The sequence below is a fragment of the Acipenser ruthenus genome, chromosome 47 (genome assembly GCF_902713425.1).
Source record: "Acipenser ruthenus chromosome 47, fAciRut3.2 maternal haplotype, whole genome shotgun sequence".
NCBI classification, from domain to species: domain Eukaryota; kingdom Metazoa; phylum Chordata; class Actinopteri; order Acipenseriformes; family Acipenseridae; genus Acipenser; species Acipenser ruthenus.
In genome coordinates, this window is record NC_081235.1 from 8,998,072 (window position 1) to 9,061,412 (window position 63,341).

At 45.0% G+C, this 63,341-nt stretch overlaps 3 protein-coding genes across 30 annotated transcripts; all 3 read right to left on the reverse strand.

Annotated features, from left to right (window-relative positions):
- Positions 1-332: 332 nt before the first annotated feature.
- On the reverse strand, positions 333-10,151 carry LOC117401253 (methyl-CpG-binding domain protein 3). 4 transcript variants are annotated; one of them, XM_034912124.2, is made up of 7 exons: positions 10,042-10,151; positions 5,061-5,220; positions 4,490-4,627; positions 4,044-4,134; positions 2,860-3,037; positions 2,495-2,647; positions 333-1,651 (listed from the first exon to the last, which is right to left on the reverse strand). In XM_034912124.2, the coding sequence occupies exons 1-6, from the start codon at positions 10,053-10,055 to the stop codon at positions 2,500-2,502; spliced, it is 729 nt and encodes a 242-aa protein (XP_034768015.1). In that variant the 5' UTR covers positions 10,056-10,151; the 3' UTR covers positions 333-1,651; positions 2,495-2,499. The 4 variants fall into 4 exon arrangements, with proteins under 4 accessions (XP_034768015.1, XP_034768013.1, XP_034768014.1 ...); XM_034912122.2 differs by lacking the exon at positions 10,042-10,151 and adding an exon at positions 9,464-9,559; XM_034912123.2 differs by lacking the exon at positions 10,042-10,151 and adding an exon at positions 6,888-7,049.
- An 840-nt stretch (positions 10,152-10,991) lies between these two features.
- Positions 10,992-13,522, reverse strand: LOC117401518 (cytochrome b-c1 complex subunit 10). Its single transcript, XM_059014303.1, has 3 exons — positions 13,375-13,522; positions 12,102-12,241; positions 10,992-11,108 (listed from the first exon to the last, which is right to left on the reverse strand). Exons 1-2 carry the CDS (start codon positions 13,422-13,424, stop codon positions 12,121-12,123), a joined length of 171 nt encoding a protein of 56 aa, XP_058870286.1. The 5' UTR covers positions 13,425-13,522; the 3' UTR covers positions 10,992-11,108; positions 12,102-12,120.
- A 992-nt stretch (positions 13,523-14,514) lies between these two features.
- LOC117966159 (transcription factor E2-alpha) lies at positions 14,515-45,432 on the reverse strand. 25 transcript variants are annotated; one of them, XM_059014259.1, is made up of 24 exons: positions 44,873-45,428; positions 41,132-41,206; positions 40,865-40,972; positions 40,580-40,654; positions 39,262-39,334; positions 32,507-32,580; positions 31,817-31,892; positions 30,390-30,442; positions 29,386-29,518; positions 29,134-29,183; positions 27,405-27,504; positions 26,862-26,977; positions 26,131-26,284; positions 25,856-25,914; positions 25,658-25,739; positions 25,170-25,246; positions 24,274-24,396; positions 23,386-23,592; positions 22,867-22,990; positions 22,487-22,631; positions 22,096-22,152; positions 19,334-19,557; positions 18,594-18,739; positions 14,515-18,107 (listed from the first exon to the last, which is right to left on the reverse strand). In XM_059014259.1, the coding sequence occupies exons 3-23, from the start codon at positions 40,940-40,942 to the stop codon at positions 18,600-18,602; spliced, it is 2,220 nt and encodes a 739-aa protein (XP_058870242.1). In that variant the 5' UTR covers positions 40,943-40,972; positions 41,132-41,206; positions 44,873-45,428; the 3' UTR covers positions 14,515-18,107; positions 18,594-18,599. The 25 variants fall into 25 exon arrangements, with proteins under 25 accessions (XP_058870242.1, XP_058870241.1, XP_058870240.1 ...); XM_059014258.1 differs by having other exon boundaries at positions 19,334-19,560; XM_059014257.1 differs by lacking the exon at positions 19,334-19,557 and adding an exon at positions 21,187-21,419 and having other exon boundaries at positions 25,170-25,243; positions 44,873-45,425.
- Positions 45,433-63,341: the final 17,909 nt, after the last annotated feature.

Below are 63,341 nucleotides of genomic sequence, written 5' to 3' on the forward strand. Positions count from 1 at the left end.
GGGTTAAAGCTAGTGATGGGTGGCTGCACAGATTTTAAAAAGACAAGATTTACTTAGCAGGGAAAAAAACTCAGCACGGATACAGCAGAGTTAGAACCGTTTCGTCACAAAATGCTTCAGTGTAACACTAAGGAAACACCGTGTTTGGGGCTATGAGAAGAATGCTATGTTTAAATAAACCTTTAGAGTACTATATATGCACATGTATTGATGTTTCTTAGTAAACTTGCGTTCATCCGAATGTTCATTCATACAAACTATTTCTACATCCCCCAAGCTGTTCAGATGACTGGGCTTCTGCTGTATTTAAACAAAGGAGTCAGACAAAGACAAGTTGTTATCAAAGTTTATATCCATATTTTAACTACAAAATTCAGCAATAGCAGGTTGCTGAGGTGGAATGGTTCCTAGCTTAGTTGTTTGGGCATGAATGAGGAAGGGAAGGGAGGGGGAACAGGGCACAGAGTTCGTAAGCAGGATGGGGCAGTGACTGGCACAGCTACAGCACCTGTGCCATCCCCGCTGCCAGTGCCAACAGGAGCAGAGCCCTCTGGAGCCGGGCGGTGTCACACTGTCCAGACACACAGCAGGCTGAGCCATGCCAGGTGTCGCTGCAAACCAAAAGCAGCCTTCCCCAGTCAACACTGTGCTTCTCATTAAGCCCACAATTTAGATATTTTTCTCGTACAAAAACAGTGCACATCTGCTTTGAAATATAAAGTAACTTTTACAGAAGAGACAATGGGGCCAGACTGACCGAGCCTTTACACCAGTGCAGTTAAAAGAAAGCACCAAAGAAAAAAAAAATATATATATATATATATTAAAATGACCAGCATGGAGTTATTTAAGTTTTCCAACACTGGAGCAAAGTTAATCTGACCCAGTGTGTCTCACAGAGCTCACAGTAGAAGCCAGAATGGTCTCAACCAAGCAAGTCAATGGGTCAGAAAGAGTCTTTATTTTTAAGCCTACTTTCCCCACCCTGGCTCAGTCAGCTCTCTGCCGATCAGCAGAGCGGACAGGGGTGTGGAGCAGCTCATATAATAACGCTGGTAGAACACAGCAACTTGTAAGTTATTTTTCTGTGTATTTAAAAAATTAAATTATAAAATAATAAAACCCACATTCTGGGTTCAAGTAAGGCGCTTGCTTGGGGAGTGACACGGCAGGGCAATCTTCCAGGCACCTCATTCAAATTCATTTCAAGGATGCCAATACGCAATTAAAACAAGGAGCTGGGGGTGTGTCTTAACATCACAGGTAAAACAAATCATCTTAATGATCATTGTGCGTCATTCCTCACACTTTCTAGTGAAAGCAATAAAAAGCAAGCATGTAAAAAACACAACAGGAAACACTACAGTAAAATCAATACCAGCGGCAAGTCCAGAAACCTGCTGATCTGTGTGGGTGTTGCATTTTAACTTTCTTTAAAAAACATAAAAAGATATTATTCATAACAATAATAATTCAAATTCGAAGAGAGTCTTGTGTTTTGTCGTCACGGCGAGCTTTGCCTGGAGCTCAGGATTCCCAAAGGTCCCTCCAAAAGGGCGACTATGTGCAGTGGACCAGGTGGGGCAGGATAGAGGGGTGATGTCCGGGTCGTTTTTCTGTTATTGTGCGACTTCTGAGGTGGGATCCAGCCCTTGGAGGAAAGGAAAGGGACAAGATTTTAGGGTGTGCTAAGTCACACTGCTTCTCAACTTCAAGCACCATCACTGCCTCCCCATCTTTAACCCTTTGCGGTCCATTGTCGGACCTGGTCCGACATTACAATTATTCCTATCAGGTCCATTGTCGGACCCTGTCCGACATCATTATAGAAACGCAAAAAACGGGTTTTAGTCGTTTTTTCTCCGGAAAAAGTCGAGAAAACCATTCAATGGCCGAGTGGGAACGACAGGAGCCGAGAGAAGTCGAAAAAAAAAAAAAAAAAAAAAAGGCGTCTCTCATGATTAGTCATACATGGCCCTGGTATCAGATAACGGGGCGTTCGTAAGTAAACAAGCTGGCTGCCTGTGAATCAGCGCACAGAGAACACGGACATTTGCAGAGCTTTTTTGAGATGTTATAGTAATAAAATAATGACTTGGATCGCATTATTGAGGAGTTTGGTGATAAAATGAGTGATCAGGAGATGATTGATCGGTATGTAAGACTATTATTATTATTATTATTATTATTATTTATTTCTTACGTAGGTGAAAGCTATAGCGAACGAATGGGTGGGGCGGGGCTGGAGATGCCTAGTGAGTGCTTTGTTGATATGCAGGGCCATTTAAACCCGTTTGACTGTGAAAAAAAACACTTTTAAACAGCGCGTCTAAAATCAACTGCGCATGTGAAAATAAATTAGACCTGGCGTGCCTGACGCGCATTTAATAAATGGACCGCAAAGGGTTAATCTATATTCTCTGAGCCACACTGCCTGCCCTCAACTTTTACCACAAGACCTCCAGTGCCTCTGTCCCCGTGTTCAGCTCCTCACCTTTGCTATACATCCTCCATATCCTCTGTCTCGTCCCCTTCTTCCTTCACAGCGTCCCCATCACATGATGCCTCTTCCACATGAGCCAGCATGTCCGCCATTAGTGCTTCCTCCAGCTTCTTCCGCACGTTGTACACCAGCTCTTCCTGTTTCCTGCGCAAGATGAACACGCACCATTGCGAAAATTACTGTGTGTGCAGAACAGTTCTCAAACTAAAAATACTTACAATACCTATTCATTACTCAGGCAGAGGGGGAAAAAAAACATTGAATGCATTAATACTAAAGCCATTTGAGAATGCACTGGCTGCTGCAAACAGGCATACACTATGCAAGCTGCACCAGGGCAGCGTGTGTTTCCCTACCGGATGTCCTCGTCGGTCACCATGAAGGCCTTGCAGAGCGGCTGGGTCGTGTTGAGCCACACGCCGGGGTTCTTCTCCACAGCGGCAGAGAGCTGTCCCGTGATGGGCGCGGTGCTGGTGTGGAGCGCACTGGCGATGGCAGAGAGGAGGGTCTCATCGGTGCAGCCTGGGCCCACACCTGCAGGGGGGGGGGGGGGGCAGACACAACAGCACCACGTCACTGACACCAGCTCGGAGCTGCAGCCACTCCCCTTTCTTATACTACAACTTGGAATGTTTGTACCAATCAATTAATCAGTTAACCCTTTGCGGTCCATTGTCGGACTGGGTCCGACATTGCAATTATTCCTCACAGGTCCTTTGTCGGACTGGGTCCGACATCATTATAGCAACGCAATAAACGGGTGTTTAGTCGTTTTTTCTCCGGAAAAAGCCGAGAAAACCATTCAATTGCCGAGTGGTAGCGACAGGAGCCGAGACAAGTCGGAAAAAAAAAAAAGGCGTATTTCATGAATAGTCATACATGGTATCAGGTATCAGATAATGGGCGTCCATAATAAACAAGCTGGCTAAGTGCGTCAGCGCACTGAGACTATCATGGACATTTGCAGAGCTTTTTTCAGATGTTATAGTAATAAAATAATGACTTGGATCGCATTATTGAAGAGTTTGGTGATAAAACGAGTGATCTGGAGATGATCGATCGGTATGTACGACTATTATTATTATTATTATTTATTTCTTACACAGCTGAACGCTATAGCAAACAAAAGGCTGGGGAGGGGCTGGAGATGCCTAGTGTGTGCTTTGTTGATATGCAGGGCCATTTAAACCCGTTTGACTGTGAAAAAAAATACTTTTAAACAGCGCGTATAAAATTAACTGCGCGTGTGAAAATTAATTAGACCTGGCGTGCCTGACGCGCGATTAATAAATGGACCGCAAAGGGTTAATCAATAACCATGCAGCAGGACTTTGGTTAACGATGACAACAGCTACGGATCACTCAAGCTCCAGTGGACCAAAGGGTATCTGCACAACCCCTTTCCCTCAGTTTTTCTGTATAATCAAGCACAGAGGAAACACCTCCCCAGATTTTGATCAACTGGAGCTGGATTGGCCCGTGTGTGTGCGTGCGTGCGTGCGCGTGTAGCAGACGACATGGGGTTCGTGGTTCTTTTCACCTTGCAGCCCCTTGGGCAGCTCCATGGTCTTCACCAGCTCCTCTGCAATGTCGAACGCGTTGAGGCCATTCAGCTTCTTCTCCCAGAACAGCTGCACAGGAAGAGGAGGGGGGTTATTAACATGATAAATACAATGCAGCAACTTTTAAAACCCTTTTTTTGTTTTTCTATAATTCTACTTTATAAAAAGGTCGAATGGCAATGCCCCACTTTGATATTGCTATAAAACACAGTGGAACCTCACAGTTAAACACATGAGGAATGCAGGGTATTCTGCCCCTTCGCGTCTCTTACAGCAGACGGGAGCTTCGTTTGAACACTTGTAAGAGTGGGTTCTACTATATTAGAAGCAGCCATCACTGGAGCTGAACCAGCTAGCAGGACTCGTATCCAAGAGCCATCAGTACCAAGACTGTTTCGAGTCAGAACCACAGCGGACCCTTTACCTGCCGGGGCTGGTCGATGGCTTTCTGTGGGTCCGTCTTCACCTTGTTGCTGGGATGGTTCGTCACCTTGGTAACCGGCTGTTTGAAGATGGAGGCCGTCTGTCTGACTGGGAGGGACGTGTTCAGATCGGGTTTACCCTGCAGCGAAAAAACAAGATATTTCAAACCACAGCAAACCACAGGGCTACAGAGACGGGCTTTTACAAATCAACATTTAGATTAGACAAACATTTGGTCAAGACATTCTTCTACAACACTAGAACACAAAGGTATTTTACTCCTGAAGTACTACTGTATATCTCCTGACTGGGTGTGTAAAGTTATGGATGAACTTTCCTAGGGAAGTCAGGTTATAACTTTTGGTGCTTGTAATAATTACAATTAGGTGTCTGTATGCAAGTAAATACACACACCTGGATGGTCTCGAGGCACCTAAAGGTTAATCTCAATCATCCTGGGGCTGAAAAAACTTCATTTGGCTCCACAGATTACTAACAGATCCTATACTGCTACAGCGCTACAGTGCTCAGAACAGAAGGCTAGTCCTGGACCCCTGCCCCCTTGCTCTTGCCTTAGCCTGGTTGTTGGCGTCGTAGCGCAGGCGCTGCCGGTTCTTGTTCAGTTTGCTCATCAGCATCTTGCCGGTGCGGAAGTCGAAGGAGCTCAGGTCCATGGAGTTGCCAAGGTAGCGGGCCAGCTGCGGCTTGCTCCGGAACTTCTTTCCACTGGGGCTGCGGGCGAGAAACACAGGGAACCGTTACAGGACTGGGGAGGAACCCTTACAGAAACAAGAGAGGACGAGAGACCAGGTCAGAAAACACAAGAGAGAACAAGAGACCAGGTCAGAAAACACAAGAGGGGACGAGAGACCAGGTCAGAAAACACAAGAGAGAACGAGAGACCAGGTCAGAAAACACAAGAGAGGACGAGAGACCAGGTCAGAAAACACAAGAGAGGACGAGAGACCAGGTCAGAAAACACAAGAGAGAACGAGAGACCAGGTCAGAAAACACAAGAGACGACGAGAGACCAGGTCAGAAAACACAAGAGGGGACGAGAGACCAGGTCAGAAAACACAAGAGAGAACGAGAGACCAGGTCAGAAAACACAAGAGACGACGAGAGAGCAGGTCAGAAAACACAAGAGAAGACGAGAGAGCAGGTCAGAAAACACAAGAGAGAACAAGAGACCAGGTCAGAAAACACAAGAGAGGACGAGAGACCAGGTCAGAAAACACAAGAGAGGACGAGAGACCAGGTCAGAAAACACAAGAGAGCGGGACAGACTGGGTTGGGAAAACGGCAGCATATGGGGGTTGGGTCTGACTGAAATATTAAATAAATAAATAATAAAACAGAGGGCTATCACTACAAAACTTCAACAGCAAAGGACTATGGTCATTAAGCATTAGTGTCCCTTCAAAACGCATAGGGCTCCAGAGTACTGACACAGACAGGCACCCTGAACACTGTTAGAGAGACAAGAGCTTAGTAGAGTGGAAGCCAACACTAGAAAGGCATCATGAACTTCAATATCCCTGAACTACATTAGCAACACATCGTCACTGAGCTGGATCCATAAGAGTAGCGAGTTCAACACCTTGGCAAATGCGTTGCAACTTCAATAAGTAAAGAGGCAAAAGAGCAATATTGAACAGATTGCAAGTAGACATTATTATTAGCTGTGCCTGGTTCCACTCTCCATGCCCCAGTCCACTGTGCACAGAAGCAGCAAGCTACACAACACCCGGACCTCGGGTGCACTAAACTGCTTCTTAAAAAGGTACACATAACACATGCATGCATATCACGAGCACCACCCACTTACTATTCACGAATATTTATATTTAATAAATAAGGCCAAGTGTTTTATTAATGGGTATATTACACTATACAATGCGCATGCAAACTTTAATAACTACTACAGTACCTCTGAACGACTGGCAACTAGTTCGGTCGAGCACTCCGCATCTCCGCCACTTTCCTTCAATAATACTAACTACAGACTGCAGACTGTAGCAATGGTATAGAAGCATTCACCCCGCCTCCTCCCACGCTTTTGCCTGTGACGGTTTGCTGACAATAGAGAACCCTGTCGTGTCGCTCACTCAGCTACCCCTGTCTGTCTGCCTGCCTGCCTGCCTGCCTGCCTGTGCAGCGGTGGATCGCCCACCCCCCTTACCGACCCAAACTTTGCAAGCTAACCCCGGCTTCGAGTGGCCCCGATGTCGCGCTGCTACCGCCACCCCCCTCGCCCGCCTCCATGATGGTATCTACACAATGCCCCCTTCCTCGCTCAGTACCTATAGTAATAGACATCGCTCTTGCCCGCTGACAAACCCGACTTTCTGGTCACTTCTTCCCTTTTCCAGCCCTGGGGGAGAGCCGAGCACTCCCACCTTTTCCTCTCCATGTTCTCCCGTTTATATCCTTGCGTGGAGAGGATTCTTTTGGTAACGAAAGGCGGCTTTATGCTATCTTTTTGTTCATTGATTCGCTGTGTGTCTCTCTCCTCCTCTCCCTCTCCGGCTCGCCGCTTTGTCGCTTTCGAAATCCATCCGCCGCCGCGACGCGGTTTTACTCGCAACAACTGGGGGAGCCGCAGCACTCCTCTCCGACGCGAGAGGCGCGCAAGGGTTATGAACAACTAGTCCCTCTATAATAATAATACCTAGTTTACATTTTAAAAGCGCTTCTTTGTTTTTTTTTGCGTTTCCAAACATTTTAAGGTAAACCAGATATCTTCTTACATACACAATATGTAACCCGAACATTAACGCAAACAATAATCGTTTGTTTGAACTTCGTCTTCTTGTGTAATTATAATCTTTATTTTTATATAGCGCCTTTCATAGTGGACCACCATCACAAAGCGCTTTACAAAATACTAGACTAGGAATATACAGGACTGTGTGTCACTTTAATATGAGGAGTATACAGCACTGTGTGTCACTTTAATATGAGGAGTATACAGGACTGTGTGTCACTTTAATATGAGGAGTATACAGCACTGTGTGTCACTTTAATATGAGGAGTATACAGCACTGTGTGTCACTTTAATATGAGGAGTATACAGGACTGTGTGTCACTTTAATATGAGGAGTATACAGCACTGTGTGTCACTTTAATATGAGGAGTATACAGGACTGTGTGTCACTTTAATATGAGGAGTATACAGCACTGTGTGTCACTTTAATATGAGGAGTATACAGCACTGTGTGTCACTTTAATATGAGGAGTATACAGCACTGTGTGTCACTTTAATATGAGGAGTATACAGGACTGTGTGTCACTTTAATATGAGGAGTATACAGCACTGTGTGTCACTTTAATATGAGGAGTATACAGGACTGTGTGTCACTTTAATATGATGAGTATACAGGACTGTGTGTCACTTTAATATGAGGAGTATACAGGACTGTGTGTCACTTTAATATGAGGAGTATACAGGACTGTGTGTCACTTTAATATGAGGAGTATACAGCACTGTGTGTCACTTTAATATGATGAGTATACAGGACTGTGTGTCACTTTAATATGATGAGTATACAGCACTGTGTGTCACTTTAATATGATGAGTATACAGACAACAGCACCTCCAGGAAAATACACATTTAAGAAATACTAATAGTAATATAAAAGAACGTTATTTGGGACCCTTCGCGTCCTGTGATTTGAAAGGCGCGGGCTGCTCCTGTCAAACACCCCGCACTCCCCCACTCTGAACACACAGGCCAGCACACATGCATTCCCTTCACAGTTACTCTTTTATTTATTTATTTTTGCTCACTGCGGACACTTAAACGGCTCTTATGTTCAGCACGGGATTATGGGTCACAGCCTTCTTAAATACAGATTTTAAAAAGTGATAAATAAACCCGCTGAGGTTCCTTTAGACCCTACTTCAAAAATATAATTCATGAGCTACAGCAGTTGAAAGACTCGTTTTTAATCTCAGTCCACTAGCTGCTGAGATGTGTATTCCGCAGGTACAGTGATATTCACTCGACGCTATTTCACGAAGTCAGCAGATGGCTCTCTCAGCAGGCATTGGGACCGTGTGCAACTGAAGCGTCGCCGGTTTAACATGCACAGAATACATTTCATGCATTTTATAAATACATACATAAATAAAAAGTATATATTTGAATAAGTAACACAGAGAGAAGTGTTGCTCTTAACGTAAACGGGTTTTAATGACACAAACTAAAGCGGTGCTGCAGTATAGGTGACACTGCTGCAGATCTGCAGAGGTTCGCTTCGCTTTGTGACAGTCCCATCACTCCGGGTTATATCAGAATGCATTATGTGCAACATTAGCAAGAACAGGATACAGTGATAACTGCACGAAACGAAACCACCCGCACGTGCGAACGCCAGGAACTCGACTGTAACGCGCACTGTAATGTAAAGGGTTTAACTCGAGGCATCAACAGTCACATGAGGTTCGTGAGCGTAGTGCACAGACAGGAAACGTCATTCTTGTTTTGAAGAGCCATGTATGTTTTAAATAAAAACGGTCCATTGTAATCAATGCGATCTACTTTAATATATATGAATTATTTTAAAAAAAAAACATTTAACAAGAAGAATCAATCAATCATCCGCGGATGAAAAAACAAACACTACACATTTATGTATATATATATATATAAAATAAAATAAAGAACATAAGAAAATATTGCCTAAAACGCACACACTGCATACTGCATGCGGTGTCTTTGTCGTTTGTTTTTTTTTAAACAAGATTTCAATAAAAAAAATAAAATTAAAATGAAGTCCAGCATGCAAGCACAAAAACAAAGCGCAGCGGTTGTTGACACAAAGCGCTCCAAAGTGCGTGGCTTTGAGAAGGACCGGCTATGCGCTGAAACTCCCACCCGGGGCTCACACCGCTCAGCACCTCCACGAGCCTTTTCATTTCAACAGCACACGTCATTTAGTTTCGAACACAATGCGAACGAGACCAACTTACTTCTCCCGCTGCTGCATCTTCGGCTCCCAGTGCAGAAACTGCACAGACCGGCGGAAAGAAAGAACGAGCGAGCGAGCGAGCGCAGGAAAGAAAGTGTAACGATTTCCCAAAACAAAAAAAGAAAGTAACGAAATCTAGTCGGAGATTTACACTCCGGTAATGAGAAGCAAAAAAAAACAAAGGGAAGCGCAATTCACAGCGCACCAACGCTGTTCCTATTCCGAGTCTCCTGTCAAACGGTGCGTGTTGTGTATGTGTATACACACGGTGAATAGACTGATCGCTCTGCTCTCTCTATGCAATCCGCTTGCTAACAGCCGGCAGTCTAGCAGGAGAGCGCTGTAAATACTGTAACACACCGCCAGTCTGCTTTTAAAATCTCCATCAATGAAACTGCAGCTTCGTTTTTGAACCCCCCCTGCTTTTCCTCCCTCTCTCCTCTCCCAGCGCCACTATAACCACGCTCACGCACGCTGGTGAGAAACCTGCGCTGTTGATACAGGCTGTGACTGCAGGGAAGAGCGCCTCGACAGTGTATTATAAAGTGTCTCCTTTCACCGAGTCCCCGCTAGACTTACTGTTTCGTGTCCATCTCGCATCCTTTCTCCCTTTCCCCGATCTGAGTGTGTTTCAAGCCTCCTCACCCCTCTCCCTTTCACTCGCTCCCTCCCCCACCCGCTCCGGTCAATGCATGAATGGAGCATCATCACGCAGAACTTGATTAGCCGGAATCCCTGCGCCACAATGACAAATAGTCCCAGATTAAGACAGACGCCTGAATGAGGGAGGCTTGGAGGCCAGCGGGCGGGCACACAAAACCGAACAGTAATGCGGGGATTTACTTAAACATGACAGAGACAGACAACTGGAAAAACTGGGACTTTCCAACAAAACGGCCCTCTCAAGAGTTCAGTATAGACGCTTCATTCATACGGATTATTAGCAGGGCGTTTGATAACGTTGCAGCTGCGCCAGTTCGGGTAATGCAATCCAGCGTCCCTCAGTCCCCTCCGCATGCAGGGCTACAGCACACACTGCTAGGTAATGTTACGGCTGATTGCACTGTAAGATCGCGGTTTCAGACCCCCTTCCCAAGCGGGGTGCACACACATTTACAACACGTGGAGACAAAGACAGTCAGGTCGTGATATTTTGATAAAGACTCCAAGTGCCATAAACCCATTACCACACAAAAAGCAACCCACTGCGCCAGCAACTAAAATCAGGACCAATTTACCCATCGATTTTACACAACTGTCTTTGAGGGGTACACGCTCCAACCCGGTATTTGCTTTAGATTGCCGTTTCCATTTCACAGACTCCACATTACAACCTTCATATACAAGAAGCATAACTACATATTAATATTACATATAAAACACAGAGAAGTCACACTGCTCTGGAATACAGAAACAAACGGAAGCCTTCCTGCCCACACACACACGCACGCACGCACGCACGCACACGCACGCACGCACGCACACACACATCACCTGAATAACCAAGGAAAAGCAAAGCAAAAAACATCTGCAGATGAAAGTTTTATTTTATTGATCACATAAATAACAAAAACAAAAATAATCCTCATCGCTCTGCAGTCCTGCACGTCAGTGAACTCCAGCGCGGGGTCCCCTCCGGCACTGACCTGTAGGAGAGAGCAGAGCGGGTCAGGGGCAGCAGGGAACCTCACAGGAGAGAGACAGAGAACTTTCTATTATTTTTTTTATTTTTTTTTTTTATTTAGTAGTCACCAATTATTTTGGTATTTTCTCCCACTGACTCGGGAGCGGCAAAGACGAACACGTGTGCCGTCAGCAGACCGCTTCTTTTCACACTGCAGACTCACCATGCAGCCACCTCAGAGCTACAGCTTCGGAGGACAACGCAGCTCTGGGCAGCTTACAGGCAAGCCCACAAGCGCCCGGCCAGACCACAGGGGGCGCTGGTGCGCAGTGAGCGGAGAACACCCTGGCCGACCTAAGCCCCCCCCCCAGCCTTTTCGCTGGTTCCTGAGCAGCAACGATTCAGACGGTAGATCTGTGCAGAGGCAGGTCTTGTAACTTCCACCAGCCCTGCTCCATGCAGTCCTCGGTTTCAGAACTTGTTTGGTTACATTATTGAAGAGAGCAGGTGGGTGGCAGGAGTTTGAACAAACAGGCCCCTGGTAAATCTGCTCTGAATGACCTGATCTCACGTCTCATCACAGCACTGACAGGCCACACCTGATAGGAGTGATTCATGCAGCTAACTCCTAATCATACCAATAATATACTTCATTGAGGGGAGTTCTGAACCCCAGGACTGGGTGCAGCAGCAGGGCTAGTGCGAGTTTCTAACCCTGCTCAAACGCCTGATCATTTCAATAATATACTTCATTGAGGGGAGTTGTGAACCCAGGACTGGGTGCAGCAGCAGGGCTAGTGCGAGTTTCTAACCCTGCTCAAACGCCTGATCATTTCAATAATATACTTCATTGAGGGGAGTTGTGAACCCCAGGACTGGGTGCAGCTGGGTCTGTGCTGGTTTCAAGCCATGCAGATGTTCTCTGCATAGCGCCCGAGCAGAGTGTGGTGCTGGAAGCGTCAACAGCAGCTTTATACAGGAGACAGCGTGAGGTCTGAGGCTTCATCACACCCACCGCTGTAGCATCGCCATGGCTACTCGTCCTTCTTGAACTTGCCGTTGATGTAGGGCACGTAGTCGAGAATCACCCGCCAGTCAGTGGCATAGACCAGCGTGACCCCGCCCACCGCACCCCAGGCAGACAGCGTGGGGAGCCTGAGAGAGAGAGAGAGAGAGAGTCAGTCTCCTCATGGAGGGGGAGCCATCACACTTCATACACCCACACTGCCACTAGTTAAATACAATCATAAATCACAGTAGAATTTCTTGACTAGCATTTCAATTCTTTATCAAACAAAACAATGTTTTATAGCGTTTCTATAACTTTGATGTTACTTGGAGTAAAACTGCAGGGGTCGGTTTCCATGCCCCCCACCCTCCTCTGAAAATGCAGCTAAACCCTAGACTGGCAAATGAAAGACAGACTCATTGTTTGCAGCATTATCACCCCCCCAAAAATAATTGGTGATTACTAAATACAAAAAATAAAACTTCAAAAGATTTCACTTTAAATGTGGTTTGAACACATTTGCGGAATCCTCGCTCAAATCCACTGTTCCCCGGTGCCTGCGGACTGCACCCCCCGAGATTATTATTATTATTATTATTATTATTTATTTCTTAGCAGACGCCCTTATCCAGGGCGACTTACAATTGCAAGCAAATACAAATACATTCAAGTGTTACAATATAAGTCATACAATAAGAACAAGAAATACAATAATTCTCAAAGATTACAGAGCTCAAGGCTCAGCGCGGTTAATCGAGCTTTAAACTCGCGAGGATCTCCCAGGAACATGGCAGCCCCGGAGCCAGCGATTCGGGATTCGGTACCTCCCAGTGCGTGTAAACACAAGTCCCTTTGCACAATCCGAGTTATAATACACGGGAAACACAAATCAAACGCAACATCGACGCTGCTTTTGTGACACAGGTTTAAAATCAAAGGCTGTAAATGATGCGGGTTGAAAGAAAGGTCGAGACAAGGACTGCTGGCGTTGCCCTGTGAAGCGAGTACGGTTACTGTACCAGAGGTGGAGTTTCAGCACCGGCTATTCCCCCAAAGACAGTCACACACAGAGACTTCAAGCGGCGGCTTCATGTTCTGATTTATTCATTATGGGTCTCTTACAGCACACCGCTCTGGATACCAAACGACATTGACACGACACGCCGTGTCTATAAATCACCATAATCTCAAACGCTGAACTCCCGCTTTCCGGGACTACAGACTAAACCCCCCTCGTCGAACTGGACTCGCCAGTTGGAGCTCGGCTCGGTTCTCTTACCAGGTCTTAGCAAGCTGCACGTATCTCGGTCCGATCAGTTTCGCTAACATCGTCTTTCCCGTCTTTCTCTGACCTCCCGTCGACACATGCGCAGGGCTTAAATTGTTGCGTCAGGACCCCACACAGTCATTCGGTCGCCCGACGCAGAGCCTGTATAAAAACTTTATTTACATGTTTATTATTTGTCTGGTCGTGCGAGTTAGTATTTTATTGGGTTGGTTGTTATTTATTCCCCTTTCTATCTAACTGCTGTCGCTAAATGCCCGAGTTTTAGACATGCGGTTGTTCGGACAAAATATACGGGTTGGCGGGGGGGGGGGGGGGGGTCCTCATTTAGTTTTTCAACAACTTTATTGAACATCAGAACAACCAAACGTTCGTGTACGAGACAAGCTTCTTGTTTTGCTTGTGAAAGAAAGGGGGCGCTGTCTGTGTATTCGCAACTAACCTCCAAAAACACACTGAGCGCCCTCTGGTGGAGTAAGAAAACAAAGCTCTTATTCAGGGCGAATGGGTTCTGTTTTTATTTGTATTTATTTAAACATAATACGTGTATTAGTACGTGCAGTCCTTGGTCTAAGGGGATATATACACACACACACACACACGTATGTACTGTAAATGCAATGGCAAATTAATGCACACCTACACTTTTCATAAACCCAAAGGAGTGAGGTGTGATCCGGACTGCAAAGGGATTCAGGATCTCGGCAGATGCAACAGACGTGTGATTACTGCCTCCTGCTGGTTACAGCATTCCACGACACTCAAAAGCCTGTTCATACAGGAGAGGTGGCTTTAACTACCACTTTAACTGCTGCCAAATCTGTGTTTATGGAGTAGGACATTTTTGTAATCATGCAGAGGGAGGGTGATGGGCTACAAACCACTTACAAGAGAGCCTCCTTCAGGCTCCAGTCCTGTGCTATACAGCCAGAACGATTGAGCAGCCTAGACATGCAAATTCTGTATTATTAGCATTTCCTTTTTTGTAACCAGTCATTATGGGCACGAGATGTATTAACATCCACAGGGTTCTAACTTTCAAGCAGCAGCAGCAGGCATTTCGTTAGGGAAACACTAGGGCACGTTACACACACACAAATAAAAATGACTGCACAATAAGTCAGGCAACACTCATTATCAGTTTAAGGTAAAAACCTTTAATGTTTTTTTTTCCTTTCCTGTTTTTTCTTGTTCTGGGGTTTTTTTTGTTTTTTTTTTTGTTTTCTTTTTGAAGTATACAAGATTCAAAAGACAGACATTGAAAAAAAAAAAAAGTATATTTGTTATTAAAAATGGCACATTTATTGCTACATTACTGTTATATACATGACAGTTCTCAATAGCTACTTTATAAAAAGGAGAAGTTCTGACTGGAGGCACTCTGAAACGCAACCTTTCACTTGTTGTGTTCCCCCCTTTGAAGGACAGAGACACCTGCTTTCACTGCCCCAGGAGGCCTGGGCAGGTCATCTGCTCAAACCCACTACATCACTCGAGAGCCGGGGACAGCCCAGTGGGGAAGCGCAGTGGGCAAACATGGAACAAAGAAAACAAAACAACTTGGATAGTGCCATTAAGATTCACCTTCTCTGCTCCCCTACGTCAGATGTAGATTGTAAACAAATGTACTGGTTACAACAAATACTGTTTGGGAGCCTCAGATCCTTGTTCAGACGACAGAGACCTCAGCCCTTCTACATAGAAAAGCAGATGCCTCTCCCTTTAAGCGAAGTACAAGTGTGTGAGCCAGCTGAACAGCTTAGCTGGCAACACTAATCAGAACTGCTAAACAGACAATTAAAAACAAGAACTCAAAGGTTTTCCACATCACTATCTATCATGTAGCAAGATCAAAGTTTGAGTCCAGACACAAAATCTACAAAACAAATAACATTTTTATTTCCTCTTTATCAAAAAATTGTTATATAAAAAATGGATCAGTTTGAAAAATAAGCCTAATTTTTCTTCTTTACCCACATATTTAAAACCATTTATAGGGTATACTGCACATCTCTGCAATAAATGTACTACACTATTTTTTTTTATTTTACTTTTTAAAGTTTAAAAACAAATGTCAGGCACTGATTAGGTATCATTCTCTCAAATGGCATCAGAAGTGCGAGAATGAAAAGGCCACACTATTGCTTTTCTTTAATGATCACGTCTAAATAAAACTCACTGCTCCACTTCTGCAGTCAACAGTAAACTAATAATGGTGTGAACAGCGCCCCCCTGTGGTTTACTGAAAGTACACAATGCTGCCACCCACCAAGGGGCTCTGCTGGTAGCTGTGTCAGGTAACTAAAGATAAGCACGCACTTTTGTTCTATTCAGTCAGCAGTCTGATAAATTATATACCCCCCCCCCCCCCCACCCCAATAAAATAAATTCCCCACAGCCAACAGAAACCAGGGGTGTCAGGATGAAACCATAACATGAATAGCAAGAACACTGCATTGGAACCACAGTAGTTTGGAATCAAACAAAGGGCGACGAGTATTAGTTATAAATTTCACTAGGTTAATAGATAAATACAAATCAGCTGATGACCAACAATAACCAAATATTAAAGAAAAGTAGCACCAACAGGCCTAGTGGTTCAAGCCAATGAGAATCCCAGGTTTTGAATCTCAGCTCAGCCATGGTTCAGTGTGATGGTTCAGTTTCTGGGTACAGAGGTAGCCAGCAAGGTCACCTCACTGCAATGCTGTGGTTATAAGTGGGATTAAAAACAAAAAATATAACAAGGGGATAATACTGGGGTCTGGTGAGGACCTGCGTTTAAAACGGGCATCACGGAGAATCCCTGCACACTAGTTTCAGGGTAATGCTTCAACTAAAAAAAGGTCAAATCCAGTTTTAAATGAGTGTGGCGGAGTAACCCACCCACCCCTCGGTAAATCGAAAACTCAAACAAAACAGGCAGTTCCTCTTCTTGAAAGGATGCCCACAAGCGCTCCGAACCTTTAACCCCAGGCGGACGAGCGTCACCCCGCTCTCTCCTGACACCCCGTGGCTCGCGCTGGCTCTGCTCTGTGTCTCTCCTGCACATTCCTATGCCAGCTCTGCACCTGGAAGACTCGGCCCCTTGCTTGTTTCGACAGTGAGCCCCGACCCCCCCCACCACAGTCTCTGCTGTAACAGACAGCGGCAAAAACAGACAGGACAACACTCCTCTGGTCACAGAAATTATTCTACCACCAGCTTCTTCCATTTAGTTTCCTTTAAGCAGGCGGTGCACCCACAAGAGATTAGGACTCTTCCCTGTGTTTTCAAACAGAGCCAATACAGGTGTCCACAATACCAGGTTTTTAATTATTTTATGTTTAAAAAAAAAAAAAAATTACTGCCGACATATGGCAGTCATGAGAAGCAAACTCATTAAAGACATTTTTTTTTTTCAAACTCTACACTCTACTCCCAACTACATTTTTTTTTTCTTAAAAAAATCTACAATGTATAGTCTAATAAAAATATAGTTTTGCTCATCTTACATAAAATAACATCCCTACTTACGTATGACTTGGATTTTTTTTTTTTAATGTACATGCTTGCCCTAGAACAACAGACAATAACAATGAAAAACAAGAACAAATAAACCCCAACAGATTAATGAAAGGAGAGGGTTTGCGAAGCTCTAGAGACTTGCTCTCTATACAGTACACAGAGAGAAACAGATACAGGGATTAATTTGCTCCAGGCTTACTGGGGGGGGGGGGGGGGGGGGATCTTTTTAAATGCAAAATGTCCACCAGAACAGCTGCTTGACATGTCCAATGTGTAAATGTGAGCTGGCTGGAAACAGTGAGAAAGAAGCTGGCAGCGAGCAGAGAAGCCAATACACTTAGGGAGTGCTTCAGACTTATCCATCGTTCATGCTCTGCCCGGGGAATACAACAGTGCTGTCCTCTATAGAGTTTGGTAAGGGTGAGTGAGTGAGGCAGTGGGTATGCATGTGTGTGTATGGGAGGGGGGAGGGGGGGTCTGGCACTTTGTTGCCCATTACCCTTCTCAACACTGAATTAAAACAGCAGCTACAAACAGCTGCTACGGGGGAGGGGACTGCAGCTACTTCCTCCTTTCATGGCTCCCATTTGTCATATTGAGGCCTACTTCCTGTGTGGCTAAACAGATTGCATGTTTTTAAGTAACCCCCCCTCCCCCTGTACACTCACTCGCCCCTGACCACTTCACAACTGAAGCCCTGAATGGTTCCAATAACCATTACATGACAAACCAGTCTGTTTTTTCCAATGAGAAATAAGACAGCTCCTTTTTTCTGCTGGGAATGCTAATCACAAAATGACTAAAGACCTTTTTTTTTTTATACAAAAAATAATTAACAGTAATTGCTTACAAATAAGCAATTAAAAAAAAAGTTTGTTCCAAACATTACGAAAATGTTTTTTTTATAAAAACAAAAGATATAAAGAAGATTAGGCACAAATTCCTGTGTTTTTTTTCTCATTTCCTCTTGGCTGTGTTGGGGAGAAGCAGCAGCTGAGATTCTCCACTTAGTGACCAGGATCTGTTGAAATGTTCCATCATTTATGGAAGCAAATGTAAAACCATGAACAAAATGAATTCTTCACATTTGCGACGGTTGTGTCAGGTACAGCTTTCGACCCCACCGGCTGTGGCAGCTTTGGCAGTATATGAGGGTGATGCTGGAAGAAGAATATAAGGCCACATCTTCCAAGAGCACTGCTAAATTCCAGAGCACGGATCTGGAGAAAAGAAGGGAGAGAAACAATTAGTTGGAAGTTTTTTTGCACCCCCCCCAACCCCCCCCAAATAAAAAACCCCACACATTGCATGCCATTATTAACCTATTACTGTGTTTGTGAAATTGTGTGCAAGTCAACAGAAAAAAGAAAATACTTTCAAAATGTCTTTCGTGTAAAAACATCTGAAAAGTGACAGTGAGGGGCGTTGTGAGGTTACGAAACATTACGAAACGTAGACACCCTAACAGCCTACACCCCAAATACAAATCTAGCTAGTGCAGTAGAAACACAAAACAGTGGACACATGCAGACTCCTACAAGTGTGCAACTGTCCAGAAAGGTTCTCTTTATAACTAAACTGGAGTAAAGCTTAAAACTTCAGCCCAGACATTTTAAAAGACGCTTGGTCTTGTCTTTCGTATAGCAGTCTTGCAATACTGTGTGTGCGTGCGTGTGGCACTCGTGCTCAGTGTTTAGGAGAGCTACCTGGCGCTACATATGGCTGACAGGGTTGTGCCCGTCCCCTAGGCCTGGGTGCCCCCCTGACAGCTGCATCTGGGGATCCCCCACCCCTGACACCTTCTCCTCCTCGCGTCGCTTCAGGCAGGCTGCCTTGGGGTTCAGGTTACGCTCTGGAAAGGAAAGGCAATCACATATTTCAACAGCAGCACGACATCATTCAGTTTGTTTTATTTATTTTTTTAAGTGGCAGTCTGCCGTTTGAAACCTGTGTGTTCCAGTTAACCCTTAAGCCAGCACCCTCCCCCGAGCCCTTACCCACAAGGAAAGGGCTGAGGTCAGGAAGGTGTCCTAAGGGTCAATTTGAGGAATTCCTGACACCCAGTCTTAAGCTCTAACCAGGGTAAAGTAGTAAGAAAAAGAAATGAGTGTAAGAGAAAGAATTAGAAAAGAGTTAGAATAAACACCTACATACCTGTACTTCTGACAGAGCAGAGCATGGGTGTGTCAGAGTGCCCCGTTTAAGGGAGACTGGGAGATCCCCATGCGCTTTACACAATGCAAAACCACCAACCCCGACTTTAAAATATCATCTGACAGACAAGGGGTGCCAAGGAGGGGCTTGCAGTAACACATTATCAAGCACCACGACACTGACAGAATCTGAGGTGTCGAGGCAGAAAGCCCCCAACCCACCCGGGAGAGGGTGAGGAGCCCCTCTCGGACCGGGCTGCCCCCCATGTGGCAGTAGAAAGAGGTGCCCCTACCTCGCACTTGATGCTCCAGGCCCAGAATGATCTGCACTGCCTGCTGAAGGATGATTAGTTTGGTCTGGGCTTTGTCTGATTTTAAGTGCACCTGGCACATGCGGCCCAGCTCTTTGAAGGCCTCGTTAATGTCTCGCACCCGCACACGCTCCCTGGCGTTATTGGCCATTCGCCTGTCCCGGTCTTTCAGCTCCTTTTCCTCCACAGTGAGGCCCTCGTCCGTGCTGCTGCAGTGGAGTTCACAGCGAGCGTTAGAGAACAGTGCAGCTCAGCACAGCGCAGAACAGCAGGGGCATGTGCATGTCTGTCTTCAGGCAGAGGATACATATGATATGTGCTTATTTTAGAGGGGACGCCTGTGTGCCTTTATCTAAACCATCAGGCTACAGGAGGTGATCAGGGTGTGGTGGGGGGTACAAGCCAGCTTTCCTTTGGGGTACAGACATGCAACACAACCTCCTGCTGTTCTGACAATGGGGTGGGAGGACCTTCTTTAAAACCCAGAGCCAAAAGCTAGAGACGTCAAGAGCTGTGAGGGGAGGGGGGTTGACCAGGGGAGTGTGTTCACAGATCTCTCATTATGAGAAGTGCTCTATGAAACAGAGGATTTGGAGCGAGAGCTTTCAGGGTTTCCTATCGTCTCCTTCAAGAGTGGAGATGTCCAGACTTTGTGCCAACAGGACTCCATTGAGGTAGTTTTAGGAACAAACCCTCATTTAGATATAGGAGAGGTTTACGATTGCATGTTTTTTGCACTGGTCAAGTCAGACTTCATTAACCTACATGACCTGTGAAAGCTGCCAGAGGGCTGTCCCTTAGCAATAGCACCCCAGAAGGACATTGAGAGACAGAACCCTAGGGAGGTTTCAGATCAATCCTACAGCAAGCAGCCAGGTCGAGAGTGGGAGCCACTGGAAGGGCCGGCAACTGGGGACTGTCGAGAGAGAGAGAGAGAGAGAAAGGAAGAAAAAGAGAGAGAGAGAGAGCGAGAGAGAGAGAAACCAGGAGGAGGAAGCAGCAGCTGCTCTGGGCAGATATGGAAGACAGATCCAAGATGCAGCTAAAACCAAAGAAGTGAAGTCAGAGCTGAATGCAGACTCAACTCCCTTTGAACAAACACAAAAAAGGAAAAGAAATGCCAAAGCCTGTTTGAGAGAAAGATAAGATGGAGCAAGACCAAAAAGCAAAATAAAAATAAGTAAGCCATGAAGTTAATATCAATGCATACAGAAGAGATCTCCCCTCCAGCGCCCATCCCCCACCCCACAGCAAGGGAAAAGCAGCTGAACAATGAGGCCAGCAATTCCTGTGGCTCGACTCACTCGGGGCAAACTAAAACTAAGGAAGGGGGGTGCGGATTTACAAGCAGTTTTAAAGTGAACAGGTTGGACAGACACGAGGGCTGGGACTGTTCTGTCAACGTACTTACCTTAAGTTTTAAATTACTGACCCCCGCCTGCTTCCACCCCCCCAAAAAAAATAAATAATCTGGTCCCCACAAATTAGCATCTAACCTCTCTGTATCCAACAGCCAAGTTTCACGTTGATCTTTTTTGTTTGAAGTAGCACGATAACCCGCAGCTCCTGCAATGTAGGTGCTGAAGGTTATGGCTAAAGGTTAGGCGAAGCATGCAAACAGCAGCGGCGCTCGATTGGAAGGGCAGGGAAGGGTATCTGGGTGGAGTGCAAGGGAGATCAATATATAGATAGAAAACAACAAGACAGACATGCTGCAGGAATGTTACACAGTGTAGACAGCCCCATGCCGGCACGGCATCTTGCATGTATTACACACAGCGAGCTGTAGAAACAGGAGGAGATGGATAGCACCACTCTGTGACCCCCACACTGACCTCGCACTTGTTGCTCCAGGTTGAGTATTACATTAACAGCCTGGTGCAGGATTAGTAGTTTGGTCTGAGGTTTGTCGGCGCTAAGATGAAGCTGGCACATGCGCCCAAGCTCTTTAAAGGCCTCGTTGATGTCTCGCACCCGCAGCCTTTCACGGGCGTTATTAGCCACCCGCCGCTCTTTCTCTCGCTCGGCTTTAACCTCTACGGGAAGGTCCTCCTCATCCTCATCTAGACTAATAATTGAAATAAACACAAGAATGTACTTCAGAAAACAGCAACAGTCAAGATCAGACCAGCATGCACAACTCAACACAGACAAGAGACAGCCTGTCCCTGCTGAGCAATACATTTCTAGTAATATTTATATTTCATTTTTTTATTTGAAGGATCTATTCCTAGAGTATCTTTCAACCTGTATCATTCATGATATTAAAAGCTGCACTATATCTTGCCTAACAGACACTAAATGAAACAGAAAAAGGTGCCTCCATAAAACAGGTTTGTTTGCAATATTTTATATATAAAAAGGGTATGAAGTTTGCAGCGGATCATGTGTGTGGTCAAGATTTGGAGCTCAGCTGACTTACCTTCACTTTTGGGAATGCTTGTTCAGTGTAGATTTATGTATTATATTTATCCCACATATATTGGAATCAATTATACAAACATTTTTTCAATTGTCCGATCCCTTATTTACGCTATCCAACAATTATTGCACAAAAGACATCAGTTCTTACAAAAAAAGAACAAACACTCAGCCACATCAGCAAAATATAAAATCCTAAAAGGCTAAAAATAGAACAGCTCCCCCCCCCCCCCCCCCCAGGGATCTCTGCTATAAGCTGCAGTACAGAAGGCGCCCGTCCCGTTACCCGGTGCTCTGTACTGGATCACGGGTAACAAACTTACTCCTCATTTCCCTGGTCTGAGAGGGCAGAGAAGGTCTGGAAGGAAAACGGCTCTTTTCTGTAAACAATGCGAGAATGGGGATAATAGGACCATGTAACAAATTACAGTGAAATACAACATACAACCACTTGAGCTACCAGTGGAGATCGAAGGGCTTTCACATGTTAAATACATGCAGGTCTGGGCAGAATTAAACAGCCTGCATTATGAACTGATGTAGTTGTGCGGCTACACAGTGTGGAAAACAGGTTTATTCAATACATTCTCCACCTATGTGGGATAAATATTTTCTATATACACAAACATGTCATATTCCGCTTAGCATGTTCTACACCCTGCCCCCAGGGTTCCTCCCCCACCCCCCCTCTCAATACAGCAGCCAGGCAAGCACCTTGTTCGGCTGCGAGAGCTTTTCTGGTCCTTCTTCTCGTCCTCAGACTTGTCTGCGTTGGAGTTCTCATCATCCTCCTTCCCCTCACTCTTCACGTCTGTGCTGGAGGAGGAGTGTGTGGAGCGTGTGATTCCAGCAGTCATGCCTGCGGAGAGGAGGAGAGAAGAGACATCCAGTTACAGGCAGCCAGAGGCACACCAAGCCTGGCCCTTTCTCACATTGTATAAGGGGGCCTAACTGCACAACAAAATGAAGCTGGTACTAAAAGATAAATTCTGTATATTTTACATGTGTGCCCATGCAATTATGTGAAAAGTGACAGTGCCCATGCTCTTTTTTCTTGCACTGGTCTCTTTGACCTTGCTGAAGGCAGTACTAACTGGAGAAGTCCTGCTGTCTGTTGAGATCGGAGAGCGCCCCTGACTGGGGCAGGGAGACATGGTGGCCATGGAGCAGCGCAGGGTTGCTGGGTAATCCGCCCGAGTCTTCGTGGTGACTTCCACCCTGTGAGTAGGAGCGAGGAGAGCATCAGACACAGGGGTCACCCAACTCAAACACACACAACACAGAGAAGACAATCCAGTCCTCTCTCAAGGAAAACATCCCAAAATTAGCCAGTTGTGTTTCCATGTCCCTGTACCCAAAATATATTAAACATAACCCTCTATTGTACCAATTGGATCAGCATTGTTTTGATTTTCATTTATTGCTAACTGAATGGGCGAGTTTAACTCAAGCTATTTTTCAAAGCTAGTTTCAACACACTGCCCCGAATCATACTTGGAAACAATTAATTGTACAAGATTAAAACAGGTCTTGTTTACTGCAGACAACTAGCACACGTTTCCAAAATGTGTGCGAGCGTTGGCTCCCGTCCCCAGCTCCAGCCGGCCTCTCACCATGGAAGCGTGCCGGTTACTCAGAGGCAGCCCCGCTCCCGAGAAGGCCTGGGCAAGGCCCCCGACTCCCCCGTTGTGTGCGGAGACAGCTGCTGTCAGCAGGCTGTTCATGTCCCCATGGCCGCTGGCGAGGGCCGTGGCCTGACCCACTGCGTGACTCCGCATCACGTGGATGGCTTCCTCCAGGCGGTCCTCCATCTTGTTTTGCTTAATTTATAAAACAAAAAAAAATAAAGTAAAACTTATCGTGGATCTCAAAGCTGGGAGAGGTCCCTATACACAACACTGGCACCACTGCATCACCTGCACCTTTATAAAAAGACTTTTGTAAGATGAATTAAGCCGGTTCCAATACAGATTTGGGGCCAGACCAGTAGTGCAAGTGTTAATGTATGTAAGCAACTGCGTTTGTGTATTAAGTTGCATCAACAGTTTATGTTGAAATGTTATAAATCTAAAGTCACAATATTGCATTGCACAAATGCCAGTTTTGTTTAAATAGATTGAATTCAGTGTATTTAATGGCAAGATGTGAGGAATCATAACCCGCAGTATACTTTCACCGCAAAATAGTCACACACAACATTCAGATTCTTGTGCATTATCCCACCTTCACTAATTTAGGAGGAGAATAACTACACAATACAGATTGACACATACAGGCCATGCACTGTGGTACAATACACAAAGCACTATGCAGCTAGCAAGTGGTCCTCCATTTACTTAAGGGATTTACTGTTGCTTTGAATACAGACAGGTCATAAAATCACAGCACTTTATAACAAGGAATCCACCCCACCCCCCCACACACAGCCAGTGTGAGCAAGATTACACAGGTGCAGAAAACACAGACACACACTGCCCCCAAATGTTAAGATTAACCCTCACTCTTTGAAAGCCACCATCATTTTCATCATCATCATCACCATCGTCATCATCATCATCATCATTCATTTTATTTAAACTGGTTAAAATCCCACTGAGATGCAACATCCCTTTCACAGAGGATACCTGTAGGTGGAGAGCAGCAACATAAAAAAAAACACAAACCACACACAAGAAAACAAATGATGAGACTCGTACAAGCAAGGCTGGGGGGGGGGGGGGGGGGGGGGGGTTGCGTTACGGCTGCTTAGATTTATAAACATGTATTATACAGTCTTGAACACACTAGTTTAAATCTCTGCGTATTAATAGACAGACTTATACAGTGTTAATTTACAAGCAAAAGCTCCCAATTAATAAATGAGACCAGAGCTTGGTTGCATGAAACTCCTGAAGTGAGATTCCTTCACTGATTTAAGGAGGCTGCAGACTGGGGGGGGGGGGTTTAAAGTGATTCTTTACTTTTACACTAAAGTCATAAAACCGCAAATTGGTGATGCACATTACATTTAAACAAGCATTAAATTATCATAAAATTAACAGGATACAGAAAGGAAAGGCAACTGACAGATATACAGAAACCTTTCTGAATGGTTGTTTTTTTTGGGAGATGACAAGTTAAAATGTAAACATCCTTAAATTAAATAAATAAAAATAAAAAAAGAAGTTATGTCCAAACAGGATTCCCCTTCAAACAGGGTTACTATATGAATTACTGTCTAGCAAAATTACTAGAAGATCTTTATCACCTTCCAACCAATAGTATTCAAAAGGTCTTATTACTTTGAAATGCAAGGAGAATTAAAGATCCCTCTTTGGTGTTAAGCTCAAGTTAAAAACTTAAGGTGTTTAATGCAACCGCCCCGTTCCTGTTTGGACCCGGACAGCCCCACACTTACCAAGGCGTGCAATCCACCTTCATAGTTAGGAGATAAGGCAGCCGGGCCGGTTGGTCTGGACCACTGAGATGTAGCTGCTGAGAGAAGAAACCGTGAACTCTCTCTCTCCTGATCAGCTCCATAAAGAAAGGTCACTTAAACAATGCTATCGTGGGCAATGTGGTTTTTTGGTAGTATAAATCACACACTTTGTTCTGTCTCTCTGGTGATCACAGTAAAGGGATTTAGCTCTAAATGATTATATTAATTAGTTTTTTGTAATGAAATAAAATAACTCAACTGAAGGGGTAGATTACTAAATACAGCATTTCAAAAAAGCAGTTCTTCCTTTATACCACTGGGTGGGGCTACAATGCCAGGTAAACAGAAATAGACACGGCAGAAGCAGCTGGGTTCACAAACTCCAGATTAGCACTAGTCTCCGACTGCCTTGCTTAAAGTAAATCACTGTAAGAGTCATGGAGGAAGCAGACTGCAGCCTTCCTTACCTGGTATTCCCTGGGGTGACCCCACTGGTGTGGAGGGGTTGGAGGGGAAGTTGTTGCTGCTGTTGTGGTCTGAAGGATAGATCTTCAGATAGGATAAAAAACAGAAAGTCAATACACTGATGTGACAAAGCAGTCCGAGCAGACAGTTTAACACAGTGTCATCTGCACAATGCTGAAGAGCTCAGTAAAGATCCTCACCGAAGCTAAAGCCTTTCCAATTTCATCCCCTGAGCTCCCTGCTGTGGTGCCTCTGTTGGCTAAACAAAAAAAAAGGAAATTTAAATTGCAGGAGTATTTAACGTTCTGCATTTGTTAGTCTTAAGAGTTAAGCTACAAGTCATTCAGATGTGTTCGGGGAGGGAGCACTACAGCTTGTTTCAATCGTGTCCATGTCTATTCCCTTCCCCCTTATTTTGCAGCAGGCACAGGTAGACTTGGACTGGGCAGTACTGCTCCCTTTGAAATGTGCCTACCCATGATGGGCTCCGCCCCGTTGAGCGGAGGCGTGTGATTGGACACTCCGTAGCCAGCTGACCCTGCGTGGAAGCCGGGCGGCAGGCTGCCGTTCACCTCGCTGCCGTGCAGAGGGTAGTTCTGAGGAGACAACGCGAGAGAGTGACGCTTCTGCTTCAAAAACATGGAAAAGGAGAGAGACAAAACAGCACACCTAGGTTACTATCAAGCTAGGAAAGGATGCAACACACACTTCATACAAAATACAGAAAAACACAGAAAAAACAAAACAGAACAGGCGGAGCTGTAAGAGCGGCCCTTGCGTCAGCAGCATACGTTTGAGTTACTAGAACAGGACTACTTCACACACACTATTGGTAATGCAAATCGAACGTGCCACTACAGAATCACACATGGGGCTGTCAAGTTTAAATATGGACATGCTTTCATTTACAATTGTTTAAATGTTCAGACTTCATTGAGAAGGTTAATACGTTTCTTTGCTGTTACTCAAGTGCTCCCCATTTAGTGAGCAATACAGAATGTGTTATCGATGTAGTCACACTATAACTACTACTGCGGAAGGTAGTTTTATTTCTATTGCGTGAGTTGGTCCATATGCGGGGCTTGTGTGAATTTGGATCAATCGAAGTGTCAAAATGGTCTGCAGCAGTGAATGGGCTGCAGATAGTTAGTTGGTAGGAAGCCGGGTTAGCTGTGTATAGAGAGGAGAGAAGCAAGCACCACTCACCATCCTGTCCTGCGGGTGAAGGCTGGTGAAGCCGCTTGGCTGGGAGAGGTGAGTGGGGTTTCCCAGCACGGCTGCGTATCCAGCCTGGCCAATCTCTCCAGAGGAGTTCCACGGGTCTGTGACAAGGGATACATGTATTGGTATACAAAAAAAAAAAAAACACACACAGAAGACAGCCAGCAGAATGCAGGTGTTGCAGTAAAAGAAAAACTAAATCAAGTCTGCTGAAAATCAGCCGAAAAGTTACATCGCACCTAGACCCCCCACATCCTCCCCACCACCCACCGGTGATGCAGACAGCTGCATCTCTAGAAGGTCAAACACTGACTACACAGGTGCCACGACCAACAAGACAGCAGAAAAACATACCCCAAAGAACACACTGCATGGAGTCAGATACGCTGCCAGCAAGAAGGTGTGAAATACACATACTGAACAGCTGGCTTTGGATAGGGGGAAGCAATGCACAAGTGTGGTCAGAATTGTTTGAGATGCTCAGTGTTGCTGACACTCCTGTGTGGGGGAAGGGGCTGCAGGACTCACCTTGCATGTAAAAGGACCCGGGGTAGCCAGGGCCCGCCTTCACTGGGGGGTAGCTGGCTGGTTCCCGGTTGTAATCTTCCCCAGAGGTTGAAGCATAAACCTGAAACAGATAACCAGGGGGACTGTTAATGCTTATCTAAAGGCATGCATCATCAGTAACAAGCAACCACAAATCCAACTATGAACATACCCTGGCCAGGAATGAAAACTTGGGTTTAAATATAGATTCCATGAAAATCCAGAACTAATTTACACCTACAAGCAAGCTGTTAGTTTGTGTTTTTCATCTTCAGTTTTAAACGTTGTATCTTGGCCACAAGAAAAAAAAAAAGCACACAGAGGGCAAAGTCCTTACTCTTAACCCCAACTCCATCCCATAGGAGCAATGTGAAAAGTGCACTGTGCACTGTGCTGACAGCACAGGCCTCAGCATTAAAATCATACCATGCAATACATTCCCTCAGAGCGCAATGCCCTGGAACAGCAGCTCAGGTAAATGCTGCTTCCTGCTTTTACTTCCTTTCCCTGCTCCATTTCTGAGGCTGGGGTTTCAATGGTTACCAGCAGTGGCTGAGAAGCGTGCATTTAAAACACACAGCTACATTATAAAAATCTGCAGCATGGAACACAGAAATCACATTTTCCAACAATGTCTCTGAATACCCAAGCTACAGAATCAGTTTGTTTTTTGTGTCTAGTTTATCAAAAGTACAGTTACTCTACCACTGGCACTAAAGGGTGCCCCGCCAATTTTTTTTTTTTGCATGAACGAAGAAATAAAAAGGCATAAGCAGCCGAGAATGCGAATCCAGCAAATTGACTTTTTTTCTATAATTTGATTAAATAGGGAGAAGTGGAAAGGGAATGGAGAGATGCACTTCTAATTACAGAGCCATCTGCCCAAACCTGGCTGGAATCCAACTCCACGGGCAGCTGTGTGAGAGAGGGAGTGGGGGTGGAGACAGAGAGAGAGAAGGAAAAAAGAGAAGGAAAAAAGAGAAAGGCGGCAATAGAGACTAAATGAACCCAATAACAGGTCCCTTACAGGGGAGGGAGGAAAGGAAAGGAAAGGAAAGTGAGGGGAGGAAAAAAAACCCTGTTTCTGAGCAACCAGATTAAGGCAGTTTACAAAACAGAGCGTGCAATAGCAGGATACCTATTTGCTGGCATGTACATTTCAGAGAGTTACTGAAGTGGCGTGTCTCTGGATCAATCTCTTGGGAACAGTGGATTTCAGTAAACAGTACCGCAGCATCAGAGCCAGGACATTAGGCATTTATTCATTTGTTAGGTATTTGTATATTAGCCGGGGGATGCAAGTGTAGTAAAAACAATGAAATGAAAGCACTCAATCCCATTGAACACAGGCACCACAGAGGATTAACCCTTGTGTACCTGCGAGCCACACAGTTTGCAGAGTTACAATCTAAAAACTTTGCTCTTATCTGCTGCACTAAAATGGCTCATTACCTCTCAAATCATCATCATTTGTTTCATTTAAAAAGGAACACAACTAGTCTGCTTGCACTGCTGCTTTGGAATTGAAGTCGATAACGCCTAGCTGCCGAAATGGACGCCACAACTCAAGATGCTGCTTGAAGCAGGCAGGCATAGACGCCACAGCGGCCCCTGTAGACCCATCCTGCCAACAGACAGCCCCCTCACATTAGCACTGACCCACCCAGCCACGCTCTCACACAATCCTCATGCTCACAGTACGTATACTTACTGAAGAAGGCAGGCCGGGAGGAACCTTTCGGATCTTTTTAGGCTGTCCATCTGAAACGAACAAATAAATTCAGATAATCTTTGGGCTTGCAAAAAAATCTTAAATCCATACAAGAAACCAAGTCATAGTCGACAGTTGTTTTAGAATTGCAATGTTCTGTCAGAATGACAATGATTTTCATACAAGTTTTTAGCATTAGAATGGTATGATTAAATGTTAAACTTCAAGGCCTTGCTTCCCACACCCCCTCACCTATGTTGTTGTCAGCCGGCCGCCGGCGAGGGTTGCTGGGGTACGAGGAGTAGTACTGAGAGCCTGCCTTCATGCCAGAGGGAGACAGGGCATCTGGGTTGGGCATTGCCATCTCACTGGAAAGGAAGCCAGCCTAGAGAGAGGAGTGGAGAGGAGAGGGGGTCAGGTAAGAAGGTCGGGCACAAACAGACTTGCACTAGTCAAAATATATATTTAACCCATACCTAATGCAAACTCTGAGCCATCTTACATGTATCATTTCACAAATCCTAGCTATTTAAAAGGTTACAGACTGATCAACTTTGAGAAATAATTTGTCATCCACACAATTAGATGTCTGACTTACAAAGCTTAAAAAAAAAAAAAACACTGCACAGTAAACAGAATTGCAACATGGTCCCTCTTTAAAAGATGACAAAGAAAGCACAAGAGCCGCGTGAGAGGACATAGTGTAAGATGACCCAGCTCAAGGCCCTTGGATAAGCAGGGAGGGAGGGAGGGAGGGAGTGCCAGTGATAGCCCCCGCATTCTCCCACACCCTCGGGCCGTGGGGCTCGCTGTTATTCTGGATTGAAGCTGCCGTTTTTGGCACAGACCCAAGTGGTAACATTTTTGCCAGAGAAAAAAGGGGCCTTCAATCTGGTCTGGCTCTAAAAACCCACACAGCTGTCTCAGGCAGCGGAAGCCCCCAGCATTACAATGGGAGGAAATTCTGACATAGTGGTGTAAAATTAAAACAAAATGACGGAGGAACAAAAGAGGAGGTTATTTTGTTTTTGCTTATTGAGGTCCCTGTAAGGCTTGGACAAAAACAACTGAAGACAAACAGGAGGTGAAGCCCTAACTGGGACAATGGAGGTGAAGTAGTGACAGGGAAACACTGGGGCCACAGAGACCCACATGTTAGCAAAGACTGCTGGCACGGAGACATACTCTCACAGAAACACTCCAGAAAGTATAGGCTACATCACACACATATTTGCCATATTCACATGCTTGCCTACCTGGCTAATTCCAGACATTCCACCTTCTCTTCCAAATGGTGAATACGTTTTACCTGCAGGGAGAAGAAAACCAAACAATGAGGTGTGCGCACATTTGACCTTTCTGCTTGTTTACAATCTCCCACAGGTCAATAAACTCAGACAACTGTTGACATCTTGCACTCGATATTGCATGCTTGTGAGAGATTGTTACCATGGCCGTCTATCTTACAGGAAACCACTCAAACCTGTCAGGTCATCGAGCACATTTCTCTCCCAGTTACCAAATAAGCAAACAGGAAAGTTTGGCTGCATTTTAACAGGATTACCAATGAAAGCTGGATATTCTAGAATAGACTTTGGATATCCTCCTTGGTTTGGATTTTAAAGCATTATCCTACTTGGTATCCTTTAGAAGGAAGAGAGACAAAACACCCCAAAACACAAGCTGAGAGAATGGTATCCATGTATTTATTTGAAATAGTGTCAGGCAAACCAAGTCATAAATTAGGATGTTAAATACACACACACAACAAATGTAATTAAATAAAATCTCTTCCACTCTCTCTCACTGTGATGGGTAGCAGGTGCAGTCCAGCCTTGGCAGTGCCTCTGCCATTTCCCCCGAACCCGCAGGGAATTTGCACATGAATGCCCTTAAATTACCCTGAGCAGAGCTTCACCGGGACTGAGCAGCGGCGCAACTGAGACTCTGCAGGGCTTGCCCTCTCCCGACGGCTCTTTTTATCCCCTACCCTCACCCACAGGAGGGCCGGGTACACGTTGGCAGGGAAAGCCACAGCCACACAGGCTGGGGAGAGGCAATTAGGGGGACCCCCACTATCCTGAAATGATCTTAATTAGGGAGAAACCTGCTGAGCAAGTAGGATAGGGGCTGTCGATATGGGAAGTGGGAGCCACTTGAATTCAACAGAACCTGAAGCCTCATCAAATCACTTCAGCATTCAGGTATGCCTCCCAAAAATAACCCACCTTGCACGTCCCTGTCAGTATCTGCTAAGCGGTATGCACTGCATTACCAGTGGAGGATTCCCCCAAACCCCCCTTTCACATTCTACCAAGACTCAAACCAACAGCACTGCAGTGGAAACAGCCGCTTTCTACCCAATTACAACTATTAATAGTCTCAAGAAACAACTTGAGAAACCAGCAGGCTCCATCCCCCCTACCATTTGCTGCATAACTTTTACCTGCCTGTCCCATAAACATCCACTCAGACAGCGACTGTGGGGAAACAATTCAAGTTAGACATGCTGAGCAAGGACAGCTGGGCTATGTGGGAAGCTCTGCCGGGGACCTGCACAGACTTTGTTGGCAATTAAGGTAAATGACTCTGTTTTCCCCAGACACCACATTGGATACAAGGTGTGCCCACCCCCCTACTCCAAAAAAAAAAAAAAAATAAATAGGAGCTGGGAGATACTTACCAACTAAACCTGAGCCGAGGAAGGGAGAGGAAGCGAGTCCTTCGTGTTCGTTGTAATGAGAGCCTTCTCCATAACCCTAAAGCAAAATCTGAATTAGTAACCAGAAACACTGTTCATTCAAACGCAATGACATGCTTAGCAGCCATATGGCCGAAGAGGATTTGTTAGAAGAACTCCCTGAAACCTAATTCCCAGGCTCTGTTCCGACACTGTCAGCACTGTATTTGTATATTTTTGCATTTCATATTTTTACAATGCTGTAAAAACATCTACAAAATGTTTGTTGCACCAAACACTAAAGTATTTATTTATTTATTTATTTTCAAATTAAAGAATTGTCTGCAAATTCAATACAGCAATGCTCTCTGTACAGGGGAAATCCAGACAATCATTTGCAGAAGGAAAGTGGGGGCGTTTGTTTTTTCCTTCTGAAGGACAATGGAAGGGGGCTGCACACAGAGACAGTGTTAACCTAACTGTGAGAGCTGTGCCATGTCCTGCTAGCTGAGTTATAAAACACAGAGGTTTGGTGGTTTGCACAGGCTGCAGTCAGCTACGGTAAGACCTGTATTTGTATCACCATATAGTTCCTTACAAGAAACTCCAAAGAATTCCCCAGTCTTAAAAGAAGGCATTAACCCACCGCACCCCCAAAGCACAACACAAAATGGAAAACTTGTGGAAACGTACCCTGCCCTGATGGAAAGCGGGGCTGTTCTGTTCTCCTGGTCCCCAGGATCCTGACCCGGACCGTTCATCCAAACCTGAAATGGAACAAAACAGAAACATGACAAAGTGTTCAGGAAGCCTTCCTCCTGTGAAGCCATGTCTGCAACACGACAGCAACACACACGACCCGCCGCTACGAACCACGTGGGAAGAAAGGAGGGGCTTTGCAAATCAAAACGCCACTGATCCAACCAGTCATTCATTTGCAATTATGACATTCAGAATCTTTTTTTTGTTTGTTTGTTTTTAAATAAATGAGTTTTTAGCCTTCTAGCAGGCCCTGTCCTGACTGGCTGGCTGGCTGACAGGTGGTTTAAAAAGCCAACACTATCAGCTATTGGGCCCTTTTTCACAGACAGGGTTGCAGTATTCAGCATTCATAATTATGCTTTTCAGACTTAATTACACCAGGGCCATGTAATCCTGGTGGATCCTGGGCTATATGCAGTTGAAGCCAGTCAGTATAATGACTCTGACTAGGGGCTAGAGAGTAAGTCGGTGCATGGTCTTCATTCTCCAAGCCCTCCGCTCTTACCACCCTGCACAGCCAGTCACATTCACCGCCTTGTGACACATCTATAAACCTTACACGGCAGCACAGAGTACTCAAACAGTGCTTGACAATACGGAGTTCGAAAATGACCAGAACGTAGTTTTATATGTGGAGCCCAAGAGATCACTACTGCACAGATCTAAAGCAAGCCAGCAATCCAGCATTAGGGGATGCAGAATGGATTAGGGGTTACTGACAAATTGTGTCTCCCAAATGAAAACTAAGAGCAGCACAGTAAGTGGAAAGCTGTCTGTTTGCTGGGTTTAATCCAGTCCAGCAGGTGTGCGCTGTGTTAATCTATCATGCAGAATAATAAACATGTACAATTCCTAGGGTTAGGACCTCGAATATTAATACAATCTACATGTGGAAACAATGAGCTGTGCATTACTGTGCTCCTTTCATTTCTATAGCTCCCTTTTCTGACAAGCATATTCAACTCCATAGATTTCACAATTTAAAAGCCTTATTTTTAAAATGTTTTCACTTCAATGATCGCTAGAACAGACATTCGTCAGAAATTCCACCTCCCAATTCCACCGCCTTTTGTGCTGCAGCCGCCAAGGGTCTCTGGGGAAACTAGTCTTAATTGCATTCCCATTTACATAACTGTGCATATTAATGTGCGCTGCTAATGAATATTCATAATGTCTTTTGATTTTGTTTTCTTAAGATCAGCAACTGGAGAGATTGTTGTTCGTAGCACTGCGTAAACCCCCCACAGGACAGGCCAGGGAGCCAACTTTGCGTTCATAAAGGGGAGAATCTTAGGGTGGGGAAAGAAAAGAGGGTGAGGGACTTCAGAGTTCCAGGAACCGAATAGTGTTAGAAAACATGATTAGGTCCAGGGCAGCGTGCCACCAAGCCAGGGCATCGAAACAGCCACCCCCAAACACCAGCGAGGCCAGGCCTATATGCGCTTCATCTGCACACCGCTGCTTGCAGTTCACAGGATGAATGCGTAATCTCTATCTGTGTGTGTGCAATTAGCTAAAATCATTTGAAAAAAAGTGTTTTTTTTTTGTTGTTTTTTTTTCAAAAAGGCAGAACTGAAGGGAAAATGCGCGGCACGACTGGGTGAGCTGTGAAATCTGCTTGCGCTGTGCGTTTCAGGGTCTCTATTAAGCAAGGAGGGAGAGGGGGAGTCAGGGAGAGTAAGAGAGAGGTTTAATTGTGCATATTAATGATTACTTATGCATATTCATGAGGGTTTTCATTTTGATTCCTAATTAAAACAGTTCTAATATGATTACTCGATATAGGCATTGTAGAATACGCAAGGAGATGTATTCAATAGCAATCAGTGTAAATGCTTCTCAGATTTCTTCATTGTACTTCAAAACACCTTTATGATTTGATATAATTTCACAAACAACAACCTTGGTAAAATACAAATTCAGTACAGCAATGCAGGAGCATGGGAAATAGGGGAATGAGAAACTGGAAGCAGCCCAAATTAGCTATACGAGAAACAGTTTGGAATCTGCTCAGCTCGCGGGACATTAGTAAAAGTGTGGTGGTGCTGCAGTAGAACCCCACAGAATAAATACATACAAAATGAAATGAAAAGAAAGCCTACGACAATCCTGATCCCGCGTGTCTGGAACGGCGTAGAAGTCATCTCAGGATGGTCTGCACCCTCTTTATAAAGACTTGAATAATGAGGTGACAGTGCAAAGAATATGCCACAATTGAGTTTTAATACTACAAAATAGTAGCTTATAATAGCATTCTAAAAATCAATCAAATCCAGAACCATTAATAGGACTAGAGTGTGCACTACCCGACAGCCTGGCCAGCTCGCACTACTGCGTCCATTCACAGACCTGCACTAGCAGTGAAACTCCTCATGTAATTCCATCCTTGCGTCTCAAACTTGATGTTAAAGGGTTTTCAGAAGTCACCCGACACCCCGAGCCTCGTGCATCCAATCACAGACCTGAATGACTCTGCAGCACTGGAATGTGACCTTCCACACAAAAACAGCCTTTCCCTCCTAAAGATCCCCAAGAGGGTTAGTGAATAGTGTAGCAACCTGCAGGCAAGGTCTGGGGAACCCCACCTGCGGGAAACAGGACTGCACAACTCAAGGGTCTTCGGGGCTTTCAGTTGCTTTTGTTTTTGCCACTCAGTCCATCACTCCCACTCTGCCTTCTCCCAACTTCACTGTAAAAGCAACATTAACTGATCTTATTAGTTTAATCTTTGGTTTAACTTCCCCAGGGAAAGAGAATTAATGCACGGCATATTAGATCATACTTGAGTCCTGCATGTTTTTATATTTTATTTTTTTTTTAAAGATGAAAAAGAAATCCAGTTCTGTTACATCCATTGGCAAGCCAAATGCGTCTCCAACTTTAATTGTGTTAACTTATTTTCCTGATACTATCGTGTCTGTTAGGAGATTGGACCTGAATGTAGCAATGAAGAGAAGGAGGAAGAAAAAAAAAAACACAACAACTCACTAACACAGTTCCACACCAGAAACCACTGAATGAGCCAACATAGGGAGGACTGCCCTCCACAGAAACCGCATAGGGAGGACTGCCCTCCACAGAAACCGCATAGGGAGGACTGCCCTCCACAGAAACCGCATAGGGAGGACTGACCTCCACAGAAACCGCTACTATGACCACTCTCTACTTTCCAGGGTTGCAAACATGCATTTTAAACAAAGTATTCTCTACAGCTTACAAGCCACGGTGTAAGACTGCGGCGCGCACACACACAGATAAACACCAGGCCACACAGAACCTCTCGTTCCTCAGCACCAACCACTAGACCAACTAAGCTGGCCTGAGCCTCTGGGAAAAAAAGAAAAGGTTTACATGAAATAAACCACCACAAAATCCTGAGCTTCCTGTCCTTCACTAAATATTAGAGCCTTAGGACTGAAACAGGGAAAACAGCAAAGGGGAGTCAAAACAAGCGAGTTGGGTCACGTGTCAAAGCATGAGTCACAGCAAGTGAAGTGGGAGTCATTCATGTCTCTTCTAAACGAAGCCTGGGCTGCAATTAGAGGAAGCCATGGTGGAAAAGGCAAGTCAGACTGTGACTCACACTGCTGTATCTCGCAGCATTCAACAGCCGCTGATTAAGAGGCTCAAACAGTCTGAACACTTGTACTTACACACTGTAGGAGACAAAGGGATTAGTATATTCAGCCCTTTTGGACCTAGAATAAAAAACAAATAAAAATGTGGGATAGCATCAGCTTAAACTATAAATCATATCAAAGACTGCGAAGACTTGCCCGTTGTACGTTGTGTTGCCACTGTTGAAAAGTCAAAGTGTTTGTTATTTAAAGGGTTAGCAACACAACCAAAAGGCTTTGTTTAAAAAAAAAAAAAAAAAAAAAAAGCACTATTTCAAGACAGAAACTGTCTGCAGGTTCTCCCTCTTCTGCCTTTTAACCCACACTTTGGCTAAAAATACCTTTGAATCTCAGTTTCATCTTTTTGATAAATGAAACTAGAAACTGCGGGTATGAATGTGAGCGCAGGATTTCCACGAGCTCCGAGACGCCCCGAGTGACCGGCCCGAGCTCCCCGCTGTGCAGACACACATTCAGCTCAGCTGTGCTTACTGAAGGTCTCTCTCGCAGTGCCAGGTTCACACACAAACAGCATGTCCTCCATTAGGGAAATTCACCAAAAATAAGAAATCATTTGTTTTGTAAAACCTACTCAACATTCAAAACCAAGCAGAACAAAATAAAAGTAATCCCCTGTTCTGCTTTGTTTGAATCGTTCTGGCTATGCCTGTGGTTTGCATAAACCTACCTTTACATGTTTTCTATTCTTCATGTTTTTTTAATTAAAACTGTTTTTAGCCACTGCCAAACAGAGCCCAAGCGACTCAATGGAGTAAACATTTCTGAGTTGATTGATTTTGGCCTTGGAAGCTACTCTGTATAATCCTAGCTATTTATTATTATTTTTTAAACATTCAAAAATCTCTGCATGAAGGCCACCAGGTGCATGCTATATAATAACAATAATAATGTGGTGGTGATGGTGGCAGCTTCTTCAATTACAAATGCAGAAACCATTCTGCTAGGTTCTTACAATTAAACAAGTCACAGTAATCTCAAGTAGCACCAAAGACACAAACTGAAGATGTAACATGTGCTGCAGATCGCACTGCTCCTGCTCGAGTCCTGCAGGTTACAGCACTCCCAGTCACACAGTGGCTGCTCCGAGCTTCCTGCCAGCAGTCCTTACTACCAGCGGTGCCCGGTGACAATTCCCAGACTCCTCCTGCCTCACACCTACGCTGGCCCATGATGAAAGCACAGCAGCTGCAGAGGTGCCCAGGTAAGCGCCTGCACAATGCTTACTCAGCGGTCACTGAAACGGCTCTGAATTGAGGTGTTGCTGTAGATTAGCAGGGAAACGTGTGAAAAGCAGACCTCTCTTTGTAACTGCTCCTTTGGACTACTTCCTGAAGAACAGGGCCCCTGGGGAGAAGCTCTGATCAGGGAATCACAATGTTCACCTTTTCTTCCCCTGCTTTAATTTCTTGGAAGGATTTTCACACTAGGGGGTCTCTTTGGAGAAAAATCTCAATCCCAAACCAAGTGAGGAGGGGGGCTGTGAAACCCTACTAGTGCAAAACAGTTTGTATAAAATAGTGTGTTTGTGTGAAGGGAGGGGGAGGAAGGTTGGTTGAAATAGGTACTAACCAAGAGTTGACAATTCTGACGCCTATCAGCATTAGCCCCCTTTTTTTCATACTTTAATTCAGGATGTACAGATTTCCCTCAAGTACAGCACCATAGATCAAAACAAAGCAAACCCCTGCTTACTGGTATCTAATAATCTCCTGTGCTGCAAGTCATTCGACACGCCTGCACTTAGTTCATTGGAATGAGATTGAAAAATAGTCTTGAAAATGTCTTTGAAAACCTGCATATCCCAAATTAAAAAGGGATCAATTACAAACAAAGACAAAAGATTCAAAACACTGGGCAATCTCTAAAACTTCAGCGCAGTTTAACTGTTGCAGAAATTATCAATGAAAAGGTACCCCCTGGAACCAAGGCCAGGATTTCACACTTCTACCAGAGCAGGATACAGACCCACAAACTAGCTGCCCAGCTACTAACTTCAACATTTCTGCTGGCTCGATGCTGCAAACTTGCTTCAAACACCCCACCTGCTTTCCCTCGATCAGGATTCCGAAGCCCCAGCCAAAGTGATGTAATGCAGCTACAAACAAAATGTTCAAAAGAGACCCAACTGCCTGCAGGGCAAACAAATTGCTTTGTTTTACAGGCTTGGAACTATAAAAACCTGCATGCAAGAGCGTGTCCGGCTTTCAACAGAAACAGGCTGGCCCCACTCACAGCAAAGCCTGATCAAAGCAAGCCGCACCGGCACTCTTAAACCTCCAACAACAACCATTACAAACACCAACGGCAGCGAAGTGCAAAATGCAGAGCAGCAGCAGGGAATCTGGGGTGGGATAGCTATTGTCAGCCTTCATTTAGTTTGTTTTGATTTCTTCATTATTAGGCACCTCATTTATGTATGAGATTGCCCATGACCTACACAAAACAAGCTGCTCAAATAAAGCAGAGTCCGACAGCTGTAAAAGGACTTTCGACACAGAATAGAAAACTTCAAAACACACACAATACAGCCGTCTCACATTCACAGTATAATCGTTTTCAATTCAGACACCAAAAGTCAGACATCAAGTAGTTCAAATGCACAACGCAATGAAGTGTTCTCAGCCCCCTGTTCTGCTTCAGTGTGAACGTGGATTTTGCTTCCACAATGTTTTGACAGGTCTCCTTGCTCGGCATGTCTTCATCTGATGGTCTAAGGAAGAGTGGCAAGAGCTTGAAGAGATTTCCCTTTGCAGGACGCAGTGTATACTCAACCTGGCTTTGATCATTTTCAGAGTCAACAAACTTCCTTTCAACATGTATATCACACATGGGCACACAGATACACACACAGGCAAGGACTAGACAGCAATACAGTAAGAAAGGGTAAATCTCATTCATATATATATATATATATATATATATATATATAAAAAGAACAAGAGAGATTAAAACACCAACTCAAAAACAAGATGCATGCAGTAACACGAGCCCCCACCCCCCTCATCTTAAGACAAGCATTGAAAACACATTAAAACCCGGAATGCCTACCTGACCCTCCAAACTGGCTGCTTGCGAGGGTGGTTGGTCTGTTTTTTCCATTAGCGACAGGAGGAGCAAACATCTGCAAAAACAAAAGTGACAGATCCTGAATTACAAGGTGCCCCTTCTGTTCCACCGGTTTCAGACAGTATTAGCCCACTGCAAGGCAGGAGCAGTTTAAATATGGAATCTGCTGCCCCCAAGACCCCAGTACTCAGATCAGAGTTATTAGACTGACTCAGCCTGCCTGCCTGCCACTCACCGCAGCAGCACGGTCACTGGATAGGAAGCGGCTAATTGCCCTTGGCAAAACCAGCCTTCTGCTCCAAAAATGAACTGTAAAGTCCTTTAATAGGATAATGACAGTAATTTGGGGCAGAGTGGCAAAATCTTTTTCAAAACACACTCAACCCTGTAATTCGTCACAGGCCGGCTGAAATACAGGTCCTTATCTGAATATTACCACTTCCTCCCCCAAAACGTAACTAAAGTAAAATGGTGGTTAACTTTCTCTTTCACCAATTCAGTGCTACAAAACACCAAACAAAAATACTTGCTACGGGATACATTTCAATAAAACTGGAAACTGCCAGCATTAAAGAAACTTTTGCATCACTTTGTTGGAGACAACTTTGATGCACCAGGCAATAGCAACCTATGAAGACAACATTCTGAATAAACCTCAACAAACTACAAACAGGAGGGGCCCAAACACATTTAATAAAGAGGGTGACCACGTGGCTACAAGCGGGAAGGCTGCTCTGGGCTCACACCTTGTGGCTAGTGAGTGCCGTTTCACTGTCCACTATCTGCAAACAGGACCGACTCCTATCAGAAACATTCCTTCTACTTGATCGGTTATCTGTGTTGCTTTTGAAGAGATCCGACACTGATAATAACGTGAACTGTTTAAGCAATAAACAAGGGCCTATAACCAGCAAGCGTGCCAACTGGAGAATCTCAAAGACTGGACAGCACATTCCGGTTGTTACTCAAAGCAGAATTAAGAGAACACTCCAAGTTTTGCTGCATCCCACCCACCCAACAAAAAGCCCAACCCCCACAGACAGATGCCAGTTTGACTACAACTAGGAGATCGCGCTTTTACTAGTAGCACCTAGATAGCACAAGGGATGCCATTTACCATCCACCCCCCTTTACACTGATCACCTCAGAAACAAGGAGGCCATCTAGCACATGATATAGCTGTACATTTCCATTATTTACTCGAGCATTTTCTTTATATACAGCACACTGTTCAAACATCATTTAAAATAAATCAAACAGTAGTTTAACCCCGTGAGGGCTCATGCAATCATCAATTTACTTTTGGCAAGGCAATCCTTTGAGCATGCACAGTCATTCCCAATGAGGCTCCGTCTACATCAACAAAGGAGGATAACTTAAAAAAACAAAAAAAAGGAAACAAGATTTAAATGTAATAATGAATAAAATGGGAATAAAAAAAAAGTTTGGCTGGTGTGGATTTTAAATCAAAATGATCTCTTCTAGATTTGACTCCATAAACGAGCACCCAACTCCTCCCCGCCCCTATATATAAAACGCAAGATGCCCCGATAAATCTGAGCCCCGGCCCCACCCGCTCGCTTACCGCACTGAAATCCAGGAGGTCACTCAGTTCCTTGTCTGTTCCCACTGCAGCCATTCTCTGCTGCTGCTGTTGGTTCATGCCACACTTATGTCTCAGCCACTAACCACCCTACAAAAAGATTCAAAGATAGGCTGCCTATTATTATTATTGTAACCAAACAGCGCTTTAAAAAAATTAAATAATAATCTGATGCCAAAATTACTAATGGGCTTTATTTTTGGGGAGAGGGGTGGGGGGAGGGTTTAAAAAAATTAATAAATCACTTACAGTACAAAAAAATCTCTAAGGATACAATGTGATCCAGATCCCTGCTGGAGTGGAGACTAACACATCATCCGAGTGCTGGGTAGAGGAGAGGGAAGGCAGACGTGACATGAATTAGTCCATTCCAGCAGGAATTCATGCGTAAGGCTAGCTATTTTGTTATCGCCTGTATGATTCTCCCTATAACATTTTACAAAAAATGCTTCTCTTGTAAACAGTTTTAAAGAGCCTCAAATATTACTGTACACAAACGAGTATTTATCGTGTGTCTTGGGTCGTGTGCCCGCCCCACCCCCACCTCGTGCTGCAGTGCCCCCTGCTGGGACAGGTGAGGAGGTCCCTACAGCTGCTCCATCTCCTAGCCTGCAGCCGATTCTACAGCCCTGTTCTGGCTTAACCAGCGAGGGCCAGGTCGTGTTCTAACACACCCCTCCTCATCACAGGGGAAAGGGACCCCCTCCAGCCTGTGTAACACTAGATCTCCTCATTGACAAATTCACTGCATTCACAATTCTCGCAAGTCCTCCCACCACAGGAGCAGAGGTTAACTGCCTTGTTCCTGTTCTATAGATCCCAAATCAGGACAGCTTTAAATGCATCAGTAAAGATTTAAAAAAATTAATAGGAAAAAAATAAAAAGGGTCTGAATCCCTGTGCTTTACAACAGATAGTAAGAGCTGTACAAGCATACTTAAACTCAACAACGTACTGGATCCAACAGTAGCGGCTCCACTCTCATTCAGCAGACCTTTCCAGGGAAATCAGACAAGCAGCAAGGACAGCTCATCAGAACAGTCTGCTGTACTACAGTCAGCCCTCGAGTCACATTAAACCAGAAGAAACGGGGCTATTGCTTCCTTTTTCCTAGTTGGGGTTTAAAAGCCCTGCGGTTGCACTACTACAGATTGGATCAGTTCCTTCTTGAGCTGCCCAGTGAACTTGGTGCTGCCTACAACCTTCCTAATCAACACCGCCAGGTACTGTCCTTGAAAACACTTCCAGTAACCCTGCATCAAGCAACCAATACAGGCAGCTTCCAGTAGCCCAGTACTAGTAACAGTTCAAATAAACATACAGAAATACAATAATATTGTTTGCTTGTGGAGGGGGCTGTGCGTGCTTCCTGGTTATCTGCCCTGACAGTCCCAGGAGGGTTAGCAGGTCACTGGAAACACAATTCTGATAGCCTGGGGCTGAATGAGCGACTACCAGACTCCTCCCAAGGGATATGTTTTTCAAACAGCAGATACAGGAAACAAGGTAATCTAATAAATAAGACTCTGAATTTGCAAAGTGACATCACTAGGTTCCAAATAATCCTTCATCTAGGGCCACAAAACAAAACGAATGCCTTCCAATAGCCCTAGCCTGGACATACACTGTATGTGAAAGCGGGCCTTCTATAAACGGGCAATCTGGAGGCAGATTCAAGGCTCAATCCCAGTTTATACACTACATTAGATGATTACAAAAACAGTCTCAAACTAACACACAATCCCTCCCTGTCCACAAAACACAAGCCTGCAATTAAACACTATTAACTCGCTCTTCAGATCGTCTTCCAGTCCAGCCTGATGCTATGTTATAGGTACACACTCCAAACCTGCCCTCGCAATTACAACTTCCATCAGTCTACTGGGTTTATTTATTTATCTATCATGTGTATCTGACACCCAGTGTTCCTGGAAGCTACCCTGAAGAGGCTGTATGCAACCATTAATAATCGCATTCATGGGCGTGAAAACTGACACAAAAAACGGTGTCCATTCTAGTATTAGGCAGTTAACAGGATTTTTTTTTAAAAAAGCACCATTTTACAAGTACCAGACTTCAAATGGAAAGAAATACAAAATGTAAAAAGCCATTTGAAGCGCTTTTCAAGTAACCAGCTTGCCTTGAACAATGTAACCCTTGCCGGCGGCTCTGCGTTGGTCGGAATATGTTTTAAAACATGTTAATTACATTAGAAACACACGCTACTGCGGTAAAGGATGCGCGTTTGTGCGCAGGCAGGTGTCTACTTCAATTTGAAGAAGCACTTTAGAATATACTTTTAAAACACCGACATGAAATACAATTCTCCCAACCACGGCAAAAACGTCTCCAAACTCAAAAGTGCAGTGCTATCAGTACCGGTAGAAATGGAGATGGAGAGAACCCCCATTTTAACACTCAAACTTGGGGTTTCCGGACTTGTGCAGATCCGAATGGATGCAGACGTGGAACAAGATATCCTCCTTTCGCTACTCAAACCGAACATCTGATTTAAAAAAAACACAAACCGATTTCCTTAGGGTTCGGTGTTATTTTATTTGTTTTAAAATTAACACTATTTAGGTCAGTACCATATCCAAAATCAAAAAGTACAGCTTAATTAACTACATACCCAGAAACCTTTCAAAATGTCCGAGCAAGACCCCTTTCTTGTTTTCGTAAGAAACCTACACTGAATCGTAATTCAAATATTCCTTTCGAAACTGTAAAGACAATGTCAGTGTACTAGTTACTACTGACAAACACAAACCTAAAAAAACAACCGCTTACAAAATAATTGCCTTAAATAAAAAGTTCCCAAATGAATTTACGATCCCGTTATTAAGGCAGGGGGAATTAGCTCATGGAACTAAACTTAATTTCATTTTAGTCACAGAAATGGAGTTTGATACACGTTCATACCCTTTTGTCGTCGTATTTTTTTCCCTAAAACTTCAAAGAAAATGATTGATTGAGCCTTCAGACCCCCCGCCCCCCCTCCTTCAAACACAGCCCCTGGCTCTCACACTGAAACACTCCATATTTATTGCAACAGTTGTACACCACTTCGACTCGAACCCGTGTCCGCTACCCACCTTTTCCACGGCGATTCATTTCTGCGGTATAACAATTGTGATCATGGATATACGAGGCAGCTGCGCGAATCCGGCGAGGAATCGGGGCGCACTCCGCACCCCTCCCGGACAAAGACTCGGGACAAATCTCACGAGGCCTTCCCCAAGTTTTTTTTTTTTTTTTTTGGAAAACATTTTGCATCAGAATAAAGCAACAGATAACTTAGACGGGTCACAGAAACACACGAGTCGAATTTAAGTATTAATAAAAACACACATATTGCATATGAAATATATATATTTTTATATAGTTAATATAATATTTATTATCTTGGTGATTTTTTTTTTTTTTTTTTTTTTTTGCGTCTATTGCCTGGACGGACATTTCCTGCTAAATGTGTAACAATGCGTCCAATCAAAGGTACATTTAAATGGTCGTTTTAAAAAGTTGACTTCGCTGTCACTATGCGTAATATTATATAAAATGTAACACTGAGTTTCCCCGCACATACATAAACGTTGATTAAAAAAACAACTACCGTGAGTAAAAGTTTCAAACAAAATAAAAAATGTTACGTCCTCTAAACAACAACAATGGAGTTTATAAAACAAAGGCAGTGCGTGTTGAAAACACTGCATTAAAAACGCGGTTTGTTAACTTCAGCGTTACTTTAAAACTTGCCAGTATTTTGAAGACGAAACAAAGAACCCCCCCCCCCCTCCTCCACGCTGACTGTTCACCTCAGACCATCATCACACTCCAACAACCCAGACAAAAACTCCAACATCCCCCGCTTTCCCAGTCGCAATTTCCCAAAACTTTTTTTTGCAAAAGTTTCAGACTCAATAGGAATACACGCGGACTCCCCGCGGCCCCCCGACTGCCCCAGTAAAGCATGCATTGTGAAATGATTACCTTTTCAGAATTCTCGCATCCAACAGTAAAAAAAAAACTCAAGTGTAAAAAACCATAAAACTTCAAGCGATTTTCCCCCCAGTGCTTTAAAAGCCGTGGCTCGAGACCGACGAGATCTTCCTTTTTTCCTTGTTTTTTGTTTTCTTTTTTCTTGGTAGGTTAAGCAGCCCACTTCATTAAAATGTTATATCCTACTTGCATCCGAACTCTACAAGTCTTAAGTCTCCCTTTTTGTTGCTACAATTGAAACCATTTCAACCTCCGAGTAGACATCTTAACAACCTTCCACATTGTCAGCCCCAACACGGTATCCCTCCGCTTGAAATAGGGACCTCAACGCTAGCGGTGTCCGATTTCAAACGCCCAACAAGCCACTCCTAATTTGTCCACTACTTTAGAAACCAGATAAATGACATATATTCTGCGGAACGCTTCTACTGCCTTTGCCCGTTTCGTCGCTGTTTCAGTGCTACGTGTTTTTAAACGCAATATGTTAGGAACTATGCATGCTAGCGGAGGTAGACGAATGAAAAGCAGGGGCGCGATGGAGCAGGAGCAGCACGAGATGGAATGATAAGCCTGCCAGGTCCGGCCAATAGAATGACGAGTATGAGTGATGGGCAGGGATCGCAGCCAGTCGTAGGTCGAGTTTGCGGCGGAGTCCCGTCTCCTCCCCCCTCCTCTCTCGCACTCCCTGTGTGCTCAGTGGGGCTGGCTGAAGGGGGCTCGAGTAAAGAGTCATTGAGATCATTTTAATTATTTGTTTCACATCCCCTAACATTACATGTGTCTTTAAACACAGATTGGACACAAACATACTATCTGCAAATTTCAAGCGATCCGGGTTCTCTTTGGTGTGTACATGTTACAGTCCGGGTAATAATTATAACCCCAGGTAGTGGAGCATATGTAATAACGTTGCAAAATAAATGAGGGACACGTGCTTCCCAGCCGACTTCCACCTGGAAATTCAGTGATCCGCGTCTGGGAGACTCTGACGAGTAGCATACATTCGTTTTAACAGTGGTTACTGTCATACACAGTTTAGGAAACAGCTGTTTGTCTGTGTTCTTGTCTTTTTGTATAATTGTTATTATTATTAGTGCTGATTTTTAAAATGATTTAAAGCTACGAGAATCTGCCAGCACGAGTTGTGGGACGTTATAGAACATGCAGTAGCGTAGCTGGAATTAAAATAACCTAGAAAATCACCAATGAAGTGTGAAGAGTTTACCGTTAGCATACCTGATGATATGCGTTTGTTACGCTTGCTGCATCAGCTGTTTTAAGCAACAGGGGTGAAGCTCGTGCTTAAATAGCTTCTTCATCTTAAAATGATGATGATGATGATATTATTATTATTATTATTATTATTATTATTATTATTATTATTATTATTATTATTATTATTATTATTTGTAAATACGGCCTCAGTACAAACAGCAGCATTCTGCTGCATCTTGGTTAAATAGTGAAGCAGAAATCACACAATATGCAAGAAGGAAAATCTGCTTCTGTAGTTTTCTCTCCCGCTGCCATTTTGCCCTTAACTCACATCATGAAACTGTAGATTAAAAATGTCTGGTCTGACTGAGGCAGATTCATAGACCCAGGGTGGAGAGAGAGAGAGAGAGAGAGAGAGAGAGAGAGAGAGAGAGAGAGAGAGAGAGAGAGAGAGAGAGAGAGAGAGAGAGAGCAGGGAGAGAGAGAGAGAGAGAGAGAGTGAGAGAGAGGTCTGGTAAAGCATAGGGAGACAGCAGCAGCAAGATGAGCTCTTAATTTAAACTAAAAAATGTTAATCTAGAGTAAATTTAATTGTGAGAATTGAGAATATAAATCAGTAAGAACAAATAAAAAAAACAAATGGAAAACTTTTACTACAGAAATAAGACATCCAGGAAAAATTAAACAATTAAACAAGAAAGAAAGAAAGAAAGAAAGAGAAAGAAAGAAATAGAAAGAAAGCAAAAGAAAAGAACTGAACTGAAGAGGAAAAGAAAAGAAATAAGACCTCCAGGAAAATTAAACAAGAAAGAAAGAGAAAGAAAGAAAGAAACAGAAAGAAACAGAAAGAAAGAGAAATAAACAGAAAGAAAGAGAAAGAAACAGAAAGAAATAGAAAGAAACAGACAAATTGAAATAAACAGAAAGAAAGAAAAAGAAAAGAACTGAAGAGGAAAATAAAAGGTAAGCCTTTTTAATATAACAAATTAACTAAAACCTAATAGCTAAAAACTCTCAGTCACTGAAAGCAGCTGAAACCGGTTGGTTTTTGGCAGTTGGTCGGAATGGATAAATGTATCAATTTAGACCTGCAGAGTGGGAGGGGCCAGACTAGCAGTGTAATCCGATACCCTGATGAGGTCACCAGTGCAAAGGCAAAGAAGCTGTATAAGAACAAGCTAATGAAGGAGTCCCCAGAGACACTGATAACAGACTGCAGCCTGGCTGGGGGCAAGAGGACCAAAACCAACCTGCTGTTCTATACACAGCACCCTACTGCCTGGCACACAGCCCTCTGCACAGCACATAGTAATATCAAGCTGGGAGGGATTTGCAAAGGAAGACAACTGCGTATAGGAGATGAAACTGACCCTGACAGCACAAGGCTCAGCATCAATGTGTTTTATAATGGCACTATTATGATTCAGGGAACTGAGGCCAGCCTAGAACTATTCGAGAAAGATTTCCAGGCTCTAAAAGAACTGGCTGAGAAGGAGAAAAAAAATCCAGAGGTACTAGACCCAGAACAGCAGCCAGCTCCCCACACCGCAGACACAGCCCCCTGCAGCCCCCACACTGCAGACACAGCCCCCTGCAGCTCCCCCACTGCAGCCCCCCGCACCCCCCCGCTCACCCCCAGACTGCCCAGCACAGTGCAGCACTTGAAGGAATGCCTCTCACTGCTGGAGGTGGAGTTTGCAGAATTCAAGGAGCTCACCCTGACCACGCTGACAGAGAACGACCTCGTGCAGCAGATAAGAGACGAGGTGAGGCAGGTGAGGAACGAGGCCAGGGCTTCCATCAGGGAGCTGGGAGCTGAGATGGGAGAGTTGCGGCAGGACAACGAGGCCCTGAGAAACGAGCTGGCCAAGCTGAGAGAGGAGCTGCAGCGCAAAGAGAGGAGCATACAGAGCCTGAGAGAGCAGCTACTCAGAGTCACACCTCCTCCCCCCCACCCAGAACAGCAACACCACAGCCAGCCCAAGAACACAGGAGCTACAGCAAGCAGGGCCTGTGTGACTGACACCGACACCGATACACACACCACATCATCCCACACACACACTGATCCAAACACACACCCCACTCCCCCAGCACACCCCGACAGTGAGACACTCCCCCCCACCACACACACTACCCCCCACTCCCCCACCACACACACTACCCCCCACTCCCCCACCACACACACTGATCCAAACACACACCCCACTCCCCCAGCACACCCCGACAGTGAGACACTCCCCCCCACCACACACACTACCCCCCACTCCCCCACCACACACACTACCCCCCACTCCCCCACCACACACACTGATCCAAACACACACCCCACTCCCCCAGCACACCCCGACAGTGAGACACTCCCCCCCACCACACACACTACCCCCCACTCCCCCACCACACACACTGCCCCTCCCTCCCACATCACACACACTGCCCCAGAGACACAGACTCCCTCGAGTAGACAGGCTAATAAAATATACAGCTCCAAGGTAGCCATTCTTATCGACTCCAACGGGAAGTACTTGAACCAGCGAAGACTCTTCCCCAGCAGCCGGGTAGCAAAATTCTGGTGCCCAACTACAGAAAGGGCGCTCCAGCTGCTGTGCCAGTCGACCCTGAGAGACCCCGAGCACATTATCATCCACACTGGCACCAACGACCTGGGCTCTCAGGGGGAAGATGTGGCCGAGTCGGTAAGGAGAGTAGCGGAGAAGGCCACAAAGGAGTTCCCTGGTGCGAAGATAGTGATCTCCACCCTGCTGCCCAGAGAGGACGTCCCCCAGCACACTATTCAGAGGATCAACAGTGACATCTCCAGAGGCTGTGCCCTTCTGCCTAATGTCCACTTGGCACACCACCCCACCCTGAGCACGCTGCACCTGTACGACCATGTACACCTCGACCAGGAAGGCGTTAGGATCTTCGCCAAAAACCTAAAGGACACTGCCATGGGCCGAGACCCCGCCAGCCACCCCCGAAACAGGAGCACACCGGACCACCACCAAGGACAGCGCAGCCCTGTGCTTACGAGGAGACCCCCCCAAGAACACCAGCCTCTGCAGCCTGGACACCGGCAGCACACACTACAACAGAGCAGAAGAGCCCAGCCCAGCAGAGCCCAGCCCAGAGGGACCCAGCCCAGCAGAGCCCAGCCCAGAGGGACCCAGCCCAGCAGAGCCCAGCCCAGAGGGATCCAGGAACAGCAGCAGCTCCAGCACAGCAGTCAGACAGAGCAGCAGCAACACAGCTATGCAGCAGCTGCTTCCAAACCAAGGACCCTAGTCAGCTCTGAGATGGGGGAGATACGGCAGCTCCTGAACTTAATTTTCAAAATCATGAGCTAAGTACACCCCACTCTAAATGTATTAGAAAAGAAATGTACAACTAATAATAATTAGAATAAGAAAATAATACAAATAATAAGAAAATACTTAATAGTGTAAAACATGTTACTGATTTATGTTCAATGTTTCTGACATTATATTTTATTCTAGATAATAATTATAAATAGCTTAAATTATAAATATGAGATCGCTTACAATTAGCTCCTGGAATATTCAGGGTTTGTGTTCGTCAGTGTTTGGGCTGAAGAGCACAGACCCTGAATTCATCAGAAATATAAATAACATAGATATAATTATTCTCCACGAGACGTGGTGCCGTGCTGATGTGTCCACTCACTGTCCCTCAGGCTACAGGGAGATTATAGTGCCCTCCCTGAAACACTCACACGTAAAACGTGGCAGAGACTCAGGGGGGATCATTGTGTGGTACAGAGAGGAGCTCACCGACTCTATTAGACCAATAAGAACAGGAGAGACCCACCTGTGGCTAAAAATGAGTAATAGCATTGTCACCTGCCAAACAGATATCTACCTGTGTGCAGCCTACATCCCCCCATCGGACTCCCCTTATTACAAGGAAGACACCTTCCATGATCTCCAGACAGAGATCTGCCACTTCCAGGCCCAGGGAAGTGTGCTGCTCTGCGGTGACTTTAATGCCAGAACAGGCACTCTGCCTGACTTCATGAACTCACAGGGCAACAGCCACATATTCGGACAATCCCCTCTGTACCACACGCACATGACTACAAACAGGAATAGCCATGACAGTGTGGTAAATAAAAATGGGAGACAATTATTGAATCTCTGTCAAGGCCTAGGCCTCTATATCATGAATGGCAGGATCAGAGGGGACTCTTTAGGTAGGTTTACATACAGCTCAGCTCTTGGTAACAGTGTGGTGGACTATGCCATCACTGACCTGGACCCCTCCTCTATTAATGCATTCACTGTCAGACCACAAACCCCCCTGTCAGATCACAGCCAAATCACTGTGTTCATAAAAAGAACAGAGCAGATCAACAACACACAGACACAGCCCTGTAAGCTGTACAATCTAAACCATTCCTACAGATGGGCTCCAAACAGCACAGAAATATACAAAGAAGCAATTGGCACCAATGAAATAGAAACCCTAATACACACATTTCAAAACACACAGTATCAACACACAAAAACAGGAGTAACTCTGGCTGTAAAAGATTTGAATAACATATTTAGAAAAGCAGCAGAAAAATCTAAATTAAAAATAGTAAATCGGAAAAACAACCAAAAGAATAAATTCAAAGAAAAGTGGTTTGATGAAGAATGTAAAACTAGAAGGGAAAAACTAAGACAGCTATCCAATCAAAAACATAAAGATCCAGACAGCCCAGATTTACGCCTCAGATACTGTGAGGCACTGAATCAATACAAACACACTCTAAGAAATAAAAAACAAGACCATATTAATAAACAACTCAGCGAAATTGAGGAGTCAATAAACCAAAATCATTTTTGGGAAACCTGGAACAACCTAAATTCAACAAAAAAAGAAGAATTGGCCATCCAAAATGGAAACATTTGGAAAAAACATTTTGAAAACCTTTACAAAGAAATACAAAACAAAGAACAAAAAACTCAAAATGCCATTTGTGAAAAACTAAAAAAATTTAGAATCCTGTATTAAGGACAATCAGAACCCCCTCGACACCCCAATCACGGTGGAGGAGCTGAGTGATAAACTCAAGGCCCTCAAATCAAAAAAAGCAAGTGGACCTGACAGCATCAACGCTGAGATGCTCAAACACAGCAGCCCCAAGCTGCAGGAGGCCCTGCTCAAACTCCTCAATCTTGTACTGAGAGCTGGGTATTTCCCTGAGACCTGGAACCAAGGGCTTATAACACCCATATATAAAAGTGGAGACAAATTCGACCCCAATAACTACCGGGGCATCTGTGTGAGCAGTAATCTGGGGAAGGTGTTCTGCAGTATCATTAACGCCCGGATACTGGCCTTCCTTACCGAACACAGTGTCCTGAGTAAGAGTCAGATTGGATTTCTACCAAAACACCGCACTTCTGATCATGTTTACACCCTACACACCCTAATCAATAAACACGTCCATCAAACTAATAAAGGAAAAATATTCGCTTGCTTTATAGACTTTAAAAAGGCATTTGATTCAATTTGGCATAAAGGACTATTTCTTAAACTTCTTCAAAGTGGTGTAGGGGGTAAAGTCTATGACATCATAAAATCGATGTACTCAGAAAATAAGTGTGGTGTGAAAATTGGCAACAAAAGAACAGAATTCTTCACACAAGGGCGTGGGGTGAGACAGGGCTGCAGTCTGAGCCCAACACTGTTCAACATCTATATCAATGAGCTGGCCACAGTGTTGGAGCAGTCTGCAGCCCCTGGCCTCACTCTACATGACACTGAAGTCAAGTTTCTGCTCTATGCAGATGACCTGGTCCTGCTGTCACCCACAGAGCAGGGGCTGCAGCAGAGCCTGGCACTGCTAGAGCAGTACTGTCAGACCTGGGCCCTGGCAGTAAACATGAACAAGACCAGAGTCATGATATTCCAGAAGAAAGCCAGATCTCAGGGAAATAAGTACCACTTCACTCTAGGTAACACCACCCTAGAGCACACCAGCAGCTACACATACCTGGGTCTGACCATCAGTGCGTCAGGGAGCTTTAACCTGGCAGTGAATGCACTAAAGGAGAAAGCACGCAGGGCTTTTTATGCCATAAAGAGGAGGCTCTACAATATAAATCCCCCCGTCAAAATTTGGCTCAAAATTTTTGAAAGTGTAATTCAGCCAATTGCTCTCTATGGCAGTGAAGTGTGGGGTCCAATCACCAACCAGGACTACACAAAATGGGACAAACACCCCACAGAAACCCTGCATGCAGAGTTCTGTAAAAACATCATGAGATTACAAAGAAAAACACCAAACAATGCATGCAGGGCTGAATTAGGCCTTTATCCATTGATTATTAACATCCAAAAAAGAGCATTAAAATACTGGATTCATCTAAAAACTAGTGACCCAAACTCACTCCATCATAAAGCCCTGCAATACCAAGAGCTCAGCCCAGAAAAGAGTCCCCTCAGCCAGCTGGTCCTGAAGCTCACTGAGCTGAGCAACACTGACATCAGTCAGCTTCAGGACAGCACTGCAAAAACAATTCCAATTAGTGTCAACCAAATTATAAAACACCTGAAACACTCCTATCTGGACCATTGGGATACAAACACTAAAACACAAAACAAACTAGAGTGCTATCGAACCCTAAATAGAAATTACACCCTGGCAGAATACCTGGTAACTGTCAGAAACACAAAGCAGAGGCAGATCCTGACCAAATACCGGCTCAGTGACCACAACCTGGCCATTGAAAAAGGCCGACAGAGGCAAACCTGGCTGGCCAGGGAGAACAGGCACTGTGGTCACTGTGAGACAGGAGAGGTCGAGACAGAGATTCACTTCCTGGCACACTGTGAAAAATATAAAAACATAAGGGACATTTTCTTCCCCAAATTCTGTGATTTAGTCCCAGAATTCCCAAAAATGTGTGATACCCAGAAGCTGTCAATCCTGCTGGGGGAAGACAAACACACAGCCAGACTGGCTGGTCAATACGTGGAGACCTGTCATAGCCTGAGGGACAGACCGTGAACACGTCACACTAGAGAGGGAAAAGAGAGAGGGAGGGAGGGAGGGATTCTGTTTAATATAGAAAGAGGGAGGGAGGGAGGGAGGGGGTATTGTTTAATTGAGGGGGGATTCTGTTTAATAGAGGGAGGGAGGGGGATTCTGTTTAATATAGAGGGGGGAAGGGGGTACTGTTTGATATAGAGGGGAAGGGAGGGATTCTGTTTACTGTATTAATATAGAGGGAGGAGGGATACTGTTAGTATTAAGAAAAATTCTTTGTCTGTATATTTGAGTTGGTTATGCCATGTATGTGCTTTGGCAACACAATTATTTTTATTGTCATGCCAATAAAGCCAATTTGAATTTGAATTTGAGAGAGAGAGAGAGAGAGAGAGAGAGAGAGAGGTGGGATCACAACAGGGGAGCAGAATGTGGGGGGAGGGGAGGGGAGGAACGGCAAACAGAGAGAGAGAGAGAGAGAGAGAGAGGGAAGAAAACAACGGGAATGAGATGTTCTTGGTATACAGTGTGTATGTATTTATGCTTCACATTGCAGCATTGTAGCATGTTACCGTGTAAACATGTGGGACCCACGTGATGTCTGTTTTTTGAGGGTTACCTATTCATTTTGTCGGCAGCAAAGCTGATTTCCTTGTGAGGCCCGGGTCATACACTTAGCAAAACCGAGTTGGTAACATGCCAATAAAATACATGTAGGTCTAGCAATACCAAACGAGAACATTACAGCACTAAATACTACAAACAACAACAACAACAACAATAATAATAATAATAACAACAATAATAATAATAATAATAATCATAATAACAATAATAATAATAATAATAATAATAATAATAATAATCATCATCATCATCATCATCATAATCCTCGCTCTGGTTGTTTAAACCGCCCCTCCCCCTCCAGCATTGTAAAACGAGCTGTTTTTGCTCTGAAGTTGGCGCAGTGGCAGATTAATAACTGAAATACTAAACTAGCGTTTTGAAGCCGTTCGTGTTTAAAGCTCATCTTACACAGATAGGAAACGACGTGGGATCCCGTTTGGTGTCTATTTAAAATAAATGTGCGCTATTTAACTATGTAATGCCTGTTTTAATACATTCTGGTACTTGTATTTGGTTATTCCCCCAACAATTATGCGTTCAGTCACATGACCTAAAATATGGACAAGCTCCAAGTTAGAGCTCCCCCTTGTGAAAGGGGTATTTCTACCCACCCCTAGCGTGAATCTGAGGGACACATGCAGCATCTTCCAGGGGGCAGCAACCGTTAACAATGCAAACCAGACCAAGTGTAATATTTGCTATTGGCTTGCATTGTGAGTGTGCGTGTGTGAAGGGGCTGCTCTCACTGTCACACCTCCCTTACCTGTCTCTGTCACACAGTCTTCCTTGGGGTGTAATTAATGTTGCTGACTGGTAAATGTATTTTATTATTTGTGCAGGGGTCCCACGGGTGACAGCCACAATCCCGATCTCCCCTCGTTCCCACAGCCATTCCAACGCTTCGCTATTAGCTGTTCAATTAGGGCCGGAAACCAGACCCCAGGGAGCCCTTTCAATTACTGCCATCGTCCTGAGTCCTGCACGACGGTGATCGCTTTCCCTAATGAATAACGATGCCATTAACTTACCTTGCTACTTACTTTATATACTCAAACACAAAGTGATGACTTTGGGTTGCGGTAGAATATTAGCAATAGATAAACCAAAAAAAAAAAAATATTGCTGCTGCACTTAACTATTTATTTGATCGCAAATAGAGAAGTTTAAACGCCAGTTCCAATAAACCCCTCGGATTTGCATACCCCACAATCAGCTGAGGGGGTTCCCCATATAATTGTGAAGCACAAGGAAACCACAGCTGATGTATTCGACTCGACTGTGGAGCCCACTCGAATCCTTAAAGGGGCAGAGCCGCAACACCATCGTTTTATATAGTTGTGAAAATCAACAGGATGCCGTTAAAAGATTTAAACATGTCGTATTAATTCAATGTTCCGATAATCAACGGTTGTTTTCGATTTTAGCGAGTCGTATATATATATATATATTTGTTAATTTGAAGTTGTTGGGTTTTTTATGCTGAGTTACATGTAACAGTTCTGTGTCATTTGCAGACTGCGTGGGAGGTAAAGGCAACCACGCACCATACTCTGTTTAAACATAGCGACTGCTAAACTCATGTGAGCAACATCAAAAACGACACAACACAAGTTTAAACGTACGAGGAAAACTCCTGGTTTCAATGCCCACGCAGTGGCTTCCTCCCGTGTCACTTCACACAAAACTACCAAACTGCCACCTTAGTGTCTTGTTAATTCTACAGGAGCACAGTTCTACTTCAAATGGTATTAAATTGTATCTTTACATAAATAAAATAATAAGAGTTTGAGGATTTTAAAGAAAGTCAGTTACCAACCCTACTCCATTCATACTCCATTCAATAACTTCATAAAAAAAAAAGACACAAGTAGAACCCTTATCTTACCCTATCCCTGACTTCGTTTCACTATATTGGCGTTTTATCCTCTTTTCTCTCATCATTGAAGTTTTTTTGGGGGGGTCTGTGGGGTCCCGGGGGGTCCGTTGTGTTAAACCCTACAGTCACTGGAAAGGCTCAGAACGCTTAAAACCGTCACTTGTTTAAAACGGAGCTTCTCTCTCTCGAGCGCGCGCGCGCCGCTGTACCTCGTGCTGAGGCGGGAATCGGTAGCGCGTGCCTGGGTGCTGCTTGGCTTGACCGCTTCAGTCTCGGTCAGTCGGAGTCTGGAATCTGTTTACTGAAAATGAAATATTCATCATGATACCTGTTGCGACCTGCGTGTATGTTTCGCGATTACCAGAGATATACAAGGTACGTGTGTATGCCTCCATTTCTTCCAGAAACACTCAACATCATGAGTTTTATTTTTCATTCCAGAGTCCACAGCACATGCAGGCCCGTGTTAATATGTATTGCACCCAAATCTAGCACTCAGGTATTCTACTTTTAAAACTGCCAGAATAGTGTTTATAAATAACGTTTTTAGCCGGATCAATAGCTTTTCCTCGTCACCCCCCCCCCCCCCCCCCATATAATTAACGCGTTAATGGTGATTTAAATATGAAAAGCTCAGAATTAGCATTTTAATTCGGAACCGGTCAAAGAAGTGAGCGCTTTGGTCTGGAGGATCATTTGTATCGCTTTTTACTAGCAGTACAAGAAAGCTGTTCTGGTTTAAAATGTGCGAGGGACTCGATGAAGAAGCTGAAATCCACATTAATGATGAGAGAGGGCTTCTTCTCCGCCCTCGGAGTGGCCAGCCTCGCCGCGCCGCAGTGCTGAGTAATCGAGGCGGGTTTGTTTGGTTTTTTTTTTTTAACAGCTGAAGCTGACATGAAGAGAGTTCAGCGGGGCGGCTCGAGCGGGGGTCGGCGCGAGGGGGATTAGTAAACGGAAAACTGCCACAAAGACCACACTGCTTCCATAGCAACAGAGTCCAATTCATCATCAACTGTATCCGAGTTACTCCACAGGGACACACACACACACACACACACACACACACACACACACACACACACACACACTCACACACACACACACTCACACACACACACACACACACACACACTCACACACACACACACACACACACACTCACACACACGCACAGCACACACACACACACACACACACACAAGCATCTTTAAAATAAACTTTTTAATACTTCTTTATAATTTTTAAAAAAGTATTCTCAAAGAAACAGTAGTTCTATTGTCTTAAGGGTATTATCTGGTAATGTCCTTGAATTTATTTCACGTTAGTTTTCTGTAATCTTTAGAAAAAAATATATTTAATGATATAGTATACACTCTCATAAACAGATGGGGGTACAGCATGCATGCACACAGACCGGGGTACAGGATGCATGCACACAGACTGGGGTACAGCATGCATGCACACAGACTGGGGTACAGGATGCATGCACACAGACTGGGGTACAGCATGCATGCACACAGACGGGGGTACAGCATGCATGCACACAGACGGGGGTACAGTATGCATGCACACAGACTGGGGTACAGCATGCATGCACACAGACGGGGGTACAGCATGCATGCACACAGACTGGGGTACAGCATGCATGCACACAGACTGGGGTACAGCATGCATGCACACAGACGGGGGTACAGCATGCATGCACACAGACAGGGGTGCAGCATGCATGCACACAGACTGGGGGGTGGGGTGAAGTATCTTTCTTGTTGCTCCTCCTCCTCCTCCTCCTCCTCACAGATCACTCCTCTTTCATCAGTAACCCCATCAGCTGAAGCCTGATGCTCTGCACTCAGCTCAAAACTTTGGGACAAAATGTATTTTCTTTGCACCCGAGGTGTAAAAAAAAAACAAAAAACAAATACAAACCCTACACCTTTGTTCCGTTAGGATGGGGTCTGTGGGTTTCGTTACCTGCCCTGTCAAATTGCACCCCCCCCCCCCCCCCCACGCTCACAACAGGATGCCTGGGCTTGCTGCGAAACCACAGGAAAGCGAGACAGCGAGAGAGAGAGAGAGAGATGTCTACTACCTGCACCAGACCTGCTTCAACTGTCAGTCTGTGAGAAGGGGGGCTCAGAGCCTGACACAGAAAGTGGGGCAGGAAACTCCCTCCAAGTGTCTCTTAATGGGGGGGGAATCGAAAAGATCTAAACAGCGTTGGATCTGAACACAGCTGTTCTATTAACTCTTGTAAAAACACAATGAAGCATGGCGCAAGCACGGGGAAGCACAGGTCAGCACTGCAAAGCCCAGAGAAGTCTGGTAAAGCATGTTTGAAAAATAAAAAAGGATGACTCTTCTAAATGCATAGTATAAGCACTGCGGGAAACTGCACTCTTACTGTGCGAATTTACTGCAGTAAACGTTTCCAAGGGAATCCTGCTGGAGTTTCTACAACCCTCCACGCAAAATAACGTGTTTCTGATTTTAAAATCAGCTTTCCTGTTCAGGTTTGTGTTCATGCAAACCTTCTCATCTTCTCATCTTTAAAAAATAAAAATAAAATCCCCCTGAAGGGATTCTGTCTGCAAGAGCACAATGGATCAATCTGTGCTGTAGCGGGCTCCCCAAGCCCGGTCCTGGGGTCCCCCTGTGTCTGCTGGCTTTCATTCCAGCTGAGCGCTCACTTACTGAACCAGACCCTTAATCGCAGTGATCGTCTGCTTAATTAGACCTTTTTTTTTTCAATTGTTTTCAGCTCTTCAACAGTTGCACATTTCAAGTTAGCTCTAACATTTTATAAGTAACTTGAACTCTCCGACTGTTTAAGAGCTGAAAACACTTACAAAGGTCTAATTAAGCAAACGATCATTTCAATTAAGGGTCTGGTTCAGAAAGTGAGCGCTCAGCTGGAATGAAAGCCAGCAGACACAGGGGGACCCCAGGACCGGGGCTGGGAACCCCTGCTCTAGAGTGTTCCAAACAGCGGGGTTCTAGAGCTCGATTGAGGGTTCTGACACCGCATTCCAACCCCTGCAGAAATATTACAGCACAATGGACCTATTCACGAAGCTTCAAGTCAGAGGAGTTATTTAAAGAATGTTTTAAGTAAAGGCTGACATTCACAAAACTGTTCTAGTTTCTCTAACAAACAGTATAAGCACACCAAATTGTAAACAAAGCATCTTCAAACAAAGACAGGTTAAGCCCTTGTGCATTCAGCTCTATGCGCATGTGTGTGTGTGTGTCACTGTGTGTCTGTGTGAGAGAGAGAGAGAGAGGGAGAGAGAGAGCGTGTGTGTGTGTCACTGTGTGTGTGTGAGAGAGAGAGAGAGAGAGAGAGAGTGTCTCTGTGTTGCTTTGTTTCTGGTGGTTGCAATAACCACAAACAGGCTAGTAAAGCATTATAAAAATAAACTGGATCCAATCATTTTCAGACAGGGGGGTTCAGTCGGTGTGTGAATTGAGCTCCTTGTCTTGGGGTCCCTCTCCAGGAGGCACCACGGGCTCTCCCTCACAGCCTCCCACGCAGCAGGTACAGTACAGAGCGCCGCGCTGCTTCCTGCTGACAAACCCACACGCCTCGATGCTGCTCTGAGCGGGGCTGCGGTGAGGAGAGAGCAGAGCTCACACACCCTCTTACTTGAGAGATCCCTCCCGGGCTGCTGAGGAGAGAGCAGAGCTCACACACCCTCTTACCAGAGAGATCCCTCCTGGGCTGCTGAGGAGAGAGCAGAGCTCACACACCCTCTTACCAGAGAGATCCCTCCCGGGCTGCTGAGGAGAGAGCAGAGCTCACACACCCTCTTACCAGAGAGATCCCTCCCGGGCTGCTGAGGAGAGAGCAGAGCTCACACACCCTCTTACCAGAGAGATCCCTCCCGGGCTGCTGAGGAGAGAGCAGAGCTCACACACCCTCTTACCAGAGAGATCCCTCCCGGGCTGCTGAGGAGAGAGCAGAGCTCACACACCCTCTTACCAGAGAGATCAGTGAGTGAGAGAGTCAGTGATATGGAGAGTGAGAGAGTGAGTGAGATAGAGAGTGAGCCAGTGAGAGAGAGAGTCAGTGATATGGAGAGAGTGAGTGAGATAGAGAGTGAGAGAGTCAGTGATATGGAGAGTGAGAGAGTGAGATAGAGAGTGAGATAGAGTGAGAGAGTCAGTGATATGGAGAGTGAGATAGAGAGTGAGATAGAGTGAGAGAGTCAGTGATATGGAGAGTGAGAGAGTGAGTGAGATAGATAGCGAGATAGAGAGTGAGAGAGTCAGTGATATGGAGAGTGAGAGTGCTCCAAGTCCCAAACTTTTTGTTTTGTTGTCGTCTGTTTTCTCGTTCTCTCTCTTTGTATTTCTATACCCCTCCCCCCCTTCCTCATGGATTAGAATTCATTAGCAATCAAAGCGGCTCTGGAGAGCGCGGGTTCTTAATTACTCACTCATTTGCATGTGTGCATATTAATGACTGCGGAGCTCTGCTGCTCGTGTTTGCCGCAGTGGTATGGAAACCGCCGCGCCCCACAATCTTATAGCAGGGCCGCAGCCCTGGGGCGAAGGGGGTCCCCAAAGACACCCCGAGGAGGTTAGAGCAGGGGGGGAGGGGGGGGGGCTGTGGAATAGTTGGCAAGGTGACCAGTGTGTGAGGGAAGCCCCCCAGGTGAGAGTGAAGAGGAGGGGGGGGGGGGCAGATTCTCCTTGCAGCGGAGACGAAGGGAAGGTGAAGAATAATATAAAGGGTTTGTTTTGTGGTCAGGCTGGCTGCTATAGCATATTATTACTGTTATTATTATTACTGTAATTGATCTTCAAATATCTAAGTATTAGGGTGATCACTAGACTCCCTTGCATACAGCAGCATGTCTTTAATAACAATGAATCCGTGTGTGTGTGTGCGCTCTGTGCTGTCCGTGTGTGTGTGCGCGCTCTGTGCTGTGTGTGCGTGCGTGTGTGTGTGTGTGTGCGCTCTGTGCTGTGCGTGTGTGTGTGTGTGCGCTGTGCTGTGCGTGCATGTGTGTGTGCACGCTCTGTGCTGTGCTGTGTGTTTGTGTGCGTGCGTGTGTGTGCGTGTGTGCATGCTCTGTGCTGTGCGTGCGTGCGTGTCTCTCTTTGTGTTTGCTGCACTGTGTCTCATTGTGCATGACAGTAAACACCATGTATCCATGAATACCCATTTCTACTGACAATAGCTTGTGCTGCCTGACTGTACCAGATCATCATCATCACTCACACAAACACCCATAGCACCAACCTGCAGGGTGAATACACACACACACACACCCACCCATAGCACCAACCTGCAGGGTGAATACACACACACACACACCCATAGCACCAACCTGCAGGGTGAATACACACACACACACCCATAGCACCAACCTGCAGGGTGAATACACACACACACACCCATAGCACCAACCTGCAGGGTGAATACAGCCACCCACACCCATAGCACCAACCTGCAGGGTGAATACACACACACACACACCCACCCATAGCACCAACCTGCAGAGTGAATACACACACACACACACACCCATAGCACCAACCTGCAGGGTGAATACACACACACACACCCATAGCACCAACCTGCAGGGTGAATACAGCCACCCACACCCATAGCACCAACCTGCAGGGTGAATACACACACACACACACCCACCCATAGCACCAACCTGCAGAGTGAATACACACACACACACACACCCATAGCACCAACCTGCAGGGTGAATACACACACACACACACACACCCATAGCACCAACCTGCAGGGTGAATACACACACACACACACCCATAGCACCAACCTGCAGGGTGAATACACACACACACACACCCATAGCACCAACCTGCAGGGTGAATACACACGCACACACACCCATAGCACCAACCTGCAGAGTGAATACACACACACACACACACCCATAGCACCAACCTGCAGGGTGAATACACACGCACACACACCCATAGCACCAACCTGCAGGGTGAATACACACACACACACACACCCATAGCACCAACCTGCAGGGTGAATACACACACACACACAGCACACTCACACTCACACTCTCACTCTGCTGTAGGAAGCCTGTTTCAGAGCTGTCCTTATAAAGGGATCCCCCGGTAGATTTGCTGGTAGTTTGCTGGTAATGTTTCCCCGCCATGTTTTCCCCGTGGTTTGCCGTGTTACAGTTAGGGTTCGGGTGTGCAGTGTTACAGTTAGTATTCGGGTGTGCAGTGTTACAGTTAGGGTTCGGGTGTGCAGTGTTACAGTTAGGGTTCGGGTGTGCCGTGTTACAGTTAGGGTTCGGGTGTGCAGTGTTACAGTTAGGGTTCGGGTGTGTCGTGTTACAGTTAGGGTTCGGGTGTGTCGTATTACAGTTAGGGTTCGGGTGTGTCGTGTTACAGTTAGGGTTTGGGTTTACCGTGTTACAGTTAGGGTTCGGGTTTGCCTCTCTGTGTAAAGAGCACAGCTAAAGCGAGCACACGTGTGTATGACCAGGGTCACTTTGATCATGTATGTAATGCAACTCGTTTTAAGTTTCTGAAAACGCCTCTCTCTCTCTTAGGGTGACCAGATGTTAAATAATTGATAAAACGAATTAAACCATTTCAATAGAGGTTATTTTAATGGTTATTTATAAAGCCAGACATCATCATCATCATCATCATCATCATCATCATAATTAACACAGGCACGTAACCCTGTGTTAATCAATTTATAAAAATAATGTTCTTGATTACTCTAGTTAGTACATTGTGTGTGTTTTATTATATTATTTTGTTTTCGCTGCAGGTGGTGGAATCTAAAAGCGGCTGTTTACGTTTTGTTTTTGTTTTTTTTTGACAAAATGTATTTCGAGTGTGTCGCGCTGCATGAAGTGGCTGAAAACCGGGACTTCTTAAAGATTCAGAGCAAAATGTCAGGACACCGGGATCTTTGATGGAAAACCGGGACGCGGTCACTCGACTATCTAGCATAGAAAAGAAAAAGAGGATTCTACTTCCAGCAAAGAGATTTCACGCGGTTTGAATTATACAATACAATGTGACGAATCCATAATAAAGAGATTCGTATAGGTAAGTCACTTTTGCATATTAAAAATATTCATATAAAACCCACACGGTTTTTTTTTGTTTTGCTTTTAATTTGTTAAACTCAGAAAACGCCTTCGTGAATCCTAATCGGATTCAATTCGTCCATTCTGAAGTGCGGAGGGGTGCAGGACATGCTTCTCGTGGATCAGGTACCAAGAGGTTTGCGTTTTGTTTTGTTTTGTTTATAAAAATGCAGGCCTGCGCTCTGTTTTGTTTTTGGTCTGGGTCTTTGTGTACCCGCATCTTTGTCGGCGGGGTGACCTCACTCGACCCCGGGGATCTGAGGGAGACAGACAGGCCCTGTGGCTCTTAGCTCCTAACTGAGCGACTCGACTCTCGACCCGGCAGTGCACTGGGGCTCGCTTAGTTTTGGTGGCTTATCGCTCCGGCCGGTGCCCTGCCCTAGAAATGTGTTTATCTCATTAGTAGATGTTTTTTTTTCCCCTGCGATTCTGACGCAGGGTAGCCGAGAGTACTGGCGCTCTCAAAATGCCCGCCTCGCTTACTTACTCAACCGGCGGTTTTCAAAGGAGATGTGCCGCCACCCAGTGTCGATAGCTGGGCACTGCACGGTCTCGGGAGTCGCCCCTGTACGCTGGTGTTGCCACCGCATGACATGAGCCCCGCAAACCCCGCACAGACACGCACAC

Excerpts from the sequence above, each read along its gene's own strand:
- LOC117401518 (XM_059014303.1), bottom strand. The coding sequence starts at position 13,424 with ATGTTAGCGAAACTGATCGGACCGAGATACGTGCAGCTTGCTAAGACC. Across the intron at positions 12,242-13,374 it reads GTGCAGCTTGCTAAGACCTG|GCTCCCCACGCTGTCTGCCT; the intron begins GTAAGAGAACCG and ends TCTCTCTCTCAG.
- LOC117966159 (XM_034911662.2), bottom strand. The coding sequence starts at position 40,942 with ATGAACCAACAGCAGCAGCAGAGAATGGCTGCAGTGGGAACAGACAAG. Across the intron at positions 32,581-39,261 it reads CAGCCAGTTTGGAGGGTCAG|GTTTGGATGAACGGTCCGGG; the intron begins GTAGGCATTCCG and ends GTTCCATTTCAG. Across the intron at positions 24,397-25,169 it reads AAGGTGGATTGCACGCCTTG|GTATCCTCTGTGAAAGGGAT; the intron begins GTAAGTGTGGGG and ends CTCCACCTACAG.
- LOC117401253 (XM_034912120.2), bottom strand. The coding sequence starts at position 6,901 with ATGGAGAGGAAAAGGTGGGAGTGCTCGGCTCTCCCCCAGGGCTGGAAA. Across the intron at positions 4,628-5,060 it reads ACGCCAACAACCAGGCTAAG|GGTAAACCCGATCTGAACAC; the intron begins GCAAGAGCAAGG and ends TTTTCGCTGCAG. Across the intron at positions 4,135-4,489 it reads CCATCGACCAGCCCCGGCAG|CTGTTCTGGGAGAAGAAGCT; the intron begins GTAAAGGGTCCG and ends CTTCCTGTGCAG.